The sequence below is a fragment of the Salmo salar genome, unplaced genomic scaffold, assembly GCF_965601325.2.
Source record: "Salmo salar unplaced genomic scaffold, fSalSal1 ptg000152l, whole genome shotgun sequence".
In the NCBI taxonomy this organism is placed as follows: Eukaryota; Metazoa; Chordata; class Actinopteri; order Salmoniformes; family Salmonidae; genus Salmo; species Salmo salar.
The window spans coordinates 2770135-2830635 of record NW_027675323.1 but is presented as its reverse complement, the minus strand read 5'-3'; the positions used below and the strand labels follow the sequence as shown (position 1 = coordinate 2830635).

The 60501-nt window shown below is 39.3% G+C and overlaps 3 protein-coding genes and 1 pseudogene across 3 annotated transcripts; 3 read left to right on the top strand and 1 right to left on the bottom strand.

Annotated features, from left to right (window-relative positions):
- Positions 1 to 4691: 4691 nt before the first annotated feature.
- LOC145866994 (uncharacterized) lies at positions 4692 to 14474 on the top strand. Its single transcript, XM_082971046.1, has 2 exons — positions 4692 to 4707; positions 10958 to 14474. The coding sequence occupies exons 1-2, from the start codon at positions 4692 to 4694 to the stop codon at positions 11842 to 11844; spliced, it is 903 nt and encodes a 300-aa protein (XP_082827172.1). The 3' UTR covers positions 11845 to 14474.
- Positions 14475 to 21651: 7177 nt separating this feature from the next.
- LOC145866993 (uncharacterized) lies at positions 21652 to 23539 on the bottom strand (annotated as a pseudogene).
- Positions 23540 to 33275: 9736 nt separating this feature from the next.
- Positions 33276 to 41088, top strand: LOC145867038 (uncharacterized). The gene is made up of 2 exons (XM_082971087.1): positions 33276 to 33840; positions 38181 to 41088. The coding sequence occupies exons 1-2, from the start codon at positions 33516 to 33518 to the stop codon at positions 38813 to 38815; spliced, it is 960 nt and encodes a 319-aa protein (XP_082827213.1). The 5' UTR covers positions 33276 to 33515; the 3' UTR covers positions 38816 to 41088.
- Positions 41089 to 51097: 10009 nt separating this feature from the next.
- On the top strand, positions 51098 to 56750 carry LOC145866992 (uncharacterized). The gene is made up of 2 exons (XM_082971045.1): positions 51098 to 51101; positions 53370 to 56750. The coding sequence occupies exons 1-2, from the start codon at positions 51098 to 51100 to the stop codon at positions 54758 to 54760; spliced, it is 1395 nt and encodes a 464-aa protein (XP_082827171.1). The 3' UTR covers positions 54761 to 56750.
- The last annotated feature ends 3751 nt before the right edge of the window (positions 56751 to 60501 follow it).

Below are 60501 nucleotides of genomic sequence, written 5' to 3'. Positions count from 1 at the left end.
CCTGATCATTCATCCTCACTGCATCTTCTTTAGGAGTGCTATTTATATCCTGATCATTCATCCACACTGTGTGTCTCATCAATGCAGGTAATTTATGACATGTATAAAGTATATGTTTTATAAACTCATGAACACCAGCCAGTTTATCACCCCGGTTCTGTTAGTTTAGGTGGATTATACTTGTTCACCACCAGAGGGGGACATTGAGTAATATTTCAGGTTAATTTGATATATTTTTATACTAAAATGGATGACAGTTTATTCTGTTGTGAATATGAGATTACACATGGAAACTATGTATTTATTTTATTATAGTAAATTAGGAATTATTAGGAACTGTTAAATCCACTATATGATCATAATAACTTTGACAGACATCTTGATTGTTTTTTGTTAGTATATTATACGGCAGATTTGTGGAGAATTACTATCGGAGTGCTATTTATATCCCGTCACTACTGATCATTCATCCATACTGTGTGTGTCCCATCATTGCAGCTTTGGAAATAAATGAACTATCCATTCATTGCTCCTTCCTGTGTTGACTCACTGACTTGAGGGACGGGAACAGGAAGGTCGATATCTAGCTCAAGCTTCACCTCATACCTTTCATGAACTGTGTGATTGGGTTATCTAGAGGGAACCCGTTAGCACGGTAGGCTCTGGTGCCTTCTTGCTGTGGGCTCAAATCGACAGAGGAAATCAACCTGCTTGCTACTTTTTGTTTTGACAACTTTTCATTAGGGATGTTATGTTTGATACCGGAGCTACGAGGGCTGGGTCCAAATCGCTAAGCAGTAAACTTCAAAGCAGTGTACCGATGCCTGTATCACTTTATCAGCAGCACGTCATCAATGACGTCTGAAGCTTCATTACATCAAACAACCACCTGATTGGTTTGGTATTGGGCTTGTTCGACACTGCAGGTGACTGCCGACTGACTGATCTACACATTACCTTACACCATAAATAACTACTCATTATTATTTATAAATCAGTCAGCCAGTCACCATTTACCCACAATGCAGCATGGATTTGATGCTCTCGAACACGGCCAGTGGTTTAGTAGATGACAAAAAGGCCACACTGCGCATGCGATTCGGTGCTCAAACCTGTTGAACGTACATTGCCGTTCAAAAGTTTGGGGTCAATTAGAAATGTCCTTGTTTTCCATGAAAACATTCATGAAATGAGTTGCATAATGAATAGGAAATATAGTCAAGTCTTTGACAAGGTTTTAAATAATGATTTTTAATTGGAATAATAATTGTGTCCTTCAAACTTTGAATCCTCCATTTGCAGCAATTACAGCCTTGCAGATCTTTGGCATTCTAGTTGTCAATTTGTTGAGGTAATCTAAAGAGATTTCACCCCATGTTTCCTGAAGCACCTCCCACAAATTGGATTGGATTGATGGGCACTTCTTACGTATCATACGGTCAAGCTGCCCCCACAACAGCTCAATAGGGTTGAGATCCGGTGACTGTGCTGGCCACTCCATTATAGACAGAATACCAGCTGAATGCTTCTTCCCTAAATGGAGCTGTGCTTTGGGTCATTGTCCTGGTGTAGGAGGAAGTTGGCTCCAATTAGTCGCCGTCCACAGGGTATGGCATGGCTTTGCAAAATGGAGTGATAGCCTTCCTTCTTAAAGATCCCTTTTACCCTGTATAAATCTCCCACTTTACCACCACCAAAGCACCCCAGACCATCACATTGCCTCCACCATGATGACAGAAGGCGTCAAGCACTCCTCCAGCATCTTTTCATTTTTTCTGCATCTCACGAATGTTCTTGTTTGTGATCCAAATACCTCAAACTTAGATTCGTCTGTATATAACACTTTTTTCCAATCTTCCTCTGTCCAATGTCTGTGTTAGTTTGCCCATCTTAATCTTTTCTTTTTTTAAACGGTCTTTACTGTTGACGTTTAGACTGGTGTTTTGCAGGTACTATTTGATAAAGCTTCCAGTTGAAAACTTGTAAGGCGTCTGTTTCTCAAATTAGACACTAATGTACTTGTCCTCTTGCTCAGTTGTGCACTGGGGCCTCCTATTCTGGTTAGAGCCAGTTTGCACTGTTCTGTGAAGGGAGTAGTACACAACATTGTACGAGATCTTCAGTTTCTTGGCAATTTCTCACATGGAATAGCCTTCATTTCTCAGAAAAAATAATAGACTAATGATTTTCAGAAGAAAGTTATTTGTTTCTGGCCATTTTGAGCCTGTAATCGAACCCACAAATGCTGATGCTCCAGATACTCAACTAGCTTAAATAAGGACAGTTTTATTGCTTCTTTAATCAGCACAACAGTTTTCAGCTGTGCTAACATAATTGCAAAAGGGTTTTCTAATGATCAATTAGCCTTTTAAAATGATAAACTTGGATTAGCTAACACAACGTGCCATTGGAACACAGGAGTGATGGTTGCTGATAATGGGCCTCTGTTCGCCTATGTAGATATTCCATAAACAATCAGCTGTTTCCAGCTACAATAGTCATTTACAACATTAACAATGTCTACACTGTATTTCTGATCAATTTGATGTTATTTTAATGGACAAAAAAAGTGTTTTTCTTTCAAAAACAAGAACATTTCTAAGTGACTCCAACCTTTTGTTACACCATGTAGGACCAGTATAGACCTAGTCTGTTCATTATATACATCTACATGATGTATTGTTACACCCTGTAGGAGCAGTATAGACCTAGTCCGTTCATTATATATATCTACATGATGTATTGTTACACCATGTAGGAGCAGTATAGACCTAGTCTGTTCATTATATACATCTACATGATGTATTGTTACACCATGTAGGAGCAGTATAGACCTAGTCTGTTCATTATATACATCTACATGATGTATTGTTACACCATGTAGGAGCAGTATAGACCTAGTCTGTTCATTATATATATCTACATGATGTATTGTTACACCGTGTAGGAGCAGTATAGACCTAGTCTGTTCATTATTATACATCTACATGATGTATTATTACACCATGTAGGAGCAGTATAGACCTAGTCTGTTCATTATATACATCTACATGATGTATTGTTACACCATGTAGGAGCAGTATAGACCTAGTCTGTTCATTATATACATCTACATGATGTATTGTTACACCATGTAGGAGCAGTATAGACCTAGTCTGTTCATTATATACATCTACATGATGTATTGTTACACCATGTAGGAGCAGTATAGACCTAATCTGTTCATTATATACATCTACATGATGTATTGTTACACCATGTAGGAGCAGTATAGACCTAGTCTGTTCATTATATACATCTACATGATGTATTGTTACACCATGTAGGAGCAGTATAGACCTAGTCTGTTCATTATATACATCTACATGATGTATTGTTACACCATGTAGGAGCAGTATAGACCTAGTCTGTTCATTATATACATCTACATGATGTATTGTTACACCATGTAGGAGCAGTATAGACCTAATCTGTTCATTATATACATGTACATGATGTATTGTTACACCATGTAGCAGCAGTATAGACCTAGTCTGTTCATTATATACATCTACATGATGTATTGTTACACCATGTAGGAGCAGTATAGACCTAGTCTGTTCATTATATACATCTACATGATGTATTGTTACACCATGTAGGAGCAGTATAGACCTAGTCTGTTAATTATATACATCTACATGATGTATTGTTACACCATGTAGGAGCAGTATAGACCTAGTCTGTTCATTATATACATCTACATGATGTATTGTTACACCATGTAGGAGCAGTATAGACCTAGTCTGTTCATTATATACATCTACATGATGTATTGTTACACCATGTAGCAGCAGTATAGACCTAGTCTGTTCATTATATACATCTACATGATGTATTGTTACACCATGTAGGAGCAGTATAGACCTAGTCTGTTCATTGTATACATCTACATGATGTATTGTTACACCATGTAGGAGCAGTATAGACCTAGTCTGTTCATTATATACATCTACATGATGTATTGTTACACCATGTAGGAGCAGTATAGACCTAGTCTGTTCATTATATACATCTACATGATGTATTGTTACACCATGTAGGAGCAGTATAGACCTAGTCTGTTCATTGTATACATCTACATGATGTATTGTTACACCATGTAGGAGCAGTATAGACCTAATCTGTTCATTATATACATCTACATGATGTATTGTTACACCATGTAGGACCAGTATAGACCTAGTCTGTTCATTATATACATCTACATGATGTATTGTTACACCATGTAGGAGCAGTATAGACCTAGTCTGTTGATTATATACATCTACATGATGTATTGTTACACCGTGTAGGAGCAGTATAGACCTAGTCTGTTCATTATATACATCTACATGATGTATTGTTACACCATGTAGGAGCAGTATAGACCTAATCTGTTCATTATATACATCTACATGATGTATTGTTACACCATGTAGGAGCAGTATAGACCTAGTCTGTTCATTATATACATCTGCATGATGTATTGTTACACCATGTAGCAGCAGTATGGAGGTACAGTGGGGGACAAAATTGTTGACACCCTTGATAAAGATGAGCAAAAACAACTCTATAAAATAAAGAATTCAAATACTTCTATGTAAAAAAAAAGGGTGAATTATATTATTGTATGCTGAAACAATTGCTCAGAGAAAGAGATTTAGTTGAACATGTTATTCTCAAAAGGTAAGGGTCTGAATTACTGCCACCCATGTTTTCAATACTCCAGCACCCTCCCCTTGGGAGGAAAACGACACTGAAATGTTTAATGAGATTAGAGAACACATTGGGTGGGATCTTAGACCCTTCCTCCATACAGAATCTCTCCATGTCCTTGATTTATTTAGTCTGCGCTTATGGACTGCCCTGTTCAATTCAAACCACAGGTTTTCAATGGAGTTCAAGTCCGAAGACTGAGATGGCCATTGAAAATGTTGATTTTTGTGCCCAATTAACCATTTCTTTGTGGATGTTGATGTGTCTTGCTGGAAGATCCACTTATGGCCAAGTTTCAGCCTCCTAGCAGAGAGGTAACCAGGTTTTGGGCTAAAATATCCTGGTAAAGTTAATTTATTTATTTCATACAGTCATTTTAGCTCATCTTTATCAAGGGTATCAATAACTAGGTGCTTATTTTGATATCTAGTTATTTGACTGAATCAGAAATACAGATGTGGAGTAGATGTAGAGTTTGTTTTAAATTCTCATTAAAATCTGAACTAATCAAACAACACTTGTTGTTCTTTATACGTGTTGATATAATATTCATATTTAATGGAGAGAAAAAAACGTTTCCCTGAACTGCTTTATAATATTATAATTCAATGAAGAATAAAAATAGTTTTCCCTCCTCAACTGCGTTTCCTCCCTCCAGACAGCAGATGGCGATATGTGTCTTTCAGGCGATGTTTCTAGTGTGACGTATAATCTAGTGGACGGAACGCTTCTTCAACAACTGCAGCCACCTCGGTAGCTCGCTAGCCGACAAAGTCGGAACATTCAAGTTCTTTAGACAATTTCGTGTTGTATTTGCCATTTTGCTTTAAACATACTTATGTGTAAACAACTAGCTACCCCATTTAATTTCATATTTACGTTGTAAGTCAACTAGCTGGCTGGTTAAGTTAGCACTAGTCTAGTCGCTAATGCTAACTCGCTATTATCCCCGACCATGAGTTCACTAAGCTACTCTCCTCCTGTTAAAGAAGAAGTCTGCTGGACGGAGAAAGAGGGAGTGTGGCAGAACGTTGTCGTGAAAGAGGAGAAGGAAGAGGAGGATGTCACAGTAAAACAAGAAGTAGAGGGTGAGGCTGTTACAGTGAAAGAAGAAGAGAAAGACGTTACAGAGAAAGACACCTTCAGAGTGAAAGATGAGGGGGATGTTACTGTGAAAGAAAAGGAGGAAGATGCCGTTTTTGGAGTGGAGGATGAAGTGAAAGAAGATGAAGACGTTTTTGGAACGAAGGATGAAGAGGGGGAGATTACTGTCACATTAGAGGAGGACGAAGAAGAGAAGACTGGAGAACTGATTAACACCAGTAAATACAGTGAGTACTATCTAATAAAACAGGGACATTGATCTGATTAACACCAGTAAATACAGTGAGTACTATCTAATAAAACAGGGACATTGATCTGATTAACACCAGTAAATACAGTGAGTACTATCTAATAAAACAGGGACATTGATCTGATTAACACCAGTAAATACAGTGAGTACTATCTAATAAAACAGGGACATTGATCTGATTAACACCAGTAAATACAGTGAGTGCTATCTAATAAAACAGGGACATTGATCTGATTAACACCAGTAAATACAGTGAGTACTATCTAATAAAACAGGGACATTGATCTGATTAACACCAGTAAATACAGTGAGTACTATCTAATAAAACAGGGACATTGATCTGATTAACACCAGTAAATACAGTGAGTGCTATCTAATAAAACAGGGACATTGATCTGATTAACACCAGTAAATACAGTGAGTGCTATCTAATAAAACAGGGACATTGATCTGATTAACACCAGTAAATACAGTGAGTGCTATCTAATAAAACAGGGACATTGATCTGATTAACACCAGTAAATACAGTGAGTACTATCTAATAAAACAGGGACACAAACTCTGCAGTTGTTGAACTAATGTGTGATTTTTAAAAGTGCATTCTACACTCAAATATGTTTTTGTACTGTCGGAATTGTCCATGAAGTCCTACAGTGATTTTTTTTAAACTTTTCCTGTTGAAAAGTGATAAATACAGTGAAGTATAAACACACTAAAAGGAAACAAATACATGTTTTGAGCAAAATATATAACTGCAAACTAGAAGGAGTGAGTGATGTCATAGTAAGGCCTCCAAGGAGTTGGCTTGATGGGAAGTCATGATGTCATCCAATAGGAGGCTGATCTTCATGTGAATATTCATTATTCTTTTTAAAATCCTTCCTGTTCTGTCAAGTTGGTTGTTGATCATTGCTAGAAAGCCATTTTCAAGTCTTGCCATAGACTTTCAAGATGATTTAAGTCCAAACTGTAACTAGGCCACTCAGGAACATTCAATGTCATCTTGGTAAGCTCCTCCAGTGTAGATTTGGCCTTGTGGTTTAGGTTATTGATCTGAATCTGAATCCTACAGTAGGTCTATGTTGTTGTTAGGTGAAGTTATGGGTCCTACAGTAGGTCTATGTTATTGTTAGGTGAAGTTATGGGTCCTACAGTAGGTCTATGTTGTTGTTAGGTGAAGTTATGGGTCCTACAGTAGGTCTATGTTGTTGTTAGGTGAAGTTATGTTTCCTACAGTAGGTCTATGTTGTTGTTAGGTGAAGTTATGGGTCCTACAGTAGGTCTATGTTATTGTTAGGTGAAGTTATGGGTCCTACAGTAGGTCTATGTTGTTGTTAGGTGAAGTTATGGGTCCTACAGTAGGTCTATGTTATTGTTAGGTGAAGTTATGGGTCCTACAGTAGGTCTATGTTATTGTTAGGTGAAGTTATGGGTCCTACAGTAGGTCTAAGTTGTTGTTAGAAGTTATGGGTCCTACAGTAGGTCTATGTTGTTGTTAGGTGAAGTTATGGGTCCTACAGTAGGTCTATGTTGTTGTTAGGTGAAGTTATGGGTCCTACAGTAGGTCTATGTTATTGTTAGGTGAAGTTATGGGTCCTACAGTAGGTCTATGTTGTTGTTAGGTGAAGTTATGGGTCCTACAGTAGGTCTATGTTGTTGTTAGGTGAAGTTATGGTTCCTACAGTAGGTCTATGTTGTTGTTAGGTGAAGTTATGGGTCCTACAGTAGGTCTATGTTGTTGTTAGGTGAAGTTATGGGTCCTACAGTAGGTCTATGTTATTGTTAGGTGAAGTTATGGATCCTACAGTAGGTCTATGTTATTGTTAGGCGAAGTTATGGGTCCTACAGTAGGTCTATGTTATTGTTAGGTGAAGTTATGGGTCCTACAGTAGGTCTATGTTGTTAGGTGAAGTTATGGGTCCTACAGTAGGTCTATGTTGTTGTTAGAAGTTATGGGTCCTACATTAGGTCTATGTTGTTGTTAGGTGAAGTTATGGGTCCTACAGTAGGTCTATATTGTTAGGTGAAGTTATGGGTCCTACAGTAGGTCTATGTTATTGTTAGGTGAAGTTATGGATCCTACAGTAGGTCTATGTTATTGTTAGGCGAAGTTATGGATCCTACAGTAGGTCTATGTTATTGTTAGGTGAAGTTATGGGTCCTACAGTAGGACTATGTTATTGTTGTGTGAAGTTATGGGTCCTACAGTAGGTCTATGTTGTTGTTAGAAGTTATGGGTCCTACAGTAGGTCTATGTTGTTGTTAGGTGAAGTTATGGGTCCTACAGTAGGTCTATGTTATTGTTAGGTGAAGTTATGGATCCTACAGTAGGTCTATGTTATTGTTAGGCGAAGTTATGGGCTCTACAGTAGGTCTATGTTATTGTTAGGTGAAGTTATGGGTCCTACAGTAGGTCTATGTTATTGTTAGGTGAAGTTATGGGTCCTACAGTAGGACTATGTTATTGTTGTGTGAAGTTATGGGTCCTACAGTAGGTCTATGTTGTTGTTAGAAGTTATGGGTCCTACAGTAGGTCTATGTTGTTATTAGGTGAAGTTATGGGTCCTACAGTAGGTCTATGTTATTGTTAGGTGAAGTTATGGGTCCTACAGTAGGTCTATGTTATTGTTAGGTGAAGTTATGGGTCCTACAGTAGGTCTATGTTATTGTTAGGTGAAGTTATGTTAAACACTTAGTGGACAAACCCTCATTGTCAGGCTGATGGCAAAGCTAGCCAAATAGCATTTGAAGTGTTAAGTATAAAGCAGTTGATTTGCAACAATAACACAAACATTATTTTTTTACATTTTAGTCATTTAGCAGACGCTCTTATCTAGAGCGACTTAAAGTAGTGAATGCATACATTTCATACATTTTTTTATTTTTGTACTGGCCTTCAGTGGGAATCGAACCCACAACCCTGGCGTTGCAAACACCATGCTCTACCAACTGAGCCACAGGGAAGACTATTATATTATATTAAACAGGACATTCAAACGAGCCTTACAGTTATAATCCAAAGTAGTGTGAAATGCACTCATAATCAACCTGTAAATGGAGGCTATTTTTGCTGTCAGCCTATGAGAACTCCCCTGAGTTTCCCCCACGGTGGTGAATTAGTGAATAGACACAGAGCTTAATGTGAGTTTCCTTGAGTAGCATCCTGATATGCGCTGTAATATTCAGAATACATTGTGAAAACGAAAATCTTTGCTCACCATTTTTTGCTCCAGGCAGATATACTACATCCATAACTAGTGGTTTCCTCATTACCAGATATACTACATCCATAACTAGTGGTTTCCTCATTAGCAGATATACTACATCCATAACTAGTGGTTTCCTCATTACCAGATATACTACATCCATAACTAATGGTTTCCTCATTACCAGATATACTACATCCATAACTAGTGGTTTCCTCATTACCAGATATACTACATCCATAACTAATGGTTTCCTCATTACCAGATATACTACATCCATAACTAGTGGTTTCCTCATGACCAGATATACTACATCCATAACTAGTGGTTTCCTCATTACCAGATATACTACATCCATAACTAGTGGTTTCCTCATTAGCAGATATACTACATCCATAACTAGTGGTTTCCTCATTACCAGATATACTACATCCATAACTAGTGGTTTCCTCATTACCAGATATACTACATCCATAACTAGTGATTTCCTCATTACCAGATATACTACATCCATAACTAGTAGTTTCCTCATTACCAGATATACTACATCCATAACTAGTGGTTTCCTCATTACCAGATATACTACATCCATAACTAGTGGTTTCCTCATTAGCAGATATACTACATCCATAACTAGTGGTTTCCTCATTACCAGATATAGTACATCCATAACTAGTGGTTTCCTCATTACCAGATATACTACATCCATAACTAGTGGTTTCCTCATTACCAGATATACTACATCCATAACTAGTGGTTTCCTCATTACCAGATATAGTACATCCATAACTAGTGGTTTCCTCATTACCAGATATACTACATCCATAACTAGTGGGTTCCTCATTACCAGATATACTACATCCATAACTATCGGTTTCCTCATTACCAGATATACTACATCCATAACTAGTGGTTTCCTCATTACCAGATATACTACATCCATAACTAGTGGTTTCCTCATTAGCAGATATACTACATCCATAACTAGTGGTTTCCTCATTACCAGATATAGTACATCCATAACTAGTGGTTTCCTCATTACCAGATATACTACATCCATAACTAGTGGTTTCCTCATTACCAGATATACTACATCCATAACTAGTGGTTTCCTCATTACCAGATATAGTACATCCATAACTAGTGGTTTCCTCATTACCAGATATACTACATCCATAACTAGTGGGTTCCTCATTACCAGATATACTACATCCATAACTAGTGGTTTCCTCATTACCAGATATACTACATCCATAACTAGTGGTTTCCTCATTACCAGATATACTACATCCATAACTATCGGTTTCCTCATTAGCAGGGAGGTGTTTCTACAATCAAATTGCCCTCGTGCTGCAATTTTAGCAAACACAGAAAGGGGCCTATATTGGAGACCAAAAGTCGTCTGGCACACTGCTTAGAGTTTCAACAACATGAATAACTTATTTCTAGCCTACAATCATCGATTTCACTACTAATGTGAAAACAAGACAAAATATGACTATTCTTGCTCATTTTAAGACATTTGTCCAACAATTTTAACATTCATTACAGACATCAATTGTTGTCCAACATCATGGCTCCGCTGTTGGCATCACCTTTTACAGTGGATTTCTGCTGTTGTGGGCCTTTAACCATCTGTCTGACTTTGTTGTTCACACAGGAGAGATACTTAACTATCGTGGATCCTCTGGGGAGCCTCAACAACATCATGATGCTGAAGAGGCAGAGAAGAGTCTCTCCACATTAGAACACCTCAATAAACACCTGCAGACATCCACAGGGAAGAGAACTCACTGCTGCTCTGACTGTGGGAAGAGATTCACCTCATCAGGCATTAAAATTCATCAGAGAACACACACAGGAGAGAAACCTTATAGCTGTGATCAATGTGGGAAGAGTTTTAGTCAATCTGGCCATCTGATATCACACCAGAGAACACACACAGGAGAGAAACCTTATAGCTGTGGTCAATGTGGGAAGAGTTTTGGTCGATCTGACTCTCTGACTCAACACCAGAGAACACACACAGGAGAGAAACCTTATAGGTGTGATCAATGTGGGAAGTGTTTTGGTCAATCTGGCCATCTGGTATCACACCAGAGAATACACACAGGAGAGAAATCTTATATCTGTGGTCAATGTGGGAAGAGTTTTGCTGCATCTCGCAGTCTGACTCTACACCAGAGAACACACACAGGAGAGAAATCTTATAGCTGTGATCAATGTGGGAAGAGTTTTAGTCAATCTGGCTCTCTGACTCTACACCAGAGAATACACACAGGAGAGAAATCTTATAGCTGTGATCAATGTGGGAAGAGTTTTAGTCAATCTGGCTCTCTGACTCTACACCAGAGAATACACACAGGAGAGAAACCTTATAGGTGTGATCAATGTGGGAAGAGTTTTGGTCGATCTGGCTCTCTGACTCTACACCAGAGAATACACACAGGAGAGAAACCTTATAGGTGTGATCAATGTGGGAAGAGTTTTGGTCAATCTGGACATCTGACTCAACACAAGAGAACACACACAGGAGAGAAACTTTAACTGTGGTCAATGTGACAAGAGATACTCTGATAAAAGATCTCTGATCAAACATCAGAAAATACATGAAGGAGTTGTTTCATGATATCAATGAAATGATGTCACAATGTAGAATGTTTTAACATTGTAGTAGGAGTATTTTAATGATGTCACAATGTAGAACCCTAAACGTTTGTCCCCTGTTCTATTGATTTCAACATGATATGGATATTAGCCTCAGGGGGAAAATCCAGTCTCTGAAATGGAAGAGTACTATTTATGAGATTTAACTAAAAGTGACTAACACAAAAAGAGCTGTGTTACACTTACCATGTTGGTGACCCACTGGAATCAAAATGCACCACTTCAAAATGTAGCTAGCTGTTTTCTACAAGTTGTCCTTTAACCAGTGATGTACACATTATTCCCAGATTCTGTGTGGTTTTTGAGCTGTTAGTTTTAACAGGAGGTGCAACCTCATCTCCCTCCTCTCGCACAATTGATTTCAACATGATATCGATGAGTTATGACAAATAAGTGTTGTGTTCCTTTGTTTATCGACCCCTAAATTTAAATGCATCACTCCAAAATGTAGCTGACTGTCTTCTGCAGGTTGTCCTCTAACCAGTGAGGTAAAATATATCTCCATTTCCATGTGTTTTTTGTTTTGTTGTGTTAGTTTGAAGAGCAGATTCAACCTGATTTCCCCCCTAATCGATATCAGTGATTTATTGCTACTTGTCAAAACAACAGCGTTTTTCGTGCTTGTGCAGTTTATAAGCTGCTTGTTTTAAATAATACAAGTAATATGATTATTGTGGCAGATGTTTGTGTATATAGCACATGTTATGTTTAGATTTGGACATGTTAAAATTGTGTTTTGACATTGGGGATATCCCACCTAGCAACATGTAATTGAAAAGCTGTTGAAAATAAGACTATGCAACCAAATATTTCATATTTACATTTCATGTAACATTTAGTAATAATTATTTACGTAACCAACTGACTATTATATTGACATTGTTACCCTGCTTTTATAATATCAGGGTTCATTCTCAGATGTGCCAACCCAAATGTACTAGAGCATGACATTGGGGACTGGGCCCCGATCCAACAACATGCCTATCTAGTGAACCCTGAGAAGAGAGAGAAGCTCTGCAGTGAGGTGGAAAGTTACTATGGATATTGCAGGAGTTTCCTCTTGAAATCAGACATGTCCGTGGTAAGGACAACTTGGTTGCTGATTGTCTCAAGGGTGGGCAGTCAAAAAGATTTGTGTTTAGCCAGTGTGTTGCCATGGATCACAATTTATTATGACTGCATGTTTTTCCGTATTGGAGATGAGTTTTGTTTGGACTCGTTCCAAGGGGACGAGAGTTCTAGAAGCTAGTGAGTTTTAGGAAGACTAGAGTTCTAGAAGCTAGTGAGTTTTAGGAAGACTAGAGTTCTAGAAGTGTATATATATTGTCTTGAATTGTTGACAGCCAGTGGACACCATGTTTATATTGGTGAAGCATTGTAGTTGATTATAATGTGAATTGGAAGTTTTTTTCTGTTGTTGGTAAGCATTCTCTTAAGTTGTTACCGTCTTTGGTTTTTCCATTTTTGTTTTGAGGTTTGGAATGTAGCACGTCTAGCTCGTCAGCGCGTCTAACTCGTCAGCGCGTCTAGCTCGTCAGCGCGTCTAGCCCGTCAGCACGTCTAGCTCGTTAGCACGTAGGACGCACTGATTGGTGTCACCTCGTTAGTCAGTATGTGTTACACCTGTGCTGGCTTGTCCATCTCGTTAGTGGGAAGGTGTTTCACCTGAGCTGGTCCAGGTTCTATTTAAGAGTGTCTGGCCCAGTGCTCCAGTTGTCTTGATACATGTGGAGAGTCAACACCTTTAGTTGCTCCACCTTTTTGGTTTGCTTCCTGTCTTTAAGTTTGGTGTGGGTTTTTCTTTTGTTTGTCTCTTCTTGGGCAGATTTAGTGGGTCTCATGGTGGGTGTCTTTTAGCTCCCAGTTGTTGTTACTAGTCAACTTTCAGTGGACACTGAGAGCAAAACTGCAACATTATGTTATAATACTTTTATTGCATCAAATGGTTGTTTTATGCAACAGAATAGAGGGTTCTTAGAACTATTGTGTCTGTGTTCTACTGAGGATGGGCCTCTGGGAGAAAACACTGACAGGAGATTTGCAATGTCTTTTGGGTGATAAAACCTAAAGAGACCGCATTCCAGAACATGAGTTAATGTTTCTGTTCTATATGGTACCAGGGAGAGATGACCTCAGGGCCAGACCCTGGTCTCTACACAAAGAGTACTGTTTTTACAGCAGATACTGTCTGCTGAGAATTATAAGTATCTTTCATACAAATCTTAACCTTGTGACCCGTTCTATACATCTATTGTTCGTCATGTAGGTTGAAAGGGGTGTATCTTGGCTGTAAAAGACCTTTGTACTTTTGTCTCGGGGCTCTCAACGAATCATCTGGGGGTGATTCATCTCTCAACGAATCATCTGGGGTTGATTCATCTCTCAACGAATCATCTGGGGGTGATTGTTCGACCAGCCATCATTATCATAGGGCACCCAATTGATTGACTTTATGTGTGTTGTATTGACCTGCTCCCTTATAAGTGAATAAAGATTTACTTTAAGAATAACTCTGACTTGTGTGATAAGTTTGTCTCAATTAATATTAAAGAAATTCACCACATTTGGCGATGGGGATGTGAATCTTGACTTGGTGACCGCTCCTGGTGACCTGGGTCAATGGTGCTCCAGGGATCCCTCTAACTTGGGATCTCAGGGAGACCCCCACTGCGGGAACAGAACAAATGGACCCACCTTTAATCTGAGAGGCAGCGAGCCGAGTGGATACCACATCTCCAACGTAGTTTAAAAAAAGAGGTGAGTGAAACACGCAAAGTGTAGTTTTTAGAAAAGCCTCGTAGGATCTGAGTGTGTATTCCTGTGTGGAGGTGTAAACAGGGCCCAGTCAGTAGGCTCTGAGTGTGTATTCCTGTGTGGAGGTGTAAACAGGGCCCAGTCAGAAGGCTCTGAGTGTGTATTCCTGTGTGGAGGTGTAAACAGGGCCCAGTCAGGAGGCTCTGAGTGTGTATTCCTGTGTGGAGGTGTTAACAGGGCCCAGTCAGTAGGCTCTGAGTGTGTATTCCTGTGTGGAGGTGTAAACAGGGCCCAGTCAGGAGGCTCTGAGTGTGTATTCCTGTGTGGAGGTGTAAACAGGGCCCAGTCAGTAGGCTCTGAGTGTGTATTCCTGTGTGGAGGTGTAAACAGGGCCCAGTCAGGAGGCTCTGAGTGTGTATTCCTGTGTGGAGGTGTAAACAGGGCCCAGTCAGTAGGCTCTGAGTGTGTATTCCTGTGTGGAGGTGTTAACAGGGCCCAGTCAGTAGGCTCTGAGTGTGTATTCCTGTGTGGAGGTGTAAACAGGGCCCAGTCAGGAGGCTCTGAGTGTGTATTCCTGTGTGGAGGTGTAAACAGGGCCCAGTCAGGAGGCTCTGAGGCTGAGTCAGCTATCTGTGTGAACTGGATGAAAACTAGAATCTGTGTTTACTAGTTAAGACCATTTATGATATAGTATAAGATAGTAAGGTGCACCTAAAATTGTTTTATATCTGGACCCCATTTTAGAATTATTGAAAGATGTAAATGTATGAGTTACATTATCCTAGGAACTAACCATGAGATAGAAATGTGAAAATATTCCTGCAGGTTAAAATATTGTTGAAAAACAACTAATTGATTAGGTATGTTTGAGAATAGCATTGTGTGACTGTGATATGAGAGTTGTGTGAATGTGGTTGAAATATGGTCATTGTCTGGGAAACTAAAGTTTATTTTTGGTTCTGCTGGGAGTATTTTTGGAGAGATGCTTCGTAGCTATGGAGAGTCCCTGAAAAAGCAAATGGAATGGTTGTCGTGACTACCTGAGAATTTCTTACGTTTTATATGGATTCTGTGAATATATTAAAATATGATGAATTGTATGTGTGTATACTATATATATGCCCTGGTAACTTCACCCCAACTTCTCTTATCCCCAGAACACATTAACTAAAGAACATAAGTGTTTTTCTGAAATTTTGGGGAAATTTAAGGGAAAATAAAAAATCCAGCCGTAGCAGAGCTCCAAGTCCCATGGGGACGTCCTCGAGGGCCTGGATGTTCTCCCCATCAAAGGCCAGCGGGATTTCACTCTCATGATGAAATGGATTTCCACCGATGTGCAGTAAAGGAGTGAAGAGCGGTGAAATCTGTGTCAACAAAAGTAAGAAAAGACTAATACACAAACAATTAACAAAGAACATAACAAATGTTCAGCTGTAGTTTTATATAAGCATGCACACCTATGTTTATGAAGAAACAGATGATTGGTGCATAGGCATACCTTGTCACGGACATAAAGGCCACTCGGGTCCTCATTGAAGAGGTAGGGAAAGAGCAGAATCGCTGCTGTGGTCTCCAGTCCTAGTAAAGTAAAGCAATGATCTTACTACACTTGCTAATTTTATTACAAAATACATTAGAGAAAGGGAAGGAATAAGAGCAGATACCTCTTCTGTATTGTCCTTCAGGGACTGTCAAAATAGCAGGATGATGTCCTCACCCCTGCCTCGCCTCTCTACCTCTGATAGTCCTTGAATTATCTTTTTGTCTATATCCATTCCATGGACTTGATTAATTTCTGAGAAGATCTGAAAAGATCATTTGCACACATTTGTATGCTAATAGATGTCAGTTTGTATTGACTGCTATGCAGGTTAAATGTACACTTCAAATGCAGCTGTCCTACAACATATCTGTACCTTCTTCTTGATCCCAATTGCATTGTGTCCATGTTCTGTCCTATAAGAGTTTCAAAGGAAGAGAAAATGTGTCAAAGAATAGTCTTACAAGCATTAATATATATATATCTATATATATATACTTTGTAATTTGTAAGTCGCTCTGGATAAGAGCGTCTGCTAAATTACGTAAATGTAAATGTGCTACATCAATATTTAAAGATAAATGGCATCAACATACAATGTAATGTAAAATAGAAGAACATATTGGAGAAAGCACCAGCCAATACAGTACTGCCATACAGTAATAGTACTGTCATACAGGCCTAATATCACATTTCAAGATATCTTTGTACACAAATTGTTCAATATTTTATCAGGCTGACTTGAAAGATTATACGCAACATTTTGCTGCGTGGCAATACTGTGTTTGGATTCTGAAGGGCATTCATACAAAAGAGGTAGTCTAGACACTCTATTAATACCTTTATGCATTGGAATCCCATCTACAGCTACCATCTAAGATATTAATTTCCCTCCACAAGGGGGCGGACATGTAACGTTTCCAAAATGGGATAGTATTGTACATGTAACGTTTCCAAAATGGGATAGTATTGTCCATGTAACGTTTCCAAGATGGGATAGTATTGTACATGTAACGTTTCCAAAATGGGATAGTATTGTACATGTAACGTTTCCAAAATGGGATAGTATTGTCCATGTAACGTTTCCAAAATGGTATAGTATTGTACATGTAACGTTTCCAAAATGGGATAGTATTGTACATGTAACGTTTCCAAAATGGGATAGTATTGTACATGTAACGTTTCCAAAATGGGATAGTGTTGTACATGTAACGTTTCCAAAATGGGATAGTATTGTACATGTAACGTTTCCAAAATGGGATAGTATTGTCCATGTAACGTTTCCAAAATGGTATAGTATTGTACATGTAACGTTTCCAAAATGGGATAGTATTGTACATGTAATGTTTCCAAAATGGGATAGTATTGTCCATGTAACGTTTCCAAAATGGTATAGTATTGTACATGTAACGTTTCCAAAATGGGATAGTATTATACATGTAATGTTTCCAAAATGGGATAGTATTGTACATGTAACGTTTCCAAAATGGTATAGTATTGTACATGTAACGTTTCCAAAATGGGATAGTATTGTCCATGTAACGTTTCCAAAATGGTATAGTATTGTACATGTAACGTTTCCAAAATGGGATAGTATTATACATGTAATGTTTCCAAAATGGGATAGTATTATACATGTAACGTTTCCAAATTGGGATAGTATTGTACATGTAACGTTTCCAAAATGGGATAGTATTGTACATGTAACGTTTCCAAAATGGGATAGTATTGTCCATGTAACGTTTCCAAAATGGGATAGTATTGTACATGTAATGTTTCCAAAATGGGATAGTATTGTACATGTAACGTTTCCAAAATGGGATAGTATTATCCATGTAACGTTTCCAAAATGGGATAGTATTGTACATGTAACGTTTCCAAAATGGGATAGTATTGTACATGTCACATTATGCCCCCTTGTGAGTTAATAGTATTGCATGCTGTAGCAGCCTATATAAAGAGGAAGACCTCCATTGACGATTCAGTTCGTTGTAACATCTCGTCTGGACAGGTCACCGTCCTTAGTTAGTTAGTTAACGAAGCTAACGTTAGTAGAAGCTGCTGCAGCTCCAATACAGTATGAGGTGAGACGGTGAACTGATGTTGAATTACACCTCTGTTGCTAGGCAGAACTTTAGTCACATGAGTTCTTCCTCACTTGACCTGACCTGACCTCAGCCTAAATTCCTCACTCCTCCCCACCTCACGGCTGTCCTGTTGACTTGTTCCAGACTGTGGCCCTTCTCCTCCCCACCTCACAGCTGTCCTGTTGACTTGTTCCAGACTGTGGCCCTTCTCCTCCCCACCTCACGGCTGTCCTGTTGACTTGTTCCAGACTGTGGTCCTTCTCCTTCCATAGGATCCCTGATGTCTAACAATAACACATTCTGACAGAATGTAAACGTTCTACATCCCCTTCTCTCAAACAGTGACATGAATAAGGATATTTCATATTTTCAAGTTCAGAACCCATCACCTGCTATGTAAAAGAGACAGAAGAATGCACAATGGTCAATGCTATCTGGGATCCTTGGGACATCCCTACCCTAAACCCCTAACCTTAACCCCTACCTTAACCATTTTAAATGTCAACTTCAACAGGCTAGGGATGTCCCAAGGATGTATCTCTACCTGGAAATACATGATCTAAGTGATTGATAGTTGGTATTCAGCACTCATAAAGCCTTATTTACTTTAATGAACTACTAAAATAGTGATTTTGTCAGACAGCAGCTCTACACTTTATTGACTGACTGATCCATTCATCCTTCCATCCCTCCTCAGCCTTCCTCTCCTCTGAAGACCCAGTGAGGGTGGAGCTCAGTCAGAGAGCTGTTGAGGGACTGGTTAGGAAGAACACTTCTACAGCCAGAGAGGTGAGAGGTCACACATGGTTTAGATGGTAAATATTTATGTCCCCTTAGTGGTTCATCACGTCAGCTAAAGGGAATATGTTCCATCCTCTATATTTATTTACATTAGTGCAAATTGTCCACTGATATTGGTGTAATTTCTCACCCCTTTTGGCTGTATGAAAGTTAATTTCCCCTCAGGCACACACATTTGTTCTTTGATATTATGAAGGTCATTTATGTCAAATGTACTTTTCACCCCATCTCTTTACATTGCTTATGTATATTCAGTGGCCTGACTGTGTCAAAGGCCTATCCCGGTAGATCTGAACCTAATGCAGCTTGGAGTGATCGGATGACAGAAGTCACATTTAGGTGCCAGGTGTAACTGAGGCCATAGATGCTCCATATCCATTACTTTGAGTGTTTTATATAATATGACTAAATGTGTTTCTGTGTTGCAGGGGCAGTCAGAAATGGAACAGCAAGGCCACAGAACATGACATAAGCAGAGCTGTGGGAGACCACCTCAAGCCCCTGGTAGAGCCGGGGGTGGTGTTTACCACTCCACCACGCCTTCAGCAGGCTGGAAACGTGGGATTGATCTGGTTGATCCATTTGTTTGTTTCCTTTGTTGATTTCAACATACATCATTTATACTGTTTTTCATACTAAGATGGACCAAGATATATACATTTTGTTTTAAAAAAAATAACATATATTTAACTAGGCAAGAACAAATTCTTATTTACAATGATGGTCTACAGGGGAACAGTGAGTTAACTTCCTTGTTCAGGGTTAGAATGACAGATTTTTACCTTGACAGCTCTGGGATTCAATCCAGCACATTTTCAGTTACTGGCCCTACACTCTAACCAATAGGCTACCTGGTGCCCAAAATATGTGTTGCTTTTGCAAGAGTCTGTTGATTGGTCGGTCATTGGGTTCATTGTTTCACAAAATGTTCAAATCAAGCGTTATTTATATAGCAAATTTCAGACATGGCTTCACAGAAAGAAAATGAAAAAATCTAAAATTTACTACACAACAAACATAACAGGATAAAAAACTGATTAAATGGAAGATTGATGTGCATTTTAAGGAAATGCCATTTGATAAAAATATTAACAATATGATGCAATATCCAACCCAAAATATAAGCTTGTTTTACTACATTCCCCAACAAGAAAACCAAAAATGTCGCTTACTTAGAAGAGGGAACTAACAAAGAGTCACTGGCAAAAACCACAACTAAACAGGTGGGGTTTTAGGAGGGGCTCTGAAAGACACTATGGGGGTGTCCACTGGAAGTTGACTAGTAACAACAACTGGGACCTAAAAGACACCCACCATGAGACCCACTAAATCTGCCCAAGAAGAGGAAAACAAAAGAAAATCCCCCACCAAACTTAAAGACAGGAAGTAAACCAAAAAGGTGGAGCAACTAAAGGTGTTGACTCTCCACATGTATCAAGATAACTGGAGCACTGGGCCAGACACTCTTAAATAGAACCTGGACCAGCTCAGGTGAAACACCTTCCCACTAACGAGATGGACAAGCCAGCACAGGTGTAACACATACTGACTAACGAGGTGACACCAATCAGTGCGTCCTACGTGCTAACGAGCTAGACGGGCTAACGAGCTAGACGGGCTAACGAGCTAGACGGGCTAACGAGCTAGATGTGCTGACGGGCTAACGAGCTAGACGGGCTAACGAGCTAGACGGGCTAATGAGCTAGACGCGGTCAAGTCCAACCTCAAAACATAAATGGAAAAACCAAAGCCTGTAACACCTTCCCCCTTAAGACAACAAATATATCCTACATTTCTTTAGGACAAGTTTGCTCACCACCAACAGAAAACAACTTCCATTTCACATTATAATCAACTACAATGCTTCACCTTCACCAATATAAACATGGTGTCTACTGGCTGTCATCAAGAAAAAAATATTTTCCCCCACTAGCTTCTAGAACTCTCGTCTTCCTAAAACCCACTAGCTTCTAGAACTCTCCTCTTCCTAAAACTCACTAGCTTCTAGAACACTCGTCTTCCTAAAACTCACTAGCTTCTAGAACACTCGTCTTCCTAAAACTCACTAGCTTCTAGAACTCTCGTCCACTTGGAACGAGCCCAAACAAAACTCATCTCCAATACGGAAAAACGTGCAGTCAAAATACATTGTGATCCATGGCAACGAACTGGCTAAACACAAAACACTAAACTTTTTAACTGCCCACCCTTGAGACAATCAGCAACCAAGTTGTCCTCACCACAGACATGTCTGATTTCAAGAGGAAACTCCTGCAATATCCATAGTAACTTTCCACCTCACTGCAGAGCTTCTCTCTCTTTTCAGGGTTCACTAGATAGGCATGTTGTTGGATCGGGGCCCAGTCCCCAATGTCATGCTCTAGTACATTTGGGTTGGCACATCTGAGAATGAACCCTGATATTATAAAAGCAGGGCAAGAATGTCAATATAATTGTACCAAAAAATGGTCAGTTGGTTACATTAATAATAATCATTACTAAATGTTACATGAAATGTAAATATGAAATATTTGGTTGCATAGTCTACTTTCAACAGCTTTTCAATTACATGTTGCTAGGTGGGATATCCCCAATGTCAAAACACAGTTTTAAAGTGTCCAAATCAATAACCAATATGCAGAAACAGTTTGTGATAAATTGAAAACCTAAACATAACATGTGCTATATACACAGACATCTGCCACAATAATCATATTACTTGTATTATTTAAAACAAGCACCTTATAAACTGCACAAGCACCAAAAACGCTGTTGTTTTGACAAGTAGCAATAAATCACTGATATCGATTAGGGGGGAAATCAGGTTGTACGTACTGTTGAAACTAACACAACTAAAAAAACACATGGAAATGGGAGATATATTTTACCTCACTGGTTAGAGGACAACCTGCAGAAGACAGTCAGCTACATTTTGGAGTGATGCATTTAAATGTGGGGGTCGCTAAACAAAGGAACACAACACTTATTTGTCATCACTCATCGATATCATGTTGAAATCAATTGTGCCGAGAGGAGGTTGCGCGTCCTGTTAAAACTAACAGCTCAAAAACCACACAGAATCTGGGAATAATGTGTACATCCCTGGTTAGAGGACAACTTGTAGAAAACAGGTAACTACATTTTGAAGTGTTGCATTTTGATTCAAGTGGGTCACCAACATGGTAAGTGTAACACAGCTCTTTTTTTGTTAGTACTTTTTGTTAAATCACATAAATAGTAACTCTTCCATTTCAGAGCCTGGATTTTCCCTCTGAGGCTAATATCCATATCATGTTGAAATCAATAGAACAGGGGACAAACGTTTAGGGTTCTACATTGTGACATCATTAAAATACTCCTTCTACAATGTTAAAACATTCTACATTGTGAGATTATATCATTGATATCATGAAACAACTCCTTCATGTATTTTCTGATGTTTGATCAGATGTCTTTTATCAAAGTATCTCTTCCCACATTGATCACAGCTATAAGATTTCTCTCCTGTGTGTGTTCTCTTGTGTGATTTCAGGCCACCTGACTGAGTAAAACTCTTCCCACATTGACCACAGCTATAAGGTTTCTCTCCTGTGTGTGTTCTCTGGTGTAGAGTCAGAATGCTTGATGCAGCAAAACTCTTCCCACATTGAGTACAGCTATATTGTTTCTCTCCTGTGTGTCTTCTCTGGTGCACTGTCAGATCTGTAGATTGAACAAAACTCTTCCCACATTGAGTACAGCTATAAGGTTTCTCTCCTGTGTGTATTCTCTGGTGCACTCTCAGATCTGTAGATTGAACAAAACTCTTCCCACATTGAGTACAGCTATAAGATTTCTCTCCTGTGTGTGTTCTCTGGTGCATGTCAGATGGCCAGATTGAACAAAACTCTTCCCACATTGACCACAGCTATAAGATTTCTCTCCTGTGTGTATTCTCATGTGTTTCGTTAGACCACTAGAGTCAGTAAAACTCTTCCCACATTGACCACAGCTATAAGATTTCTCTCCTGTGTGTATTCTCTGGTGCACTCTCAGACCTGTAGATTGAACAAAACTCTTCCCACATTCACCACAGCAATAAGATTTCTCTCCTGTGTTTGTTCTCTGATTAATTTTAATGCCTGATGAGGTGAATCTCTTCCCACAGTCAGAGCAGCAGTGAGTTCTCTTCCCTGTGGATCTCTGCAGGTGTTTATTGAGGTGTTCTGATCTGGAGAGACTCTTCTCTGCCTCGTCAGCATCATGAGGTTGTTGAGGTTCCTCAGAGGACCCACGATAGTCCCGCCTCTCTCCGGTGTGAACAACAAAGTCAGACAGATGGTTAAAGTCCCACAACAGCAGAAATCCACTGTTTATTTGAGGTAAAAGGTGATGCCCAGATCATACCCATGAAGTTATACAACAACTGATGTCTGTAAAATTATTTGACCATTAAGACAGTCAACTTAGCAACAATCATATTTTGTCTTGTTTTCAAATTAGTAGAAACTAGAAATAAGTTATTAAAGTTGTTGAAACTCTAAGCAGTGTGCCAGATGACTTTTGGTCTCCAATATAGGCCCCTTTCTGTGTTTGCTAATATTGCGCTTTGCCATCTGCCTGACAATGAGTGTTTGTCCACTAAGTGTTTAACATAACTTCTCCTAACAACAACATAGACCTACTGTAGGACCCATAACTATAACATAGACCTACTGTAGGACCCATAACTTCCCCTAACAATAACATACCTACTGTAGGACCCATAACTTCACCTAACAATAACATAGACCTACTGTAGGACCCATAACTTCTCCTAACAACAACATAGACCTACTGTAGGACCCATAACTTCACCTAACAACAACATAGACCTACTGTAGGACCCATAACTTCACCTAACAATAACATAGACCTACTGTAGGACCCATAACTTCACCTAACAATAACATAGACCTACTGTAGGACCCATAACTTCACCTAACAACAACATAGACCTACTGTAGGACCCAAAACTTCACCTTACAATAACATAGACCTACTGTAGGACCCATAACTTCACCTAACAACAACATAGACCTACTGTAGGACCCATAACTTCACCTAACAATAACATAGACCTACTGTAGGACCCATAACTTCACCTAACAATAACATAGACCTACTGTAGGACCCATAACTTCACCTAACAACAACATAGACCTACTGTAGGACCCATAACTTCACCTAACAACAACATAGACCTACTGTAGGACCCATAACTATAACATAGACCTACTGTAGGACCCATAACTTCACCTAACAACAACATAGACCTAGGACTATAAATCATTTAATATTTCAGGTGAAACATGGAAACTAAAATGTATTTGTCATGACATTTCATAACCTGATCACCAGATCATTTTGTGAATAATCCCACTAGGCTACTCTGTAATGTGTTGTCATTCTAAATGTCCTGAATATAGGAAAATAGCTCTGTGTGTTGTACAATAGCCTATCCATCAAGGAACAGTTCTCTACACATTATGAGCTAAGTATCTCTGTGTCCAAACAGACTAACGAGACCCTACAGTAAATCAAGCAGACAATAATACATTATAAACATCAATTTGTTAGGGATGTTGGATCCAACGTGGAGCACGGCATAACTGTCTTTACCAGAGTAATGAATGAAGAAGCACTTTGGTTGTTGTTGCATGTCGTGATGTTTGTCATGTGACTGTCATTCAGAAAATGATTTCCTGGATCAGCTGATGATAGTTGAACATGTGACTGTAACTAAACAGCTACAGTATTAAGTATTATGTGTAATTATTGAAGAACCACATTAATGACAGTATCCATTTGGGTGTTGTCAATAAAGTTAAGGTGACTCTCGGTTAGAACCATTGGATTTAGCAAACTCTGAAATGATTTAGGATTTCTGTTCCCATGAAAACTGTTTTCCCAGCGTAACATAAGGAAACACTAAATGTTACATAGGTAGAGAGCATTTCAGAGATCTGAATACAAAAAACTGTCCTAACAGGACAATAACCTAAACCACAAGGCCAAATCTACACTGGAGGAGCTTACCAAGATGACATTGAATGTTCCTGAGTGGCCTAGTTACAGTTTGGACTTAAATCATCTTGAAAGTCTATGGCAAGACTTGAAAACGGCTTTCTAGCAATGATCAACAAACAACTTGACAGAACAGGAAGGATTTTAAAATAATAATGAATATTCACATGAAGATCAGTCTCCTATTGGATGACATCACGACTTCCCATCAAGCCAACTCCTTGGAGACCTTACTATGACATCACTCACTCCTTCTAGTTTGCAGTTGTTAAAAAAACACTATTTTGCTCAAAACATTTATTTGTTTCCCTTTAGTGTGTTTATACTTTACTGTATTTATATCACTTTTCAACAGGAAAGGTTTTTTAAAAATCCCTGGAGGACGTCATGAACAATTCATACAGTACAAAAACATATTCAAGTGTAGAATGCCCTTTTAAAAATCACACATTAGTTCAACAACTGCAGAGTTTGTGTCCCTGTTTTATAAGATAGTACTCACTGTATTTACTGGTGTTAATCAGATCAATGTCCCTGTTTTATTAGATAGTACTCACTGTATTTACTGGTGTTAACCAGATCAATGTCCCTGTTTTATTAGATAGTACTCACTGTATTTACTGGTGTTAATCAGATCAATATCCCTGTTTTATTAGATAGTACTCACTGTATTTACTGGTGTTAATCAGATCAATGTCCCTGTTTTATAAGATAGTGCTCACTGTATTTACTGGTGTTAATCAGATCAATGTTCCTGTTTTATTAGATAGTACTCACTGTATTTACTGGTGTTAATCAGATCAATGTCCCTGTTTTATTAGATAGTACTCACTGTATTTACTGGTGTTAACCAGATCAATGTCCCTGTTTTATTATATAGTACTCACTGTATTTACTGGTGTTAATCAGATCAATGTCCCTGTTTTATAAGATAGTACTCACTGTATTTACTGGTGTTAATCAGATCAATGTCCCTGTTTTATTAGATAGTACTCACTGTATTTACTGGTGTTAATCAGATCAATGTCCCTGTTTTATTAGATAGTACTCACTGTATTTACTGGTGTTAATCAGATCAATGTCCCTGTTTTATTAGATAGTACTCACTGTATTTACTGGTGTTAATCAGTTCTCCAGTCTTCTCTTCATCATTGACAGTAATTGACCCCTCTTCAGCCTTAATTCCAAAAACGACTTCATCTTCTTTCACTTCATCCTCCACTCCAAAAACTGCATCCTCCTCCTCTTTCACTCTGAACGCGTCTTTCTCTTCTTTCACTGTAACGTCTTTCTCTTCTTCTTTCACTGTAACAGCCTCACCCTCTACTTGTTTTTGTATTGTAATATCTTTCTCTTCCTCCTCCTCTTTCACCAGAGCTTCTTTCTCCGTCCAGCAGACCTCTTCTTTAACAGGATTAGAGTAGTTTAGTGAACTCATGGTCGGAGATAATAGCTAGTTAGCATTAGCGACTAGACTAGTGCTAATTTAACCAGCCAGCTAGTTGACTTACAACGTAAATATTAAATTAAATGGGGTAGCTAGTTGTTTCCACATAAGTATGTTTAAATCATAGTAGCAAATAAACCACGAAAGTGTCTAAAGAACTTGAATGTTCCGACTTTGTCAGCTAGCGAGCTACCGAGGTGGCTGCAGTTGTTGAAGAAGCGTTCCGTCCACTAGATTATACGTCACACTAGAAACATCGCCTGAAAGACACATATCGCCATCTGCTGTCTGGAGGGAGGAAACGCAGTTGAGGAGGGAAAACTATTTTTATTCTTCATTGAATTATAATATTATAAAGCAGTTTAGGGAAACGTTTTGTTCTCTCCATTAAATATGAATATTATATCAACACGTACAAAGAGCAACAAGTGTTGTTTGATTAGTTCAGATTTTTATGAGAATTTAAAACAAACTCTACATCTACTCCACATCTGTATTTCTGATTCGGTCAAATAACTAGATATCAAAATAAGCACCTAGTTATTGATACCCTTGATAAAGATGAGCTAAAATTACTGTATAAAATAAATAAATAAACTTTACCCACTACCAGGATATTTTAGCCCAAAACCTGGTTACCTCTCTGCTAGGAGGCTGAAACTTGGCCATAAGTGGATCTTCCAGCAAGACACATCAACATCCACGAAGAAATGGTTAATTGGGCACAAAATCAACATTTTCAGTGGCCATCTCAGTCTTCGGACTTGAACTCCATTGAAAACCTGTGGTTTGAATTGATCAGGGCAGTCCATAAGACAGACTAAATAAATCAAGGACCTGGAGAGATTCTGTATGGAGGAATGGCTTGTTCGACATTGCAAGCGACTGCCGATTGACTGATCTACAAATTCCCTGTTGCTGCTGTTGAAAGAAGCGTTCCGTCCACTACATTATACGTCACACTAGCATCGCCTTAAAGCCCCACATGATGTATGTTACACCATGTAGGAGCAGTATAGACCTAGTCTGTTCATTATATACATCTACATGATGTATTGTTACACCATGTAGCAGCAGTATGGAGGTACAGTGGGGGACAAAATTGTTGACACTCTTGATAAAGATGAGCAAAAACGACTCTATAAAAAAAATTCAAATACTGAGCTATATTGTGTCAAAAATACAGGGAAATGATTTTATACTAATACAATAGCTCAGAGAAAGATATTTAGTTTAACATGTAATTCTCAAAAGGTAGGGGTCTGAATTATTGCCACCCATGTTTTCAATACTCCAGCACCTTCCCCTTGGGAGAATAAAGACACTGAAATGTTTTATGAGATTAGAGAACACATTGGGTGGGATCTTCAAGCCCAATACCAAACCAATCAGGTGGTTGTTTGATGAAATGAAGCTTCAGACGCCATTGATGACGTGCTGCTGATAAAGTGATACAGGCATCGGTACACTGCTTTGAAGTTTACTGCTTAGCGATTTGGACGCAGGCGTCGTAGCTCCGGTATCAAAAGTAACATCCCTACTGACAACAAGGCAGCAGAGTCTACCGTGCTAATGCGTTCCCACTAGATATCACAACCACACAGTATATGAAAGCATGAGGTGTGGCTGACGTTTACAAGCTGGAGCTAAATACCGAGCTAGCATACAAACTCTGTAGCACATAGTGCATTGTGGGTAGTTTAGAAGATATCCGGAAATAAGTCAAGAAATATGTAACAACGCAAAAACATAACTGTTTGTACTTATAGGGAACCATATCGTGACTACAACTAGCTTACTACGTCTTTAACCACACTGTGTTGTTACACTAGCGAGTAAAAACGAATGCTTCCTACACTTTAACTTTTTGTCTGACAATAAAATAAACATTTTACTCAACTGCGTTACCCACTCCAGTCAGCAGATGGCGGTGTGGGAATTTAAGGTAATGCTGTTGGTGTGACGTATAATGCAGTGGACGGAACGCTTCTTTCAACAGTTATTCAGCCACCTCGGTAGCTTGCTAGACAAAATAGCCGAACCAATAAAGCTCTTTAGACGCTTTCGTGTATATTAGCCACTGTGTTTTAAACCCACTTCTGTCGTCTAGTTAGTTATCAGATTTAATTTCATATTTGCGGTGTTGTTGTTATTAGTCAGCTAGCGGGCTGGTTAAGTTAGCATTAGCCTAGCTAGCTAACATCTCCGACCATGAGTTCACTAAGCTACTCTCCTCCTGATAAAGATGATGTTGTTGTTGAACTGATGTGTGGTGTTAGAGGGGAAATATTCAATAGCTACATCAATATTTTGACTTTTAAATTATTTATTTATGGCCATTGATTCTTGAAGAATATAACACATGCCTCATGAGCTTAGTTCAACTGTTGTACCCCATCAGAACCCCAAATAAGCTTTTTATACTCCAATGTTTAGAAACAATTTAAATGATAAACAAACACTGTAAACACTCACACTCAAAACATGGTTAAAACTATGTTGATATCATGGATGGTCAGTCCTTGCATCCATAGGTCCGTCTATGAATTTGAGAGTAGTTACATTTCTCCAGCCCCATCATCATCTTATTACCAAATCAGTGGTGGAATTACAGCTTTGTTATTGTTTGAACTGCAGATTAATTGGTTGATTGTGTGGCTTGTTTAAAGGGACAACCTAGTTTTTAAACAGAAACAAAATGGCTGCCCAGAGGCTTGGTTTGGTAAGCAGCTGAGGGATGGGGGAAGGAGAATTGTAACCACTCTGAAATTCATAGAGAAGCTATTGTAGCAACCGTAACCCAATACCTAGCGACCTCGTCAAGAAGTTCAGACATCTTGGCGTAACAGTTATAAGCTGTTGACTTGACAGTCGCTGGACCCAGGTTTGAGTTCAGTCCAGGACTACCCCCTGAATTGACTACACTATAAATACAAGCACTGGCCATCCATAAGGTCAAAATGATAGTTTTAACCAGATTTCAAGGCTATACAGTGCTTGTTAACAAACGGTGGTGTTTTTCAAGCTTATGTTTTGGTTTCTGATGGGGTAATACAGTTGAAACATTTGAGGCATTTATAAGTTATATTCTTCAAGAATCAATGGTTATATAGTAAATGGGTCTTTCTATAACTGCCAGTGTAGATTTTCCTGTGGGGGTCAAATTGTTAGAGCTGTTGATAAGTCATTAGCTGTGTTAGAATACTCATACTAACCGTACTATTTGTGATGTTAATTGAGTATATAGTGTGCTTATTGGTCATAGTATGATATAGTTAGTATTTTTTTTTCATTTTTTTTTTTCATTTTTTTTTTAAATTATTTTATTTTATTTTTTAAGTTTGCACAAATCTTTATTTAACTAAGTTTGACATATTATTTTACTACACTGATTCCACAATTGAACGTGAGTATGTCATAAATCTCTTTATTTTATTAGGAAAATCTTTCATCCACAAATCAAAATTTATGAAGAAAAAGCCCCTTTTCTTAATTTTTTTATCTGATTTGGAACAGTACTTAGAATCTTTAAAACGTATACAAAACAATATGTCAAAAAAATGATATAGTTAGTATGCCAAAACCTCCCGGATGTCGTACTAAATTCGCCATAATATGACGTAAACACGCAGTACGTTAGGGTCCATAATGCAATTCTTCAGGAAATGGGCGTGGCTTCCCGTTGTTTTTTAGATTTGTAGAAAATGGCGGAAAATATGCAGCCGAAGTCCAACGAGAGCCGATACAAATTCATTGCTTTAACTAATTATGACAAATGTTAAGAAAATGTTGAGCAATGTAATAAAATAATTACTTTTCAAATAAGTTACTTTACACGTCATTTTGGCTGACTATTTGCAAGCATGTTATTACAGCAGTATGTACCGGTATGTTAACTAGCTACCTAACGTTAGTTGGCTACTTATACATCAAACTTGCCAGTATATGAACTATATTCTATCTAAATAACTACCCAACGTTTATTGACTTGATTATTCCCGTCATTCTTAGCTTAGCTAAATGGTATAGTCGTTGTGCTTTCTCAATGGACATTCGGGTGCTTTCATAAATTCACACTGTTGTCAGTGACTCTTTGTTAGTTCCCTCTTCAATTTAAGGGACGTTTCTGGTTTCTTGCTGGTGAACGTAACAACAAACAATGGAGTAAAACAACCTTATATTTTGGGTTGGATCCATCCAATAAATATTTTAATCAATGGATTTTCCTTAGAATCTTCATTAGTCTTTCAGATGTTATTCTTTTTTTTAATCCTCTTCTTTTCATTTTTCCTGTCAAGCCATTGTGTTGCATCCATGTCTGAAATGTGCTGTATAAATAAAGCTTGATTTGAACATGTTGTAAAACAAATGAACCCAATGACTGACCAATCAACACTAAGCAAACCAATGAACAAATGTGCAAAAGCAACACATAACTTACTATGAAAAACAATATACATTCAGTATATTTTCCACTATGTCAAAATAGTGCATGGTATGTAGATTTAGTATCACTTTTCAACCAACCCAGTAGATTTGCTGAAAATGATAAATGCCCCTGCAACACAGAATCACATTTAGTCATATTCTATAAAACACTCAAAGTAATGGATAGTCTATGGCCTCAGTTACACCTGGCACCTAAATGTGACTTCCGTCATCCGATCACTCCAAGCTGCATTAGGTTCAGATCTACCAGGACGGGCCTTTGATGTAGTCTGGACGCAGTCAGGCCACTGAATATGCGTAAGATATGACAAAGAATAACAAATTACTCATGTGTGCCTGAGGGGAAATTAACTTTCATACAGACAAAATGGGTGATAAATTACACCAATATCAGGGGACAATTTGCACTGCTGCTGAAAAACATCTCCACAGTAATGATGTTGCCACCACCATGCTTCACTGTAAGGATGGTGCCAATTTTCCTCCAGACATGACACTTTGATTTCAGGCCAAAGAGTTCAGTCTTGGTTTAATCAGACTAGAGAATCTTGTTTCTCATGGTCTGAGAGTCCTTCAGGTGCCTTTTGGCAAACTCCAAACGGGCTGCCATATACCTTTTACTGAGGAGTGGCTTCCGTCTGGCCTCTCTACCATAAAGGTCTTATTGATGGTTGTCCTTCTGGAAGCTCTGTCAGAGTGACCATCGGGTTCTTGGTCACCTCTCTGACTAAGGCCCTTCTCCCCTGATTGCTCAGTTTGGCCGGGCGGCCAGCTCTAAGATGAGTCTTGGTGGTTCCAAACGTCTTCCATTTAAGAATGATGGAGGCCACTGTGTTCTTGGGGACCTTCAATGCTGCAGACATTTTTTGGTACCTTTTTGGTACCTGTGCCTCGACACAATCCTGTCTCAGAGCTCTACGGACAATACCTTTGACCTCATGGCTTGGTTTTTGCTCTGACATGCACTGAACTGTGGGACCTGATATAGAGAGGTGTGTGCCTTTCCAAATCATGTCTAATCAATTGAATTTACCAGAGGTGGACTCCAATCAAGTTGTAGAAACATCTCAAGGGTGATTAGTGGAATCAGGATGCATCTGAGTTCAATTTCGAGTCTCATAGCAAAGGTTCTGAATACTTAAGTAAATACATTTGTAAAAATGTCTAAAAACCTGTTTTGGGTTTGTCATTGTGGGGTATTGTGTGAAGATTGATGAGGATGAAAAATTATTCAAATTTTTTCTATTTAATCCATTTTAGAATAAGGCTGTAACATAACAAAATGTGGAAAAAGTGAAGGGGTCTGAATACTTTACGAATGCGCTGTATACCGCTGGCAGAGTTTTCTACCACTGCAGAGTTTTCTATCATTGGCAGTTTTGTACACAGTCACGTGATACGTGGTAAAGAAAAACCCAATCTTAGGAGAGTACATGGGAGGCACTATACTGTGTGTCTGCAGGTGTCTATCTGGTCAAAACCACTGTTACAGGAGCCCCTCCACCCTCTGGTGGGATGGATCATGTCTACAGAGAAACCTAGATTCAAATACTTAGATGTGTGTGTATTGGGTATATGTTGTGAAATTGTTAGATATTACTTGTTAGATATTACTGCACTGTCGGAGCTAGAAACACAGGCATTTTGCTACACCTGCAATAATATCTGCTAAACACGTGTATGTGACCAATAAAATGTGATTTTGATTTGAAATAAACGTCCTATTTATCAAAGGTGCTTTTGTCTGGGGTCAAAATGACTCCAAAGGATTTGAATTTGTTAAAAGTCCATATTGATACAGAAACACTAAACCATGATTTAGATTTATTAACAACCAGTTGATTGACAAAGTCATGAAAAATTGGAAGAATTGAATAAAATACATTTTGGCCATGATAAAAGATATGCCTCTGGGGTCAAAATGATCCATGTCAGAAGTATGGTTCAATGCAAATATGTAGTGGGTGTAAAGTTTGTTTTAAATTCTCACTCATTAAAAACGAATCAATCAACACATGCTTCTCTTTGAACGACTTAATATAATATTAAACTTTTCTGAAATAAATGAAAAATAAACGTTTGGTTCCTCAACTGCGTTGCCCAGTCCAGTCAGCAGATGGCGATGTGCGTCTTTTAGGTTCAGGCGATGCTGCCAGTGTGACGTATAATCTAGTGGACGGGACGCTCCTTCAACAACAACAGCTAGTCAGACACCTCGGTAGCTTTCTAGCAAACATAGCTACAACATTCACGCTCTTTACACTGGTTTGGTGTATATTAGTCGCTGTGTATTAAACACACTTCTGTCGTATGTACTTGTTGACCCATTTAATTATATATTTACGTTGTTTGTAAGCTAGCTGGTTTGCTAAGTTAGCTTAGAACTAGGCTAGTCGCTAATGCTAACTAGCTAACATCCCCGACCATGAGTTCACTAAGCTACTCTCCTCCTGTTAAAGAGGAGGTCTGCTGGACGGAGAAAGAAGCTCTAGTGAAAGAGGAGGAGGAAGAGGAGGCTGTTACAATGCAAAAACAAGTAGAGGATGAGGCTGTTAGCGTGAAAGAAGAAGAGAAAGACGTTTCAGTGAAAGAAGAGGAAGACGCGTTCAGAGTGAAAGAGGAGGAGGATGTTACAGTAAAAGAAGAGGAGGAAGAGAAAGAGGAGGCAGTTTTTGGAGTGAAAGAGGAGGAGGGGGAGATGACTGTCACATCGGAGGAAGAAGAGGAGGTTGGAGATCTGTTTAACACCAGTAAGTACCGTCTCTGCAGTCGTTGAACCAATATGCAGTAAAGGGGTTCTACACTTTAATGTTGTTCTGTAGGAATGGCTGAAGCTTCACTGTAACGTGTAGAACATCAAGAGTGGACCATCAACAAAACGTTAACAATTGATCAAATGCATCCAATGACAATGCCTGAAATACTGTAGTCCTCAATATCTCCTATTAGATTAGCCCAAGATGTTCTCTTAAAGGGGCAATCAGCAGTTGTTACATCCATTTTGGGACTTATACATTAATGATATGTACCCATCTGTTTCTTGAAGAAATCACTTATAAATGCCTCATGAGCTTAGTTCAACTGTCATACCCCATCAGAACCCAAAATATAAGCATTTTTTTACTCCAATGTTTGTCAGGAAATATTAACAAACACTGTATATCCTCAAAACATGGTTAAAACTATAATGTTGATATCATGGATGGTTACATTTCTCCAGCTCCATCCCTCAGCTTTTTACTGAAACGGGCAGGGAGTACGCTTTGTTATTGTTTCTACTGCTGATTGCTGCCCCCGTTACTCCTCAAGGTCCAAGGACTGTATGTTATTTTCAGAGGTAGACTCGCTCTGGCAGTCAAAATAATCAAATATTCCATCATCAAATCAAATGTATTTATATAGCCCTTCTTACATCAGCTGAGTGGCAAGTTATCTGACCATTTCTACCAATCTGTGTGCCAGTTGTGATTTTCATATGTACATTTTACTGGAACAGTTTCATTTCATTTATAATAGTATCTCAAAATCATTGCCTGTGATTAATATACATTCTATCTAAATGAAAATTATACAAATCTAAAAGTAACTTTTATTGCCATCTATGTAAAAAAAAACACAAGTAAAACTAAATGCATGCTATTCAACCGATCGCTGCCTGCACCTGCCCGCCCGTCCAGCATCACTACTCTGGACGGCTCTGACTTAGAATACGTGAACAACTACAAATACCTGGGTGTCTGGTTAGACTGTAAACTCTCCTTCCAGACTCACATTAAGCATCTCCAATCCAAAATTAAATCTAGAATCGGCGTCCTATATCGCAACAAAGCATCCTTCACTCACGCTGCCAAACACACCCTCGTAAAACTGACCATCCTACCGATCCTCGACTTCGGCGATGTCATCTATAAAATAGCCTCCAACACTCTACTCAACAAACTGGATGCAGTCTATCACAGTGCCATCCGTTTTGTCACCAAAGCCCCATATACTACCCACCACTGCGACCTGTACGCTCTCGTTGGCTGGCCTTCGCTTAATACTCGTTGCCAAACCCACTGGCTACAGGTTATCTACAAGTCTCTGCTAGGTAAAGCCCCGCCTTATCTCAGCTCACTGGTCACCATAGCAGCACCCACTCGTAGCATGCGCTCCAGCAGGTATATCTCACTGGTCACCCCCAAAGCCAATTCCTCCTTTGGTCGTCTTTCCTTACAGTTCTCTGCTGCCAATGACTTGAACGAACTGCAAAAATCTCTGAAGCTGGAGACTCATATCTCCCTCACTAGCTTTAAGCACCAGCTGTCAGAGCAGCTCACAGATCACTGCACCTGTACATAGCCCATCTGTAAACAGCCCATCTATCTACCTACCTCATCACCATACTGTGTTTATTTATTTATCTTGCTCCTTTGCACCCCAGTATCTCTACTTGCACATTAATCTTCTGCACATCTACCATTCCAGTGTTTAATTGCTATATTGTAATTACTTCGCCACCATGGCCTATTTATTGTCTTAACTTACCTCATTTGCACTCACTGTATATAGACTTTTTGTTTTCTTTTGTTCTACTGTATTATTGACTGTATGTTTTGTTTATTCCATGTGTAACTCTGTGTTGTTGTATGGGTCGAATTGCTATGCTTTATCTTGGCCAGGTCGCAGTTGCAAATGAGAACTTGTTCTCAACTAGCCTACCTGGTTAAATAAAGGTGAAATAAAAAAATAAAAAAATAAATGATGGGTCCTACAGTAGGTCTATGTTATTGTTAGGTGAAGTTATGGGTCCTACAGTAGGTCTATGTTATTGTTAGGTGAAGTTATGGGTCCTACAGTAGGTCTATGTTATTGTTAGGTGAAGTTATGGGTCCTACAGTAGGTCTATGTTATTGTTAGGTGAAGTTATGGGTCCTACAGTAGGTCTATGTTATTGTTAGGTGAAGTTATGGGTCCTACAGTAGGTCTATGTTGTTGTTAGGTGAAGTTATGGGTCCTACAGTAGGTCTATGTTATTGTTAGGTGAAGTTATGGGTCCTACAGTAGGTCTATGTTGTTATTAGGTGAAGTTATGGGTCCTACAGTAGGTCTATGTTATTGTTAGGTGAAGTTATGGGTCCTACGGTAGGTCTATGTTATTGTTAGGTGATGTTATGGGTCCTACAGTAGGTCTATGTTGTTAGGTGAAGCTATGGGTCCTACAGTAGGTCTATGTTGTTGTTAGGTGAAGTTATGGGTCCTACAGTAGGTATATGTTGTTAGGTGAAGTTATGGGTCCTACAGTAGGTCTATGTTATTGTTAGGTGAAGTTATGGGTCCTACAGTAGGTCTATGTTATTGTTAGGTGAAGTTATGGGTCCTACAGTAGGTCTATGTTATTGTTAGGTGAAGTTATGGGTCCTACAGTAGGTATATGTTGTTAGGTGAAGTTATGGGTCCTACAGTAGGTCTATGTTATTGTTAGGTGAAGTTATGGGTCCTACAGTAGGTATATGTTGTTAGGTGAAGTTATGGGTCCTACAGTAGGTCTATGTTGTTGTTAGGTGAAGTTATGGGTCCTACAGTAGGTATATGTTGTTAGGTGAAGTTATGGGTCCTACAGTAGGTCTATGTTGTTAGGTGAAGTTATGGGTCCTACAGTAGGTCTATGTTGTTAGGTGAAGTTATGGGTCCTACAGTAGGTCTATGTTGTTGTTAGGTGAAGTTATGGGTCCTACAATAGGTCTATGTTGTTAATAGGTGAAGTTATGGGTCCTACAGTAGGTCTATGTTTTTAGGTGAAGTTATGGGTCCTACAGTAGGTCTATGTTGTTGTTATGGGTCCTACAGTAGGTCTATGTTATTGTTATGGGTCCTAGAGGACACTATGTGTGTCATGCAACAACAACCAAAGTGCTTCTTCGTTCATTACATAGGTATGATTGTTGTTAGGTGAAGTTATGGGCCAATTTGGCAAAGAGTGTACAAACCCTCATTGTCAGGCTGATGGAAAAGCCAAAGAGCATTTTACTGGTTGAAGTGTTTTTTAAGTACAAAGCAGTTGATTTGCGACAATAACACAAACATATTAAGCAGGAGATTCAAATGAGTCTTACAATTATAATTCAAAGTAGTGTGAAATGAACTCATCATCAACCTGGAAATGGAGGTTACTCCCCTGAGTTTCCCCCATTCACATTCAGAATACATTGTGAAAAACTAAAATCTTTGCTCACCATTTTTGCTCCAGGCAGATATACTACATCCATAACTAGTGGTTTCCTCATTACCAGATATACTACATCCATAACTAGTGGTCTCCTCATTACCAGATATACTACATCCATAACTAGTGGTTTCCTCATTAGCAGATATACTACATCCATAACTAGTGGTTTCCTCATTAGCAGATATACTACATCCATAACTAGTGGTTTCCTCATTAGCAGATATACTACATCCATAACTAGTGGTTTCCTCATTACCAGATATACTACATCCATAACTAGTGGTTTCCTCATTAGCAGATATACTACATCCATAACTAGTGGTTTCCTCATTAGCAGATATACTACATCCATAACTAGTGGTTTCCTCATTACCAGATATACTACATCCATAACTAGTGGTTTCCTCATTACCAGATATACTACATCCATAACTAGTGGTTTCCTCATTACCAGATATACTACATCCATAACTAGTGGTTTCCTCATTACCAGATATACTACATCCATAACTAGCCATTTCCTCATTAGCAGGGATGAGTTTCTGCAACCAAATTGTGTGCATTGCCCTCGTGCTGCAATTTTAGCAAACACAGAAAGGGGCCTATATTGGTGACCAAAAGTCGTCTGGCACACTGCTTAGAGTTTCAACAACATGAATAACTTATTTCTAGCCTACAATCGTAATGTTACTACGAATGTGAAAACAAGACAAAATATTACTTTTCTTGCTCATTTTAAGACAATTGTCAAATAATTCTAACATTCATTACAGATGTCAATTGTTGTCCAACATCATGGCTCCGCTGTTGGCATCACCTTTTACAGTGGATTACCGCTGTTGTGGGCCTTTAACCATCTGTCTGACTTTGTTGTTCACACAGGAGAGATACTGAACTATCGTGGGTCCTCTGGGGAGCCTCAACAACCTCGTGATGCTGACAAGGCAGAGAAGAGTCTCTCCAGATCAGAACACCTCAAGAAACACCTGCAGAGATCCACAGGGAAGAGAACTCACTGCTGCTCTGACTGTGGGAAGAGATTCACCTCCTCAGGCATTAAAATTCATCAAAGAATCCACACAGGAGAGAAACCATTTAGCTGTACTCAATGTGGGAAGAGATTTACTACATCTGGCTCTCTGACATTACACCAGAGAACACACACAGGAGAGAAACCTTATAGCTGTGGTCAATGTGGGAAGAGTTTTGGTCAATCTAGCAATCTGACAGTGCACCAGAGAATACATACAGGACAGAAACCCTATAGCTGTGATCAATGTGGGAAGAGTTTTGGTCAATCTAGCAATCTGACAGTGCACCAGAGAACACACACAGGAGAGAAACCTTATAGCTGTGGTCAATGTGGGAAGAGTTTTGGTCTATCTGGATATCTGACAGTGCACCAGAGAACACACACAGGAGAGAAATATTTTGGCTGTGGTCAATGTGACAAGAGATTCTCTGATAAAAGACCTCTGATCAAACATCAGAAAATACATGAAGGAGTTGTTTCATGATATCAATGAATTAATGTCACATTGTAGAATGTTTTAACATTGTAGTAGGTGTATATTAATGATGTCACAATGTAGAACCCTAAACGTTTGTCCCCTGTTCTATTGATTTCAACATGATATGGATATTAGCCTCAGGGGGAAAATCTAGGCTCTGAATTGAAAGAGTTACTATTTATGAGATTTAACTAAAAGTGACTAACACAAAAAGAGTTGTGTTACACTTACCATGTTGGTGACCCACTGGAATCAAAATGTATCTGGCTGTTTTCTACAAATTGTCCTCTAACCAGGGATGTACACACTATTCCCAGATTCTGTGTGGTTTTTGAGCTGTTAGTTTTAACAGGACGTGCAACCTCATCTCCTTCCTCTCGGCACAATTGATTTCAACATGATATCGATGAGTTATGACAAATAAGTGTTGTGTTCCTTTGTTTAGTGACCCCTACATTTAAATGCATCACTCCAAAATGTAGCTGACTGTCTTCTGCAGGTTGTCCTCTAACCAGTGAGGTGAAATATATCTCCATTTCCATGTGTTTTTTGTTTTGTTGTGTTAGTTTCAAGAGCAGGTTCAACCTGATTTCCCCCCAAATGGATATAAGATTTGTGTTTTGCGTTTAGCTAGTGCGTTGCTATGGATCTTTATTTATTTTGACTGCACGTTTTTCCGTATTGGAGATGAGTTTTGTTTGGGCTCGTTCCAAGGAGACGAGAGTTCTAGAAGCTAGTGGGATTTAGGAAGACGAGAGTTCTAGAAGCTAGTGAGTTTTAGGAAGACGAGAGTTCTAGAAGCCAGTGGGATTTAGAAAGAGGAGAGTTCTAGAATCTAGTGAGTTTTAGGAAGACGAGAGTTCTAGAAGCTAGTGGGATTTAGGAAGACGAGTGTTCTAGAAGCTAGTGAGTTTTAGGAAGACGAGAGTTCTAGAAGCTAGTGAGTTTTAGGAAGACGAGAGTTCTAGAAGCTAGTGAGTTTTAGGAAGACGAGAGTTCTAGAAGCTAGTGAGTTTTAGGAAGAGGAGAGTTCTAGAAGCTAGTGAGTTTTAGGAAGAGGAGAGTTCTAGAAGCTAGTGAGTTTTAGGAAGACGAGAGTTCTAGAAGCTAGTGAGTTTTAGGAAGATGAGTGTTCTAGAAGCTAGTGAGTTTTAGGATTCTATAGAAAGAAAAAGGAGAAACAAATAATCCTATTGTATATTATTATTTAGAAATACGTGTTTTTTTCTTGTTTTTAATTGTTGACATCCAGTAGACACCATGTTTATATTAGTGAAGGTGAATCATTGTAGTTGATTATAATGTGAAATGGAAGTTGTTTTCTGTTGGTGGTGAGCAAACTTTTTCAACAAAAATATAGGATATATTTGTTGTCATAAGGGGGAAGGTGTTACAGGCGTTGGTTTTTCCATTTATGTTTTGAGGTTGGACTTTAGCTCTTTAGCGCGTCTAGCTCGTTAGCACGTCTAGCTTGTTAGCCCGTCTAGCTCGTTAGCACGTCAGCTCGTCTAGCCCGTGAGCACGTCTAGCTCGTTAGCCCGTCTAGCTCGTTAGCACGTCTAGCTCGTTAGCCCGTCTAGCTCATTAGCCCGTCTAGCTCGTTAGCACGTCTAGCTCGTCAGCACGTCTAGCTCGTTAGCCCGTCTAGCGCGTCTAGCTCGTTAGCACGTCTAGCTGGTTAGCCCGTCTAGCTCGTTAGCACGTAGGACGCACTGATTGGTGTCACCTCGTTAGTCAGTATGTGTTACACCTGTGCTGGCTTGTCCATCTCGTTAGTGGGAAGGTGTTTCACCTGAGCTGGTCCAGGTTCTATTTAAGAGTGTCTGGCCCAGTGCTCCAGTTGTCTTGATACATTTGGAGAGTCAACACCTTTAGTTGCTCCACCTTTTTGGTTTGCTTCCTGTCTTTAAGTTTGGTGTGGGTTTTTCTTTTGTTTGCCTCTTCTTGGGCAGATTTAGTGGGTCTCATGGTGGGTGTCTTTTAGGTCCCAGTTGTTGTTACTAGTCAACTTTCAGTGGACACCCCCATAGTGTCTTTCAGAGCCCCTCCTAAAAAACAAGTTTATATTTTGGGTTGAATATAGCATCATATTGTTGATATTTTAATCAATGGCATTTCCTTCCAATGCTCATTAGTCTTTCAGTTGTTATTATTGTTTTTTATCCTCATATTTGTGTACTAAATATTTCTGATTATTTTCATAGTTTTTTCCTGTGAAGCCATTGTGTTGCATCCATGTCTGACATGTGCTGTATAAATAAAGCTTGATTTGATTTGAACATATTGTAAAACAAATTAACCCAATGACTGACCAATCAACAGACTCTTGGTCCACCTTAGTATCCCCCTTGTCCCTTTCCCAATGTCATGAACTAGACCAGGTACTGTTACAGCTGCTCTCTCCTCCTCAATGTCATGACCTAGACCAGGTACTGTGTTACAGCTGCTCTCTCCTCCTCAATGTCATGAACTAGACCAGGTACTGTGTTACAGCTGCTCTCTCCTCCTCAATGCCATGAACTAGACCAGGTACTGTGTTACAGCTGCTCTCTCCTCCTCAATGTCATGAACTAGACCAGGTACTGTTACAGCTGCTCTCTCCTCCTCAATGTCATGAACTAGACCAGGTACTGTGTTACAGCTGCTCTCTCTCCTCAATGTCATGAACTAGACCAGGTACTGTGTTACAGCTGCTCTCTCCTCCTCAATGTCATGAACTAGACCAGGTACTGTGTTACAGCTGCTCTCTCCTCAATGCCATGAACTAGACCAGGTACTGTGTTACAGCTGCTCTCTCCTCCTCAATGTCATGAACTAGACCAGGTACTGTGTTACAGCTGCTCTCTACTCCTCAATGTCATGAACTAGACCAGGTACTGTGTTACAGCTGCTCTCTCCTCCTCAATGCCATGAACTAGACCAGGTACTGTGTTACAGCTGCTCTCTCCTCCTCAATGTCATGAACTAGACCAGGTACTGTGTTACAGCTGCTCTCTACTCCTCAATGTCATGAACTAGACCAGGTACTGTGTTACAGCTGCTCTCTCCTCCTCAATGTCATGAACTAGACCAGGTACTGTGTTACAGCTGCTCTCTCCTCAATGCCATGAACTAGACCAGGTACTGTGTTACAGCTGCTCTCTCCTCCTCAATGCCATGAACTAGACCAGGTACTGTGTTACAGCTGCTCTCTCCTCCTCAATGCCATGAACTAGACCAGGTACTGTGTTACAGCTGCTCTCTCCTCCTCAATGTCATGAACTAGACCAGGTACTGTTACAGCTGCTCTCTCCTCCTCAATGTCATGAACTAGACCAGGTACTGTGTTACAGCTGCTCTCTCCTCCTCAATGCCATGAACTAGACCAGGTACTGTTACAGCTGCTCTCTCTCCTCAATGTCATGAACTAGACCAGGTACTGTGTTACAGCTGCTCTCTCCTCCTCATTGTCATGAACTAGACCAGGTACTGTGTTACAGCTGCTCTCTCCTCCTCAATGTCATGAACTAGACCAGGTACTGTGTTACAGCTGCTCTCTCTCCTCAATGCCATGAACTAGACCAGGTACTGTTACAGCTGGTCTCTCCTCCTCAATGCCATGAACTAGACCAGGTACTGTGTTACAGCTGCTCTCTCCTCCTCAATGTCATGAACTAGACCAGGTACTGTGTTACAGCTGCTCTCTCCTCCTCAATGCCATGAACTAGACCAGGTACTGTGTTACAGCTGCTCTCTCTCCTCAATGTCATGAACTAGACCAGGTACTGTTACAGCTGCTCTCTCCTCCTCAATGTCATGAACTAGACCAGGTACTGTGTTACAGCTGCTCTCTCCTCCTCAATGTCATGAACTAGACCAGGTACTGTGTTACAGCTGCTCTCTCTCCTCAATGTCATGAACTAGACCAGGTACTGTGTTACAGCTGCTCTCTCCTCCTCAATGTCATGAACTAGACCCGGTACTGTGTTACAGCTGCTCTATCCTCCTCAATGCCATGAACTAGACCAGGTACTGTGTTACAGCTGCTCTCTCCTCAATGCCATGAACTAGACCAGGTACTGTGTTACAGCTGCTCTCTCCTCCTCAATGCCATGAACTAGACCAGGTACTGTGTTACAGCTCCTCTCTCCTCCTCAATGTCATGAACTAGACCAGGTACTGTGTTACAGCTGCTCTCTACTCCTCAATGTCATGAACTAGACCAGGTACTGTGTTACAGCTGCTCTCTCCTCCTCAATGTCATGAACTAGACCAGGTACTGTGTTACAGCTGCTCTCTCCTCAATGCCATGAACTAGACCAGGTACTGTGTTACAGCTGCTCTCTCCTCCTCAATGCCATGAACTAGACCAGGTACTGTGTTACAGCTGCTCTCTCCTCCTCAATGCCATGAACTAGACCAGGTACTGTTACAGCTGCTCTCCTCCTCAATGTCATGAACTAGACCAGGTACTGTGTTACAGCTGCTCTCTCCTCAATGTCATGAACTAGACCAGGTACTGTTACAGCTGCTCTCTCCTCCTCAATGCCATGAACTAGACCAGGTACTGTTACAGCTGCTCTCTCCTCCTCAATGTCATGAACTAGACCAGGTACTGTGTTACAGCTGCTCTCTCCTCCTCAATGCCATGAACTAGACCAGGTACTGTTACAGCTGCTCTCTCCTCAATGCCATGAACTATACCAGGTACTGTGTTACAGCTGCTCTCTCCTCCTCAATGCCATGAACTAGACCAGGTACTGTTACAGCTGCTCTCTACTCCTCAATGCCATGAACTAGACCTGGTACTGTGTTACAGCTGCTCTCTCCTCCAAAGTGAAGGGGTCTGAATACTTCACGAATGCATTGTAAACCGCTGGCAGAGTTTTCTACCATTGGCAGTTTTGTACACAGTCATGTGATACGTGGTATAGAAAGGTCCAATCTTAGGAGAGTACATGGGAGGCACTATACTGTGTGTCTGCAGGTGTCTATCTGGTCAAAACCACTGATACAGGTGCCCCTCCACCATCTGGTGGGATGGATCATGTCTATAGAGAAACTTAGATTCAAATACTTAGATATGTGTGTATTGGGTATATGTTGTGAAATTGTTAGATATTACTTGTTAGATATTACTGCACTGTCGGAGCTACAAACACAAGCATTTCGCTACACCCGCAATAATATCTGCTAAACACGTGTATGTGACCAATAAAATGTGATTTTGATTTGAAATAAACGTCCTATTTATCAAAGGTGCTTTTGTCTGGGGTCAAAATGACTCCAAAGGATTTGAATTTGTTAAAAGTCCATATTGATACAGAAACACTAAAGCATGATTTAGATGTATTAACAACCAGTTGATTGACAAAGTCATGAAAAATTGGAACAATTGAATAAACCACATTTTGTCTATGATAAAAGATATGCCTCTGGGGTGAAAATGATCCATGTCAGAAGTATGGTTCAATGCAAATATGTAGTGGGTGTAAAGTTTGTATTAAATTCTCACTCATTAAAAACGAATCAATCAACACATGCTTCTCATTGAACGACTTAATATAATATTAAACTTTTCTGAAATAAATGAAAAATAAACGTTTGGTTCCTCAACTGCGTTGCCCACTCCAGTCAGCAGATGGCGATGTGCGTCTTTTAGGTTCAGGCGATGCTGCCAGTGTGACGTCTAATCTAGTGGACGGGACGCTCCTTCAACAACAACAGCTAGTCAGACACCTCGGTAGCTTTCTAGCAAACATAGCTACAACATTCACGCTCTTTACACTGTTTTGGTGTATATTAGTCGCTGTGTATTAAACACACTTATGTCGTATGTACTTGTTGGCCCGTTTAATTATATATTTACGTTGTTTATCAGCTAGCTGGTTTGCTAAGTTAGCTTAGAACTAGGCTAGTCGCTAATGCTAGCTAGTGAACATCCCCGACCATGAGTTCACTAAGCTACTCTCCTCCTGTTAAAGAAGAAGAGGTCTGCTGGACGGAGAAAGAGGGTCTGTGGCTGAACGTTGTCGTGAAAGAGGAGGAAGAGAAAGATGTTACATTACAAAAACAAGTAGAGGGTGAGGCTGTTACCGTGAAAGAAGAAGAGAAAGACGTTACAGTGAAAGAAGAGGAAGACGTGTTCAGAGTGAAAGAGGAGGAGGATGTTACAGTAAAAGAAGAGGAGGATGCAGTTTTTGGAGTGAAAGAGGAGGAGGGGGAGATGACTGTCACATCGAAGAAGGAAGAAGAGGAAGAATCTGGATATCTGGGCCCGGTTTCCCAAAGGCATGTTAAGGCATCCAATGGTTCTAACGATGAACGGGCCCTGATTAACACTCGTAAGTACTGTCTTAAATACAGAGGCACAAACTCTGCAGTTGTTGAACTGATGGTTGGTGTTAAAGGGGAAATCTGCAATTGTTACATCCATATTTGGACTTTTAAATTATTTATAGCCATTATAGCCATTGATTCTTGAAGAATATAACACATGCCTCATGAGCTTAGTTCAACTGTTGTTCCCCATCAGAACCCCAAATAATCTTTTTTTTACTCCAATGTTTAGAAACAATTTAAATGATATACAAACACTGTAAACACTCAAAACATGGTTACAACTATGTTGATATCATGGATGGTCAGTCCTTGCATCCGTAGGTCTGTCTATGAATTTGAGAGTAGTTACATTTCTCCAGACCCATCATCTTATTACCAAATCAGTGGTGGAATTACAGCTTTGTTATTGTTTGGACTGCAGATTGGTTGGTTGATTGTTTTGTGGCTTTTTAAAGGGGCAACCTAGGATTTAAACAGCAACAAAATGGCTGCCCAGAGGCTTGGTTTGGTAAACAGTTGATGGATGGGGGAAGGAGAAGTGTAACCACTCTCAAATTCATAGAGAAAGCTATTGTAGCAACCGTAACCCAACACCTAGCGACCTCGTCAAGAAGTTCAGACATCTTGGCGTAACAGTTATAAGGTGTTGGCTTGACAGTCGCTGGACCCAGGTTTGAGTTCAGCTCAGGGCTACCCACTGAATTGACTACACTATGAATACAAGGACTGGCCATCCATGATGTCATAATGATAGTTTAACCAGGTTTCTAGGCTATATAGTATATTCTAGAATTCATCCAGGATGTCATAATGATAGTTTAACCAGGTTTCTAGGCTATATAGTATATTCTAGAATTCATCCAGGATGTCATAATGATAGTTTAACCAGGTTTCTAGGCTATATAGTATATTCTAGAATTCATCCATGATGTCATAATGATAGTTTAACCAGGTTTCTAGGCTATATAGTATATTCTAGAATTCATCCATGAGGTCAAAATTATTGTTTTAACCAGATTTCAAGGCTATATAGTGCTTGTTTACAAACAGTGGCATTATACGAGCTTATGTTTTGGCTTCTGGTGGGGTAATACAGTTGAAACATTTGAGGCATTTATAAGTTATATTCTTCATGAATCAATGGTTATATAGTAAATGGGTCTTTCTATAACTGCCAGTGTAGATTTCCTGTGGAGGTCAAATTGTTAGAGTTGTTGATAAGTCATTAGCTGTGTTAGAATACTCATACTAACCGTACTATTTGTGATGTTAATTGAGTATATAGTGTGCTTATTGGTCATAGTATGATATGGTTAGTATGCTAAAGTTCCCGGATGTCGTACTAAATTTACCATAATATGACGTAAACACGCAGTACGTTAGGGCCCATAATGCAATTCTTCAGGAAATGGGCGTGGCTTCACATTGTTTTCAGATTTGTAGAAAATGGCGGAAAATATTCAGCTGAAGTCCAACGAGAGCCGATACAAATTCATTGTTTTAACTAATTATGACAAATGTTAAGAAAATGTTGAGCAATGTAATAAAGTAATGTATATTCAAATAATTTACCTTACACGTTATTTTGGCTGACTATTTGCTAGCATGTTATTACAGCAGTATGTATCGGTATGTTATCTAGCTCCCTGACGTTAGTTGGCTTCTTATACATCAAACTTGCCAGTATATGAACTATATTCTATCTAACTAACTACCCAACGTTTATTGACTTGATTATTCCTGTCATTCTTAGCTCAATGGTATAGTCGTAGTGCTTTCTCAATGGACATTCGGATGCTTTCATAAATTCACTCTGACTATCTACTCTGATTTCAGAGCACTCTCGTCTGAGTACCAGAGAGCAGAATAATGAATTTACTAGCGCTCAACACCCGTTGAATATGTCCAGGTGTCAGTAAACGTAGGCAACAAAAACCGTAATTTAAATGTTTTCCAGCAGCACAGTTACAGTCACTCTGGATAACATGAAAACTGCCTAACCAGCTCTGCTAGGGCGAGTAAAATGGTCAGAGTTTCATTTGTGTCTGGAAGTAGCTTGCAAGCTAAGGTCAGAACGGTCAAATCAACCCAACTCCTCGGCCGGAGCGGCCAGTGGCTCAGAGAGCTAAACGGTCTGAATTTACAAACGGACAATCTGACAACGCTCTGAATTTATGAAGTACTCTGGTATTCAAGTTGAATTTAAAAACACACCCGAAGTCGTAAAATGTCTAACTTGTAATGTGTTATGCTAACTAGCTAGCAAGAGGTTGCATAGCAACAGCATAAACATCCGGTAGACAGGAGAAGAGCACTCAACTGAAAGGAAACGGTTCGGTTACAGTTTACTACAATTAACTAATAGTATGTAGTATATACTCATTAAGTATGTAGTTACAGTATACTACAATTAACTAATAGTATGTAGTATATACTCATTAAGTATGTAGTTACAGTATACTACAATTAACTAATAGTATGTAGTATATACTCATTAAGTATGTAGTATACAGTATACTACAATTAACTAATAGTATGTAGTATATACTCATTAAGTATGTAGTTACAGTTTACTACAATTAACTAATAGTATGTAGTATATACTCATTAAGTATGTAGTATACAGTTTACTACAATTAACTAATAGTATATAGTATATACTCATTAAGTATGTAGTTACTATTAGTTAATTGTAGTATACTGTAACTACATACTTAATGAGTATATACTACATACTATTAGTTAATTGTAGTATACTGTATGTAGTATATACTCATTAAGTATGTAGTATACAGTTTACTACAATTAACTAATAGTATGTAGTATATACTCATTAAGTACGTAGTTACAGTATACTACAATTAACTAATAGTATGTAGTATACACTCATTAAGTATGTAGTATACAGTATACTACAATTAACTAATAGTATGTAGTATATACTCATTAAGTATGTAGTTACAGTTTACTACAATGAACTAATAGTATGTAGTATATACTCATTAAGTATGTAGTTACAGTATACTACAATTAACTAATAGTATGTAGTATATACTCATTAATTATGTAGTTACAGTTAAATTAATTAAACTCTCTTGGGCAGGTAGGACACTACCGTCCCACTCACCAACAGCCAGTGAAATAGCAGGGTGCCAAGTTCAAAACAAAAAAAATCTCATAATTCAAACTTACAACTATTTTACACCATTTTAAAGATAAACTTCTCGTTAATCGAACCACATTGTCCGATTTCAAAAAAGGCTTTACGGCGAAAGCATAGCATTAGATTGTTAGGACAGCACCTAGACAAGAAAAACCACACAGCCATCTTCCAAGCAAGGAGAGGCGTCACAAAAACCAGAAATACAGCTAAAATGAATCACTAACCTTTGATGATCTTCATCAGATGGCACTCATAGGACTTTATGTTACACAATACATGTGTGTTTTGCTCGATAAAGTTCATATTTATATCCAAAAACCCCATTTTACATTGGCGTGTAATGTTCAGAAATGTTTTGCCTCCCAAAACTTCCGGTGAATGAGCACATCAATTTACAGAAATACTCATCATAAACGTTGACAAAATATACAACTGTTATTCAAAGAATTATAGATACACTTCTCCTTAACCTCAAACACTTAACTTACATCTAGACGTTCCGCTAGCTAACCTGCTCCAATATCCAATGATGGCGCCAAATACAAACTCCTCTAAAATCCGAAAACTTCCTTTTTTCAAACATATGACTATTTTACAGCATTTTAAAGACAAGACTCTCGTTAATCTAACCACACTGTCCGATTTCAAAAAGGCTTTACAGCGAAAGCAAAACATTAGATTATGTCAGCAGACTACCCAGCCAGAAATAATCAGACTACCCATTTTTCAAGCTAGCATATAATGTCACAAAAACCCAGAAGACAGCTAAATGCAGCACTAAGCTTTGATGATCTTCATCAGATGACAACCCTAGGACATTATGTTATACAATGCATGCATGTTTTGTTCAATCAAGTTCATATTTATATAAAAAAACAGCTTTTTACATTAGCATGTGACGTTCAGAACTAGCATACCCCCCGCAAACTTCCGGGGAATTTACTAACAATTTACTAAATTACTCACGATAAACGTTCACAAAAAGCATTACGATTATTTTAAGAATTATAGATACAGAACTCCTCTATGCACTCGATATGTCCGATTTGAAAATAGCTTTTCGGATGAAGCACATTTTGCAATATTCTAAGTACATAGCCCGGCATCACAGGGCTAGCTATTTAGACACCCAGCAAGTTTAGCATTCACCATAATCACATTTACTATAAGAAAAATGGTCTTACCTTTCCTGTTCTTCGTCAGAATGCACTCCCAGGACTTCTACTTCAATAACAAATGTTGGTTTGGTCCCAAATAATCCATCGTTATATCCGAATAGCGTCGTTTTGTCCGTGCGTTCCAGAAACTATCCGAAATGGTAAATAACGGTCGTGCGCATGGCGCATTTCGTGACAAAGAAATTCTAAATATTCCTTTACCGTACTTCGAAGCATGTCAACCGCTGTTTAAAATCAATTTTTATGCCATTTTTCTCGTAGAAAAGCGATAATATTCCGACCGGGAATCTCCTTTTCGGCAAACAGAGGAAAAAATCACAAAGACGGGGGCGGCCAGGTCACGCGCCTAAGCCCACAGTCCCTTGATCGGCCACTTGAGAAAGGCGATAAAGTGTTTCAGCCTGGGGCTGGGATGACGACATTCTGTTTTTTCCCGGGCTCTGAGCGCCCATGGAAGACGTAGGAAGTGTCACGTTAGAGCAGAGATCCTTTGTAAAAGATAGAGATGGCAAAGAAGTTCCAGAAATGGTCAGACAGGCCACTTCCTGTAAAGGAATCTCTCAGGTTTTGACCTGCCATTTGAGTTCTGTTATACTCACAGACACCATTCAAACCATTTTAGAAACTTTAGGGTGTTTTCTATCCATATATAATAAGTATATGCATATTCTAGTTACTGGGTAGGATTAGTAACCAGATTAAATCGGGTACGTTTTTTATCCAGCCGTGAAAATACTGCCCCCTAGCCATAAGAGGTTAGATGAAGTAGCCCAAGCCATGCCACTATGTTTGCAGTCTGTGGTGGCAGCAGCTCAGGCAGTTGAGGACTCGGCATCTGTTGTGCTCTATCATGATTTGACTTTAACCTCTTACATCTAGACGTTCCGCTAGCGGAACACCTGCTCCAATATCCAATGATAGGCGTGACGTTGATAAAATTTTAAACTGTTATTCAAAGAATTATAGATACACTTCTCCTTAATGCAACCGCTGTGTCAGATTTCAAAAAAACTTTACAAGAAAACACACTTTGCAATAATCTGAGTACGGCGCTCAGTCAGGAAACCAAACCCGCCCTTTTGTGGAGTCAATAAAACTCAGAAATAATATTATAAATATTCACTTACCTTTGATGTTCTTCATCGGAATGCACTCCCAGGAATCCCAGTTCCACAATAAATGTTCATCTGTTTCGATAAAGTCCATATATATGTCCAACCTCCTTTTTGTTTGCGCGTTCGGTCGAGTAATCCAAATGCACTGTGCTCGCGCAGTAAGTTCAGACGAAAAGTCAAAAAAGTTATATTACAGTTCGTAGAAACATGTCAAACGATGTATAGAATCAATCTTTCGGATGTTTTTATCATAAATCTTCCATAATATTCCAACCGGACAAGTCCTGTCTTCATAAAGGAAAGAGAACTGAGCTCGTGCTCATGGCTGCGCACGTAACTAAAATAATGGCCAACGGCCAGACACCTCACTCAATCAGCTCTTATTCTCTCCCCATTCACAGTAGAAGCCTGAAACAACATTCTAAAGACTGTTGACATCTAGTGGAAGCCTTAGGAAGTGCAAAATGACCCCAAAGATACTGTAATTCTCACGGGTACAGAGCTAAGTCTCATGGGTGCGCACACCACTGAGCTCATGTCATTTTTTCAGTCATCTTATTCCAAGATCTCTTATTCTCTCCCCATTCACAGTAGAAGCACGAAACAACGTTCTAAAGACTGTTGACATCTAGTGGAAGCCTTAGGAAGTGCAAAATGACCCCAAAGACACTGTATACTGGATAGGCAATCACTTGAAAAACTACAAACCTCAGATTTCCACACTTCCTGGTTGGATTTTTCTCAGGTTTTTGCCTGCCATATGAGTTCTGTTATACTCACAGACATCATTCAAACAGTTCTGGAAACTTCAGAGTGTTTTCTATCCAAATCTACTAATAATATGCATATCCTACATTCTGGGCCTGAGTAGCAGGCAGTTTACTATGGGCACGCTTTTCATCCAGACGTCAAAAAACTGCCCCCTATCCCAAAGAAGTTAACTCTCCTCCAAACAAGCTTCAATGCCATACAACACTCCACCCGTGGCCTCCAACTGCTCTTTAAACGCTAGTAGAACTAAATGTATGCTCTTCAACCGATCGCTGCCCGCACCCGCCCGTCCAGCATAACTACTCTGGACGGTTCTGACTTAGAATATGTGGACAACTATAAATACCTAGGTGTCTGGCTAGACTGTAAACTCTCCTTCCAGGCTAATATTAAGCATTTCCAATCCAAAATTTAATCTATAATCGGCTTCCTATTTCACAACAAAGCCTCCTTCACTCACGCTGCCAAACATACCCTCGTAAAGCTGACTATCCTACCGATCCTTGACTTCGGCGATGTCATTTTCAAAATAGCCTCCAACACTCTACTCAGCAAACTGGATGCAGTCTATCACATTGCCATCCGTTTTGTCACCAAAGCCCCATATACCACCCACCACTGCGACCTGTATGCTCTCGTCGGCTGGCCCTCGCTACATATTCGTCACCAAATCCACTGGCTCCAGGTCATCTATAAGTCTTTGCTAGGTAAAGCTCCGCCTTAACTCAGCTCACTGGTCACCATAGCAACAGCCACCCATAGCACGCACTCCAGGAGGTATATCTCACTGGTCATCCCCAAAGCCAACACCTACTTTGGCCGCATTTCCTTCCAGTTCTCTGCTGCCAATCACTGGAACGAATTGCAAAAATTTCTGAAGTTGGAGACTTATATCTATCTACCTCATTACCTTTAAGCATCAGCTATCTGAGCAGCTTACCGATTGCTGCAGCTGTACACAGCCCATCTGTAAATTGCCCATCTGTAAATAGCCCATCCAACTGCCTACCTCATCCCCATGTTTTTATATACTTTTTTTGCTCTTTTGTACCCCAGTATCTCTACTTGCACATCATCATCTGCACATCTATCACTCCAGTGTTAATTTGCTAAATTGTAATTACTTTGCTACTATGGCCTATTTATTTCCTTACCTCCTTACTCCATTTGCACACACTGTATATAGATTTTTCTGTTGTGTTATTGACTGTACGTTTGTTTATCCCACTTGTAACTCTGTGTTGTTTGTGTCACACTGCTTTGCTTTATCTTGGCCAGGTCGCAGTTGTAAATGAGAACTTGTTCTCAACTGGCCTACCTGCTTAAATAAAGGTGAAAAACAAAATGTAATTAAAAATACATTTAAAAAATCATAACTTTATTGACAACACCCAAATGGATACTGTCATTAACGCAGTTCTTCAATAATTACACATAATTCTTAATGCTTTAGCAAACATTTTATTAAACAGGACATTCAAAAATATCCTTACAATTATAATCCAAGGTAGTGTGAAATGAACTCATCATCAACCTGGAAATGGAGGTTACTCCCCTGAATTTCCCCCATTCACATTCAGAATACATTGTGAAAAACTAAAATCTTTGCTCACCATTTTTGCTCCAGGCAGATATAGTACATCCATAACTAGTGGTTTCCTCATTAGCAGGGAGGAGTTTCTGCAATCAAATTGCCCTCGTGCCGCAATTTTAGCAAATACAGAAAGGGGCCTATATTGGAGACCAAAAGTTGTCTGGCACACTGCTTAGAGTTTCAACAACATGAATAACTTATTTCTAGCCTACAATCATTGATGTTACTACTAATGTGAAAACAAGACAAAATATGACTATTCTTGCTCATTTTAAGGCAAATATCAAATAATTGTAACATTCATTACAGAAGTCAATTGTTGTCCAACATCATGGCTACGCTGTTGGCATCACCTTTTACAGTGGATTACCGCTGTTGTGGGCCTTTAATCATCTGTCTGACTTTGTTGTTCACACAGGAGAGATATGGGACTATTGTGGATCCTCTGGGGAGCCTCAACACCCTCGTGATGCTGACGAGGCAGAGAAGAGTCTCTCCACATTAGAACACCTCAATAAACAGCTGCAGAGATCCACAGGGAAGAGAACTCACTGCTGCTCTGACTGTGGGAAGAGATTCACCTCATCAGGCATTAAAATTCATCAGAGAATCCACACAGGAGAGAAACCTTATAGCTGTACTCAATGTGGGAAGAGTTTTGGTCTATCTGGAAGTCTGACTGCACACCAGAGAACACACACAGGAGAGAAACCTTATAGCTGTGGTCAATGTGGGAAGAGTTTTGCTGCATCTAGCACTCTGACTCTACACCAGAGAACACACACAGGAGATAAATATTATAGCTGTGGTCAATGTGGGAAGAGTTTTGCTGCATCTAGCACTCTGACTCAACACCAGAGAATTCACACAGGAGAGAAATCTTATAGGTGTGATCAATGTGGGAAGTGTTTTGGTCAATCTGGCCATCTGGTATCACACCAGAGAGTACACACAGGAGAGAAATCTTATAGCTGTGACCAATGTGGGAAGAGTTTTGGTGGATCTCGAGAGCTGACAGTGCACCAGAGAACACACACAGGAGAGAAACCGTATAGCTGTGATCAATGTGGGAAGAGTTTTGGTCGATCTGGAAATCTGACTGCACACCAGAGAACACACACAGGAGAGAAATCTTATAGCTGTGATCAATGTGGGAAGAGTTTTACTACATTTGCCACTGTGACTCGACACCAGAGAATACACACAGGAGAGAAATCTTATAGCTGTGATCAATGTGGGAAGAGTTTTGGTGGATCTGGATGGCTGACAGTGCACCAGAGAACACACACAGGAGAGAAACCTTATATCTGTGGTCAATGTGGGAAGAGTTTTGGTGGGTCTGGAAATCTGACTGCACACCAGAGAACACACCAGAGAACACACACAGGAGAGAAATCTTATAGCTGTGGTCAATGTGGGAAGAGTTTTACTACATTTGGCACTGTGACTCGACACCAGAGAATACACACAGGAGAGAAATCTTATAGCTGTGGTCAATGTGGGAAGAGTTTTACTACATTTGGCTCTCTGACTCAACACCAGAGAACACACACAGGAGAGAAACCTTATAGGTGTGATCAATGTGGGAAGTGTTTTGGTCAATCTGGCCATCTGGTATCACACCAGAGAATACACACAGGAGAGAAATCTTATAGCTGTGACCAATGTGGGAAGAGTTTTGGTGGATCTGGAGAGCTGACAGTGCACCAGAGAACACACACAGGAGAGAAACCTTATAGCTGTGATATATGTGGGAAGAGATACTCTGATAAAAGATCTCTGATCAAACATCAGAAAATGCATACATGAAGGAATTGTTTCATGATATCAATGAAATGAAATCTCACAATGTAGAATGTTTTAACATTGTAAAAGGAGTATTTTAATGTCACAATTTAGAACCCTAAACGTTTGTCCCCTGTTCTATTGATATCAACATGATATGGATATTAGCCTCAGGGGGAAAATCCAGGCTCTGAATTGAAAGAGTTACTATTTATGAGATTTAACAAAAAGTGACTAACAAAAGAAAGAGTTGTGTTACACTTACCATGTTGGTGACCCACTTGAATCAAAATGCAACACTTCAAAATGTAGCTAGCTGTTTTCTACAAATTGTCTTCTAACCAGGGATGTACACATTATTCCCAGATTCCATGTGGATTTTGAGCTGTTCGTTTTAACAGGACGTGTAAACTCATCTTCCTCCTTTCGCACAATTGATTGCCAGCAGCATACCACCCTGCATCCCACTGCTTGCTTGCTTCTGAAGCTAAGCAGGGTTGGTCCTGGTCAGTCCCTAGATGGGAGACCATATGCTGCTGGAGGGCCAGTCGGAGGAACTCTTTCCTCTGGTCTAAACAATATCCCAATGCCCCAGGGCAGTGACTGCCCAGTGTAGGGTGCCGTCTTTCGGATGGGACGTTAAACGGGTGTCCTGACTCTCTGAGCTCATTAAAGATCCCATTGCACTTATCGTAAGAGTAGGAGTGTTAACCCCGGTGTCCTGGCTAAATTCCCAATCTGGCCCTCATACCATCACGGCCACCTAATCATCCCCAGCTTACAATTGGCTCATTCATCCCCCTCCTCTCCCCTGTAACTATTCCCCAGGTTGTTGCTGTAAATGAGAATGTGTTCTCAGTCAACTTAACTGGTAAAACAACGGTAGAAAAAAAATCCACATGATATCGATGAGTTATGACAAATAAGTGTTGTGTTCCTTTGTTTAGTGACCCCTACATTTAAATGCATCACTCCAAAATGTAGCTGACTGTCTTCTGCAGGTTGTCCTCTAATCAGTGAGGTAAAATATATCTCCCATTTCCATGTGTTTTTTTAGTTGTGTTAGTTTCAACAGCACGTACAACCTGATTTCCCCCCTAATCGATATCAGTGATTTATTGCTACTTGTCAAAACAACAGCGTTTTTGGTGCTTGTACAGTTTATAAGGAGATTGTTTTAAATAATATGATTATTGTGACAGATGTTTGTGTTACATTTTATGTTTAGGTTTTCAATTTATCACAAACTGTTTCTGCATTTGGACTATTGATTTGGACACGTTTAAACTGTGACATTGGGGGATATCTCACCTAGCAAAATGTCGTTGAAAATAAGACTTTGCCCGACATTCAATATAAGTTTGGTTTTAGTTGAAAGTGAAAGTTGAAAAGAAAACAATTTAATTTCAACATACTTACAGCCTAAACACATAGTCACAGTACAATAATCAATTATATGAACAATCCTACATCACTCCAGTATTTATTTACAACATTCATGTGCTAAATGTCTTTATTCCACTACTGAAGTAGCAGGTCTCAAATCACCTCATATTTCAAACATCCAGCCTGACAAAATATACATTTTATGCCTCACCATTTAGTGAATTTTTGCTAATACATATTAACAAAGGGGTGTACATTTGGTTTTTATATTTCATGTTTAATATTCATGTAAGATTTAGTAATCATAATTATTTATGCAACCAACTGACAATCTTTGGGTACAATTATATTGACATTGTTACGCTGCTTTTAGAATATCAGGGTTCATTCTCAGATGTGCCAAACCAAATGTACTAGAGCATGACATTGGGGACTGGGCCCCGATCCAACAACATGCCTATCTAGTGAACCCTGAAAAGAGAGAGAAGCTCCGCAGTGAGGTGGAAAGTTACTACGGATATTAAGGAGCTAGTTCTAGAAGCTAGTGAGTTTTAGGAAGACGAGAGTTCTAGAAGCTAGTGAGTTTTAGGAAGACGAGAGTTCTAGAAGCTAGTGAGTTTTAGGAAGACGAGAGTTCTAGAAGCTAGTGAGTTTTAGGAAGACGAGAGTTCTAGAAGCTAGTGAGTTTTAGGAAGACGAGAGTTCTAGAAGCTAGTGAGTTTTAGGAAGACGAGAGTTCTAGAAGCTAGTGAGTTTTAGGAAGACGAGAGTTCTAGAAGCTAGTGAGTTTTAGGAAGACGAGAGTTCTAGAAGCTAGTGAGTTTTAGGATTCTATAGTAAGAAGAGAAAAAGGAGAAAAAAATATTTCAATTGTATATTATTATTTAGAAATAAGTGTTTTTTTTTTTTTTTAATAAGTTTTTCTTGTTTTTAATTGTTGACAGCCAGTAGACACCATGTTTATATTGGTGAAGGTGAAGCATTGTAGTTGATTATCATGTGAAATGGAAGTTGTTTTCTGTTGGTGGTGAGCAAACTTGTCCAACAAAAATATAGGATATATTTGTTGTCTTAAGGTGTTATAGGCTTTGGTTTTTCCATTTATGTTTGAGGTTGGACTTTAGCACGTCTAGCTCGTTAGCACGTCTAGCTCGTTAGCACGTCTAGCTCGTTAGCACGTCTAGCTCCGTTAGCACGTCTAGCTCCGTTAGCACGTCTAGCTCGTTAGCACGTCTAGCTCGTTAGCACGTCTAGCTCGTTAGCACGTCTAGCTCCGTTAGCACGTCTAGCTCCGTTAGCACGTCTAGCTCGTTAGCCCGTCTAGCTCGTCGTTAGCACGTCTAGCTCGTTAGCACGTCTAGCTCGTTAGCACGTCTAGCTCGTCGTTAGCACGTCTAGCTCGTCGTTAGCACGTCTAGCTCGTTAGCACGTCTAGCTCGTTAGTCAGAATGTGTTACACCTGTGCTGGCTTGTTCATCTTGTTATGGTTGAATATAACATCCAATTGTTAAAATTTTAATCAATGAATTTTCCTTACAATGCTCAGTAGTCTTTCAGTTATTATTCTGTTTGGTATCATCTTATGTTTGCTGAGTAGTAAATATTTCTGTTTATTTTCATTGTTTTTTATTTGTTTTTTCCTGTGAAGCCATTGCGTTGCATCCATGTCTGAAATGTGCTGTATAAATAAAGCTTGATTTGATTTGAACATATTGTAAAACTAATGAACCCAATGACTGACAATCAACAGACTTTTGCAAAACTAATGAACAAATATGTGCAAAAGCAACACGTATCTTGGTCCATCTTAGTATGAAAAACAGTATAAATTCAGTATATCTTCCACTATGTCAAAATAGTGCTGGTATGTAAGTTTAGTATCACTTTTCAACCAACCCAGTTCATTTGTTGAAAATGAAAAATGTTGAAATCAACAATATGTTACAGGATTCAACTACTGGAAACTGAAACAAACAATTGGATCAAACAGATCAATCCCACTGGACATTGGGTTTGATTCAGACCCTGCCAGCATGGCCAGAGATGTAACTTATATCCACTGAACCACCCCAGACCTTTCATGCCTAAAAACACCTAAGTATTAGATTTACTGCCATGGTCTAGTATGTCACTGCATCAGACACCATTCACAATGCTGGCTGAGGTACTAGTAAAACATGACATATTATTTCCTAACCATTCACAATGCTGGCTGAGGTACGAGTAAAACATGACATATTATTTCCTAACCATTCACAATGCTGGCTGAGGTACGAGTAAAACATGACATATTATTTCCTAACCATTCACAATGCTGGCTGAGGTACGAGTAAAACATAACATATTATTTCCTAACCATTCACAATGCTGGCTGAGGTACTAGTAAAACATGACATATTATTTCCTAACCATTCACAATGCTGGCTGAGGTACTAGTAAAACATGACATATTATTTCCTAACCATTCACAATGCTGGCTGAGGTACTAGTAAAACATGACATATTATTTCCTAACCATTCACAATGCTGGCTGAGGTACTAGTAAAACATGACATTATTTCCTAACCATTCACAATCCTGGCTGAGGTACGAATACTTCAGTAAATAAATTTGCAAAAATGTATGTTTTTGGTTTGTCATTATGGGGTATTGTGTGTAGATTGATGAGGGGAAAAATTATGACATTTTAGAATACGGCTGTAACGTAACAAAATGTGGAAAAAGTGAAGGGGTCTGAATACTTAACGAATGCACTGTATATCACTGGCAGAATTTTCTACCACTGCAGAGTTTTCTATCATTGGCAGTTTTGTACACAGTCATGTGATACGTGGTATAGAAAAGTCCAATCTTAGGAGAGTACATGGGAGGCACTATACTGTGTATCTGCAGGTGTCTATCTGGTCAAAACCACTGATACAGGTGCCCCTCCACCCTCTGGTGGGATGGATCATGTCTACAGAGAAACCTAGATTCAAATACTTAGACCCAATACACACACATCTATGTTGTGAAATTGTTAGATATTACTTGTTAGATATTACTGCACTGTCGGAGCTAGAAACACAAGCATTTCGCTACACCCGCAATAATATCTGCTAAACACGTGTATGTGACCAATAAAATGTGATTTGATTTGAAATAAACGTCCTATTTATCAAAGGTGTTTTTGGCTGGAGTCAAAATGACTCCAAAGGATTTTAATTTGTTAAAAGTCCATATTGATACAGAAACACTAAACCATGATATAGATTTATTAAGAACAAGTTGATTGACAAAGTCATGAAAATTTGGAAGAATTGAATAAAATACATTTTGGCTATGATAAAAGATATGCCTCTGGGGTCAAAATGATCCATGTCAGAAGTATGGTTCAATGCAAATATGTAGTGGGTGTAAAGTTTGTTTTACATTCTCACTCATTAAAAACGAATCAATCAACACATGCTTCTCTTTGAACGACTTAATATAATATTAAACTTTTATGAAATAAATGAAAAATAAACGTTTGGTTCCTCAGCTGCGTTGCCCAGTCCAGTCAGCAGATGGCGATGTGCGTCTTTTAGGTTCAGGCGATGCTGCCAGTGTGACGTCTAATCTAGTGGACGGGACGCTCCTTCAACAACAACAGCTAGTCAGACACCTCGGTAGCTTTCTAGCAAACATAGCTACAACATTCACGCTCTTTACACTGTTTTGGTGTATATTAGTCTCTGTGTATTAAACACACTTCTGTCGTATGTACTTGTTGGCCCATTTAATTATATATTTACGTTGTTTGTCAGCTAGCTGGTTTGCTAAGTTAGCTTAGAACTAGGCTAGTCGCTAATGCTAGCTAGCTAACATCTCCGACCATGAGTTCACTAAGCTACTCTCCTCCTGCTAAAGAAGAGGAGGTCTGCTGGACGGAGAAAGAAGCTCTTGTGAAAGAGGAGGAGGAAGAGAAGGATGTTACAATACAAAAACAAGTAGAGGGTGAGGCTGTTACCGTGAAAGAAGAAGAAGAGAAAGACGTTTCAGTGAAAGAAGAGGAAGACGCGTTCAGAGTGAAAGAGGAGGAGGATGTTACAGTAAAAGAAGAAGAGGAGGAAGAGAAAGAGGAGGCAGTTTATGGAGTGAAAGAGGAAGAGGGGGAGATGACTGTCACATTGGAGGAAGAAGAGGAAGTTGGAGATCTGTTTAACACCAGTAAGTACCGTCTCTGCAGTCGTTGAACCAATATGCAGTAAAGGGGTTCTACACTTTAATGTTGTTCTGTAGGAATGGCTGAAGCTTCACTGTAACGTGTAGAACATCAAGAGTGGACCATCAACAAAACGTTAACAATTGATCAAATGCATCCAATGACAATGCCTGAAATACTGTAGTCCTCAATATCT

Coding starts and splice junctions, on each gene's coding strand:
- LOC145867038 (XM_082971087.1), top strand. CDS start 33,516: ATGAGTTCACTAAGCTACTCTCCTCCTGTTAAAGAGGAGGTCTGCTGG. Junction 33,841..38,180: donor TGGAGATCTGTTTAACACCA/GTAAGTACCGTC, acceptor TTGTTCACACAG/GAGAGATACTGAACTATCGT.